The sequence below is a fragment of the Prinia subflava genome, chromosome 26 (assembly GCF_021018805.1).
Source record: "Prinia subflava isolate CZ2003 ecotype Zambia chromosome 26, Cam_Psub_1.2, whole genome shotgun sequence".
NCBI classification, from domain to species: domain Eukaryota; kingdom Metazoa; phylum Chordata; class Aves; order Passeriformes; family Cisticolidae; genus Prinia; species Prinia subflava.
In genome coordinates this window covers 470,407-528,997 of record NC_086272.1, presented here as the reverse complement: position 1 = coordinate 528,997, position 58,591 = coordinate 470,407, and the positions used below count along the sequence as shown (strand labels likewise).

At 52.0% G+C, this 58,591-nt stretch overlaps 3 protein-coding genes across 3 annotated transcripts; 2 read left to right on the top strand and 1 right to left on the bottom strand.

Annotated features, from left to right (window-relative positions):
* Positions 1 to 8,611: 8,611 nt before the first annotated feature.
* On the bottom strand, positions 8,612 to 40,257 carry LOC134562162 (zinc finger protein 239-like). The gene is made up of 2 exons (XM_063419587.1): positions 39,445 to 40,257; positions 8,612 to 9,006 (listed from the first exon to the last, which is right to left on the bottom strand). The coding sequence occupies exons 1-2, from the start codon at positions 40,142 to 40,144 to the stop codon at positions 8,612 to 8,614; spliced, it is 1,095 nt and encodes a 364-aa protein (XP_063275657.1). The 5' UTR covers positions 40,145 to 40,257.
* Positions 14,783 to 17,912, top strand: LOC134562237 (serine/threonine-protein kinase pim-1-like). Its single transcript, XM_063419654.1, has 6 exons — positions 14,783 to 14,812; positions 15,346 to 15,993; positions 16,123 to 16,173; positions 16,378 to 16,744; positions 17,390 to 17,569; positions 17,806 to 17,912. The coding sequence occupies exons 1-6, from the start codon at positions 14,783 to 14,785 to the stop codon at positions 17,910 to 17,912; spliced, it is 1,383 nt and encodes a 460-aa protein (XP_063275724.1).
* A 1,728-nt stretch (positions 40,258 to 41,985) lies between the features above and the next one.
* Positions 41,986 to 44,222, top strand: LOC134562095 (zinc finger protein 397-like). Its single transcript, XM_063419553.1, has 3 exons — positions 41,986 to 42,084; positions 42,678 to 42,759; positions 42,945 to 44,222. The coding sequence occupies exons 2-3, from the start codon at positions 42,705 to 42,707 to the stop codon at positions 43,613 to 43,615; spliced, it is 726 nt and encodes a 241-aa protein (XP_063275623.1). The 5' UTR covers positions 41,986 to 42,084; positions 42,678 to 42,704; the 3' UTR covers positions 43,616 to 44,222.
* The last annotated feature ends 14,369 nt before the right edge of the window (positions 44,223 to 58,591 follow it).

Genomic DNA, 58,591 nt, shown 5'->3' with positions numbered 1-58,591 from the left:
GGAATCTTCGTCAAGGACGGATGGAAAAAGGCTTTTCCCTAGGGTTTTCCATGCGGTCATTGAAAGTGCTTTTCAGCACTATAAAAAATTCCACATGTCTTGCCCCAAGTGTACAGTTCTCTTACGTGTCCATTGGGTAGCTCGGCTTCACAGGACACCAAAAATGATCAGAGAAGTTCTATTAGGAGTTGATCTTCCGAGAACATCGTGAGTTTCTAATTGCAGCCATGGAAGACGGGGTTTTTTCTTCTTTTTTCTTTTTTCTCGTCTCACAGCTTGCAAGTTGACCACGTGGACACCAGATGTCGCTGTGAGCCTCACCTGAAAAGACACATGGAGCCACGAATTTGGGGAGATCAGAGCAGCAGGGAGAATCTCCTGCTTTGTTTGTTACTTCCTATTATATACTTCTAGCAAGGTGACCATGGATTGGAGAGTGGCATTCCCACCTCTCACCACATTGGTCAAAGGGACAGTCACACAGTCTTGTCTGTTCCAGCAAGGAATGTGAAAACAGTGGCAATGTTTATAGAATACAACTGGTGTTTACATGAAAGGAGCATGAAGGTGCAAACCTTCTACTTTAATATGAACGCTCAGCAAACTAGGAAAATCTCATGGCAACAGAGGTGGAGAGAAAAAAAATGAGAAGTGGCAGAAACAATGACTTTAATTTCTGGATAAGATTTAAAAAGTAAAACAAATAAAAAGAACCTCAAAAATGAAACCAAGAAGTACTATAAAATATCAATTCTATTACAAGTGGTTTGCAAGAAATTGGCCAGCAGTTAAGTGTTTCTGAAATCGTCTAGTCATCAGTCTCCACACTGCAGCCTGAAGCTCCTGGTTCCTCAGGCTGTAGATGAGGGGATTCAGGGCCAGAGGCACCACCAAGTACAGACCTGATACGGCCAGATCCAGGGATGGGGAGGAGATGGAGGGGGGCTTCAGGTAGGCAAAAAATGAGGTGCTGACAAACAGGGAGCCCATGGCCAGGTGACGAGGCAGGTGGAAAAGGCTTTGTGCTATCCCTGCTTAGAGGGGATCCGCAGCATGGCCCTGAAGATCTGCACATAGGAGAAAACAATGAACACTAAACAACCAAAATATAGGAAAGCACTTGGCACAGTGAGCCCAAGTTCCCTGAGGTTGGAGTGTGAGCAGGAGACCTTGAGGATCTGTGGGATTTCACAGAAGAACTGCCCCAGGGCATTGCTCTGGCACAGGGGCAGGGAAAATGTATTGGCCGTGTGCAGAAGAGACGTGAGAAAGGCACTGGCCCAGGCAGCTGCTGCCATGTGGGCACAAGCTCTGCTGCCCAGGAGGGTCCCGTAGTGCAGGGGTTTGCAGATGGACACGCAGCAGTCGTAGCACATGATGGTGAGAAGGGAGTATTCTGCTGACATGAAAAATACAAACAGAAATAGCTGTGCAGCACATCCTGAGTAGGAGATGTTCCTGGTGTCCCAGAGGGAATTGTGCATGGCTTTGGGGACAGTGGTGCAGATGGAGCCCAGGTCGCTGAGGGCCAGGTTGAGCAGGAAGAAGAACATGGGGCTGTGCAGGAGGTGGCCGCAGGCTACGGCGCTGATGATGAGGCCGTTGGCCAGGAGGGCAGCCAGGGAGATGGCCAGGAAGAGGCAGAAGTGCAGGAGCTGCAGCTGCCGCGTGTCTGCCAATGGCAGCAGGAGGAAGTGGCTGATGGAGCTGCTGTTGGACATTTCTTCACTCTGGGCACTGTGGACTGTTGAAAGAAGACACTGAGAAAGTGGTATCATATTCCTTCTGTCAGTCCTATATATTGTATTTGTAATCCCCTCAAAATTACTTATCGCAAGGGAATTTTTCTAAACTTTTTTGAGTTTGGGTTTGTGCTGCTGAGTTCCTGCCTCATCTTCAGCACCACTTTCAGCCTGAATACCTTTGAACGCAGAGGGAAAACAGGGCTCCCTGTGCCTCAGTGCAGTCAGAACTGCTGGCCCCACACAGGTGTCCTTTGTTGATTACACCTGCTTCTAGTTCAGGGTGATACCACTTAAAACAAGCCTGAAAAAAGAGTAGAATTTCTGAAAGCTCAAAATGAAAAAAAAAAATATCCCTAAACCCATCTCTCCTTTTTTTTTTTTTTGTGTTGCTGAACAGGGAAGGATATTTAGGATTGGTCTGGCTCTCTGCTGCCTGTAGTTGTGCCTCCTGGGAGCTGTGTCTCTCTATCCAAACCTTCTCCCTGCCAGTGCTCCCAGAGCCCAGCCCTGCCCTGGGGGCTCAGCTCTGCCCTGCACACCCCTCCCAGCACAGGGCACTGCCCAGGGGCATCTCCCTGGCACCAGGGCCTTAAGGGCCGCTCAGACAAACAGAGATGCTCAAGCCAAGGTGCTGCTGCTACTGTCTGTAGCTAGAGCAAGGTGAGGAGGCACTTTCTGAGGGAAATCTGAGGCAGATCTGCTGATCCCCAGGGTGACAGTGCAGGAGTGTAAGTGGCACAGACAACCCTGACAGCCCCTTTCCCTTTCCTTCATGAGAAAGCTGAGAGCAGCCCTGGCCATGCAGCACCATCTCCACAGCAGCAGGAATCTGCCCTGATGGGGGTGGCTCCTTCCACCTCCAACTTCTCCCCACAGTCCATGGGGAGCTCCCAGGCAGGCTGAGAGCTGCCCCTGGCAGGTGGCAGATCCCCTGGCCTGGCCAAGAGCCCTCAGGGCTGCAGCACCTGCTCTGCACCACAGCCCTGGGCAGCCCTGGCTGCAGCCCCAGCTCCTGCCCTGTCCCTCTGACGGTGCCCAGGGCAGCCCCGCTCTGGAGCACATCCTCCCCCAAGGCAGCAAGGGCAGCAGAGCCATCCTTACAGTCACCTCAGTGCTGTCCTGGCTCAGCTTGAGGAAATCCCTGCAGCCAGAGACTCACTGTGTCAGAAGTGGTGGAGATTTATCCATGAATGGCCTCAGAATTGTCCTTCCAGCTGCTTTAAGCCTCTGTCTGCTTCACTGCTCTGAAGTGCCTGCAGACAGCACCCTCAGCCCTGCTGGGCTGGGAGAGGAGCTGCTCCTCAGGAGAAATGGCTTTTGGAAGGTCTTCTTGATTGCCAGGAGCTGCCTCTGTGCCAGGAGCCCAGCCCAGCTCAGCACCACAGACACAGCTTAAGGACTTCAATTAGTCTCTTGAGGTTTGGTGTTGTTTACATGAGACTCAGTCCCTGAGAGAGTGTTCAAGAAACTTCTCAAGAATTCAAAATTATATTGAAAAACTGAAGTTTCTTTAAGTTTTAGTGGGTCCCACTAAGAGACACGACTGAGAAAGTGTCCCCAGGTTCCAGTCAGAGCAGAACACTGCAGGCAGTGATGACAGGTGGGGACAAACAAGGCAAAGGTGTCTCTGATGCTGAGCAAACCTGGATGTGTTTCAGGAAGGCCAAGAGCCAAGGCCTGAGCCCCAGCCCCTGCCAAGGCAGATCCTGTCCCTCCCTCACAGCTCAGGGCTCTTCCCGGGCCACTGGGATGTGGGGATGTGCAATGCCAAGGGCAGCACCATGGGGCGGCCCCTGCCAGGCTGCTGAGCAGGGACAAGGAGGCAATGAGGCCCCAGGCCTGCAAGGGTCACTTGTCTCCTCTGATGCCTCAGGCCCAGGGCCAGCAGCCATGGCCCAAGTGCTGCAGGAGTTGGCTGTGTCAGGGCCTTTCAGCTGCTGCCCATGCCTGTGCCCTGTGCAGCCCAGGCTGTCCTACGGTGTCCATGCCCTGCGCCTCTGTCCCTGCAGGCTGTCCTCATCCCCCAGCTGCCCCACCTGGCTGGTCCCTTCCTCTGCTGACAGCTCTGCATCCTGCCTGCCTCTGCCTGGGCACACAGAGCCTTGGGCTGCTCCAGACTCCTTCTGCGGGATGTGTTGCACCACAGCCCTGCTCTGGCAGGGAAATTCCTTTCTCCTCATGTCTACTCTGTGCCTCCCCAGCTGCCCTTTGCAGTAATAATTTCTTTCTCTGGCTGTTTTCTACTAGGTTAATAGGATACATCAGCTCTGAATCCAGCCTTCAGTCCCTTCCAGGGCTCTCATCCCCTGTCCTCATTCTCCACTCCACTGAGCACAGAGCTCCTTTGTCCCTATACAGTGGTCAAGAGGTTGAGGCCAAGAGCCTGGACAAGAAGGACAGTTCTGTTCCATAGGAAGGAAAGCACAGAGCCCCAGTGCTCCAGGGGCAGAGGAGAAGCAGCTCTCACCATTCCAAGGTCAGCCGGACCCCTCAGGCAGCCCCAGGAGCCCAAGCCAGCCAGAACTGTTCCCTGTTCCCTTGGTTCCATGGGGCCCTGCAGTGTCACAAAGCCCCGTGGCCCCAGTGCCACAGTGGCCCCTTGGCTCCATGGAACACCCCAGGATCACTGTGGTCCCTTGGTTCCATGGAACATCAGAGGATCACTGTGGCCCCCTTGGTTCCATGGAACACCACAGGATCACTGTGGCCCCCTTGGTTCCATGGAACACCACAGGATCACTGTAGCCACCTTGGTCCCATGGAACACCACAGGATCACTGTGACCCCCTTGGTTCCATGGAACACCACAGGATCACTGTGGCCCCCTTGGTTCCATGGAACACCACAGGATCACTGTGGCCCCCTTGGATCCATGGAATACCCCAGGATCACTGTGACCCCCTTGGTTCCATGGAACACCACAGGATCACTGTGGCCCCTTGGTCACACAAGCTCTGCAATGTCCCCATGGCCCTGGGTTCCACCAGCCCACGCAGGGTCACAGTGGTCTCCAGAGGAAGGAAAGCACCGAGTCCCAGTGTTTCAGAGACAGATGAGACACAGCCACCAGAGGCCAAGGCCAGCCACATCCATCTGTCCAGGCAGGTTTGTCTGGGAACAGCCCTTGGATATTGGGGATTTGGAATGTGGAATCCCACTTTCAGCCATTTGTGTCTGGACGAGCTGGATGAGTCTTTTCCATGAAAAGGAAAGCATGGAGCTCCAGTGTTTGGAAGGCAGGTGAGAGCTGGCCCTCAGGAGGCCAGACCAGCCAGACCTGACAGTACTGGTGGCTTTTGTCTGAGAGCAATCCCTGGAACGATGGAATTTGGGAGGTGGAATCCCAGTTTTGGCCATGGGTGCCCTGTCAAGAAGGATGGGTTTTTTCCATATGAAAGAAAAGCACAAAGTCCAAGAGGTTTGGAAGATGAGAGGTGGCCACGGTAAGTGAGGGCAGCCACACCTGTCTGTCATGGCAACTTCTGTCTTGGAACAATCCTTGGATATATGGAATTTGGGAGATGGATTCTCAGTATTGGCCATGGGAACTTGGACATGGAAGATGTTTAATTCCATAGGAGGAAAAGCACAAAGCCCCAGTGTTTTGAAGGCAGATGAGAGGCGGCCCCTGGGAGGCCAAGCCAGGCAGATCTGTCTTTTCCAGAAGGTTTGATCTGATAACAATCCTTGGATATACTGAAATTTGGAAGTGGAATCTTCTGGATTTTGATCATGGACACCTGGAATGACGGTTTTTTTCCATGGCAAGGAAAGGGTGGAGCCCAAATGTTTTGAAGGCAGATCAGAGGTGGCTCCAAGGAGGCCAAGGCCAGCAAGACTTGTCTGTCCTTGCAGCTCTTCCCTGGGAGCAATCCTTGGATAGAATTTGGGGGCTAAAATCCTGATTTTGACCATGGGCTCATGGACAAGAACGACAGTCCTTTTCCATAGGAAGAAAAGCACAGAGCCCCAGTGGTTTGGTGGTAGATCACCAGAGGAGATCTGGTGGCCAGACATGGCCCCCAGGAGGCCAAGCCAGACAGACTTTTCCCTCCTGGAAGCTTTTGGCTGGAAGAATTCTTTGGATAAACAGAATTTTCGAGGCCAAATCCCATTTTTGGCCATGGGTCCCTGGAAGAGAAGGACAGTTCTTTTTCACAGGAAGGAAGTCATGGATCCCCAGAGGTCCAGGGGCAGATGAGAAGCGACCCTCGACATTCCATGGTCAGCTGGAGCTGTCAGGCAGTCCGCCCGCTAAGAACGAATGATCCTGGGAGACTCCATCCCTGATCCACCCCCAGGACAGGTTTGAGGATAAAGCCTTGCGGGAGCTCACCAGGTGCAGAGAATTTTTCCTCTCCCAAGCAGCAGAGGAGCAGAGAAGCAAGCTGGCAAGCCCCAGTAACAGTGTTGAAGGAGAAAAAAAACAAGAGGAAAAAAGCAAAAGACCAAAACCACAGGGCAACAAGACCTCAAATCAGATGTGCTGTGCCACGTGGCCACTGAGTCAATGGCCCCAACCAGAAGGAAGAGCAGCCCCCGTCCCCCAACCCCTGCAGGACCCCGGGCTGCCCCTCCACCCATTGCAGCACTCCCAGAGGCAGGGAGGGGAGGCAGTGACCATTCCTGGTACAAAACAAAAAACAACCCAAAATGGTGATGGGTTATGAACCATCCCCAGGACAGTTCCATGAGGCTGCCCTGTGTCACAAGGGGCACTGGGTTATACAAGAGCTGGCAGTGCCCCAGTGGCACCTGTGTCCCAGGAGACCCCACTCTGCCCAAGTAGAGCCTTGCATCCCTGAGATTCCACGTTGTCACAGTGGTCTGCTAAGCTCATGGGGCTGTGCTGTGTCACAACGGGCACTGAGTTCCACGTGCCCTGGCACTCTCCAAGTGGCGCCTGGCTTCCATCAGGCCCCGCTGTGTTTGCAGCTGGCACTTGGCTCCCCAAGATGTCATTGTGTCACTGTGGTCTCCTGGGTGCCCTGAGACCCCGCTGTGTTGATGCCTTACAGAACCTAGAAATAAAGTAACACCCTTTGGAGATAATATTATAGAGGAGGTAACAGAAAGGCTGATCTTTATTGGAGGCCTCCAAGGGGCAGATACAGATAATGTCCACAAAATGCCCAACCCCTCCATGAAGTCAATACAGTTTTATAAGTTTAGCAGTTTAGCATATTTGACAGAAGTCACCAATTAGGAGCACAGGTGGTGAGGCATGACCAAGTTCCTTGGCAAGAGTCACTCTACCCCTGACTGGACACTTTAGGCACAGCAAGGAAGGAAAGCATCAACACAACCAAACCAAATCCAGCAATCAAACCACAAACAAACCGAGAACTGTCCCTCTGTGTGTGTGTGACAAGAGGACAGTGAGGGCAAGGATAAAAGGAACATGGCCTTTAGCTGAACAGAGCTCAAACTAACAGGACTTAGCTTCTACCTTAACCTTAACTTACACCTTACACAATTTAACAAAAGAACAGCACTGAACAGTATTTTTCCTAAGTTATAACCTATGATGTAAACATTTACACAGAAATAGTACCCAGCTTATAAATTATATTAAACCTGGAATATGGTAAGGCACTTTACAAAGCACTGACTCAGGAAACGCTAAACCCTACAACTTCAAGTTATCCATATTTTGAGAAGAGGAAGTCAGGAGAAGAGAGAGAGAGACATCCACAGCCAAGACCTTGGATCCAGCCCATCTCAGCTGCTGTGAGCTCTGGGGCTGTGGGACATGTCAGTGTCACAGCCGTGTCACAGCCTCACCTGCTCTGGTCCCTCTCACAGGTGGGGTTTTGGGGGTGCCAGGGGCTTGGCAGCCACTTTGGGGTTGGCCCAGAGGCTGCAGTGGCTGGGGCTGGGGCAGTGACTGTCCCACCTATGCAGAACTTGTCCTGGGCCCCCAAACACACCCTGGAGATGTCGGGGGCCTTTCATCATTTCTCTGCTCTCCAGCACCGAGGCAATGGACTCTGGCTGCAGCTCTGAGCTCGTGCCCAAAGCAACCACTCCTGGCAATGGGGCTCCATGGAGCTGCTCTCAGGAATCCCCTGCCAAGAATTGGGGAGTGCCCCCAAACCGCCTCAGAAACCTGGGATGCACCAAAATGCCTTTAGGAATGTGGAATACCCAAAAACTCCCTCAGGAATGGGTTCCCTCTCCCTTCACTATTCCCAGCCTTCGGCTTTCTCATTCCAGATTTCACCACACCCTCCCAATCCCCACCCAAAGCCATCCCACCTCTCCTGGACATCAGGACCCCCTTCCCAAGACATATTTCCCCCATCCCACCCCTCCCAAACCCCATCCCACCCACCCCCCTCACCCAATGCCCATCTCACCCCTCCTGATTTGCAGCACACTTCACCAAAGTCCTTCCAACCCCGTTCCACCCTGAGGGGCTGTTGAAATCAAGTAATTTTGGGGTGGGATTGAATAGGTTTCAGTGGCATTGAGTGGTTTTGAGGTAACAGATCAAACCTTCTCATCTCTTTGAGTGCCAAGAAATGGAGAAAATGACACCAAATACCCACAAATCCCTAAATCCTACCAAGTATCCCCCTGAATCCCAGATCCCCTCGAAAAACTAGCAAAAAGTGAGGCTTTAGATGCCTTTGATGAATTTGTTCATTTTTATCCCAATTTTGTCTGTTTTAAAGGGATGAAGAGGAATCAAAAGAATATTAGGGACCACCAAACAAAAGGACCACCAGCCCAGTGTCTCCCCAGTGCAGATCACAGGGAATGTGGGTCATCAGGGCTCTGCCCAACGTGATCCCCTGATGCAGGATAGAGTTGGAGCAGCACACAAAGCTCTCCCCACAGTTGGTTCACTCACAGGGCTTCCCTTACCAGTGCCTCTGTCGGTGCCTGGTCAAGGGAGAGCTGTGGGTGAAGCTCTTCCTGCACTGGGGACACTCACAGGGCCTCTCTCCGGTGTGGATGCGCTGGTGGGTGACGAGGTGGGAGTTGTTCTTGAAGCCCTTCCTGCAGACAGGACAGCAGAAGTGCTTCTCCTCTGTGTGAATCCACTGGTTCTTGAGGAGGTGTGAGCTGGTCTGAAACTTCTTCCCACACTCAGGACACTCATAGGGGCTCTCCCTGGTGTGGATCATCTGGTACTGGATCAGGGTGTTGCTCCAGCTGAAGCTCTTCCCACACTCCAAGCACTTGTGGGGCTTCATCCCATCATGAAGCTGCTCATGCACCACCAGCTCAGAGCCCTGGCTGAAGCTCTGTCCACCTTCCTGGCACTGGGTGGGTTTTTCCTCCTCTGAGTACTCTGAGATGGGTTTGGAGCCCCTTCTCCTGCGGGATCTCTGTGACTTTTCTTCCCCATTGCATTCCTGCACCATGGAGGCGCTCAAAACAGCCTCTTCCATGAGGTTCTGCCGTGGGGATTTGTCCTCCCTGGTCTCTGTCCTCAGCTCTTTGTCCAGGGGAGGAAGCACAAGGAGTGGATGGGATTTGCCTCCGTGCCAGAGGGAAGGGCAAGGAGATCCCCCCAGTGCATCCCCGGCAGGACGGCGTCGGCAGCGGGGTTGTCCTGCAGCCGGGGCCAGGCTGGGCTGGGAGATGGAGCAGGAGAGAGGGGCAAAGGGGCACTGACTTCCTCCTCACCTGCCTGGCTGTCCCTGGCCATCTTCCTCTTCCTTGCAGCTGCCTTCTCCATCTGGTCAAGGTCTGGGAGTGGGAAATTCTGCTTTGGGGAAAAATACAGTATATGAGCACATTGGGTTGGGGGATTCCTCCTGCCCAAGTCCATCTCTAGAAGTCACTGGGCTTCTGGTGCCCATATAAAGCTCCAAAACACAAAGATTCATTTCTCCAAAATAACCAAGTGACCAAGGTTCAGCAAAAACACCCAACCATGAGTTTCTTCTTTCTCATCTCTCCACTTTGGGGTCCTGGAGATCCCCCTGTCAGTGTTGCCCCGGGTCAAGTTTTTATTGGTGTTGGCCCTCTCTGGGCTGCTGTGGCTCCTGAGAATCCACGAGGTTCCCCTTCTCCGGGCTCACCACTTGGGGATCACAGGTGTCCCTGGGCTCAGCACTATCCAGGGTCCCTCTTTCAGAGTCCTGGGGTATCCATGGGTCCCCCTTGTCCTTGCTCCCAACCTGTCCAGGCTTCTGGAACACCCCCAGCTCTCACACTGCCCGTTTCTGCTCCCCCCCTTCCCGGGTTTCCCTCCCAGCGCTGCTGGTACCGGGCGATCCCCACGTGTCTCTGGGCTGACAATGCAGCCCCTGAGCCGGGCAGAGCAAGCCCCACCACGGGGGGACCCTGCATGCCCCGCTCCCTGGGCAGCCGCGCCCAGCCCCGGGCACAGAGCTCTGCCCGGGGGGCTCCCGGCCCAAGGCGGCGGCTCCGGGCCCGGGCGGCCGCTCCCGGCTCCCACAGCCCGCCCGGGGCCGCCCCGCCCGTGCCGGGGCTGCGCCAGCGCTCCCCGCACCCAAGGGGGTTCAAACTGCCGGGGGCATCTCACAAAAAAACATTGCCCGTATCCCCTCCCAAAACAATAAAATCCCAACCAGCCATCAACCCCCACAAAAAATAATCCGAAAACAAACCCATAAACTAACCCCTTCCACCCTGCCCTCCTGCGCCTTCGCAGGGACCCCGACCCCGCGGGAATGCCCCCGGATCGGGACAAAAAGCTGCTCCCCTGGAGGCGCTTTGAACACCCACCCGCGGCCCGGCCCTGGCACACGGCTCCCGGCAGCTGCCCCGCTGTCCCAGCCGGGCCTTTGCAGCAGGGAGGCTCTGCGGGACCCCCGGGCTGTGCCCCCTCCCAGTCCTGCCCGCCCCGGGGCTGACCTTCAGCCCGGGCTCTCTCGCTGTCCCGGCTCCTGCCGAGTCCCCGCTCGCAGCTCCTTGGGCCCCTGGGCTCTCCTCTGGGGGTTGGGGAACAGCCGGCAATGGACCCTTGCCCTGAAAAGGAATCATTTTGGTGCTCTCTAGAAAGGCCAAAACTGAAACTTTGTTCCTTTTGCCTGGGTGCAGAGACCATCAGGGCATTTTCTGCACAGAGTTCCAGCCCCCAGCTTTAGTTGAAGGAGCTGCCTACCAATGTGACGCTGCCAGGAGCCTGTCCTTGCTGTCACCTGCTGTGGCTGGGCATGAACAGAGCTCCTGCACTTGCATTTGCAGCTGCTGTGCAACCAAAGCGGAGGGATCTGGAGCTGCCTGAATGCAAAAACTGCAATATGAGCCACTCTCAAGGGGGAAATCTCCCCCTGCTGTGCCAGCCCATGGCAATGCTGCCATTCTCTGCTGTTGCTGGGGCACTCTTGGGTCTGGCTGAGCAGGAAAGGTGACCCTGAGCCAGGAGATTTCTTTGGCTGCAGCAAAGCCTTGGAATGCAAAGACCTTCCTGATGCTGTGCCCTGGGCCAGGATGGAATGAGCCACCAGAACTGAGCCTAAATTTCTTACAGAATTCACAGAATGACTGGGTAGGAAGAGACCTTCAAGAGCATCAAATCCAACCCATGCTCCAACACCTCAACTAAACCATGGCTCTGAGTGCCTCATCCAATCTTTTTTTAAACACATCCAGGGAAGGTGACTTCACCACTTCTCCAGGCAGACCATTCCAGTACTTTATCACTCTCTCTGTGAAAAACTTCTTCCTAATATCCATCCTGTATTTCCCTTGGGGCAGCTGAAGACTATGTCCTTTTGTTGTGTCAGCTGCTGTCTGGAGAAAGAGACTACAGCTGACTACACCTGACTACAGCTACCCTTCAGGGAATTGTAGAGAGCGATTAGGTCACCTCTGAGTCTCCTTTTCTCCAGGCGAAACAACCACAGCTCCCTCAGCCGTTCTTAACAGGGGTTTTTGTTCCAAGCCCCTCACCAGCCTTGTTGCCCTCTCCTGGACGTGCTCAAGCGTCTCAATGGCCTTCCTAAATTGGGGGCCCAGAACTGGGCACGGCACTCGAGGTGCGGCCTCACCAGTGCCGAGTACAGGAGAAGAAACACTGCCCTGCTCCTGCTGGCCACACCATTCCTGATCCAGGCCAGGAGCCATTGGCCTTCTTGCCCACCTGCCCACACTGCTGCCTCATGTCCAGCCTGCTGTCCAGCAGTGCCCCAGGTCCCCTTCCCTGGCTGCTGTCCAGCCACTCTGTCCCCAGCCTGGAGTGCTGCAGGAAGTTTTGTGGCCAAAATGCAGGACTCAGCACTTGCACTTATTAAACTTCATCCTATTGGACTCTGCCCATCCATCCAGTCATTCCAGGTCTCTCTGCAGAGCCCTCCTACCCTCCAATAGATGGACACACAGTCCAAGCTTAGTGTCAGCTGCAAATTTACTAATGAAAGACTCAATCCCCTCATCCATGTCGTCAATAAAAATATTGAACAGAACTGGCCCCTGCACAGACCCTGGAGGAACACCACTGGTGCCAGCAGCTGGATGCAGAAACTTCACCAGCACTCTCTGGGCCCAGCCATGCAGGCAGTTCTTAACCCAGCACAGAGTGCTCCTGTCCAAGCTGTGGGCTGCCAGCTTTTCCAGGAGGGTGCTGTGGGAGACAGTGTCCAAGGCCTTGCTGAAATCCAGGTACACAACATCCACTGCCTTTCCCGCACCCACCTGGCGGGTCACCTGGCCATAAACGGAGACCAAGTTGGTCAAACACGACCTTCTGTTCTTAAACCCGTGCTGGCCGGGTCTGATAGCCTGGCCATCCTGTAGGTGCTGTGTGATGACACTCAGTATAAGCTGCTGCAGTACCCTACTGGGTACTGAGTTCAGGCTGACTTGAGTTGTGGGATAAGGATTTAACAATTCAAACTGTAAAGCAGGTATGTTTTATTTCCATCTGGGACACAAGGGGGATTTTCCACCATACCTGCGTACCTGGTTGAGACAGGTTTAAGGTTTAAATACACTCAGATCCCACAAAACAACCCCTCCCTCCCCGCCCATTCTCTGCCCACTCTCCGCCTCCTTGCACTTCCTATTATAATTAGCCTTCTCTGGTGCCACATCTCCTGGTGGTTGCAGGCTGGGGTCTTCTGATGAAGTAAGAGGTCTTCCTCAGTTGTTCACTGTTTGACCTCTTCCTCTGGGCAGGTGCAGTGAAGGTTTGGCTAACTCCCAGGTCACTTTGTCCTGGCCAAAACCACGAGCCTGGTTCTTTCTGATTTCTTAAGCCACAGGTTCTGCTTTATGGGGTTTTCACTATACCTAAGTCTTGCTTTACTGAGTTTTCACAATATACACAATATACATCTTATCTCTGTGGCCTTTACCTAGCAACTAAATCCTCATGTGTTCTGCTACAAGTTGTTTTTCTGCTTTTACAGGATTGCTAAATAAGCTGTATATTTCTGCTTCCCCTCCATCTGCTTAAGCACATTAAATGCTTCTAAAATTCTGAATTTTAGATATGTTTCCCATATCAAACTGGCCTATAATTACCAGGATCCTCCTTTCTACCCTTCTGGTGTAGGGGTGACACAACACATTGGCCAACCTCCAGTCCTCTGGAACCTCACCAGTGAGCCAGGACTGTTGGGAAATGATGGAGAGTGGCTTCACAAGCTCATCTGCCAGCTCCCTCAACACCCTGGGCTGGATCCCATCTGGGCCCATGGATTTTGAACATCCAAGTGGCTCAGCAGTTCCCTGACTGCCTCCTCCTGGATAACAGGGGCACCATTCTGCTCCCTGACACCATCTACCAGCCCAGGAGGGCAGCTGTCCTGAGGACAAGCCGTCTTCCCACTAAAGGCTGAGCCAAAGAAGGCTCAGTTAAGCACTTTTGTCTTCTCCTCATCTGCAGTTCCTAAGTTCCCTCCCACATCCAGTAGAGAACAAAGGTTGGTCCTACCCTTCCTTTTGCCATTAATATATTTGTAAAAACATATTTTATTATCCTTTACAATAGGTGCCAAAACGACTTCAAACTGAGCTTTGGCCTCCCTAATATTTTTTTTTCCTACATGTTCCCTTAAATACTTCCTGAGAGACCTGACCCTCCTTCCAAAAATGATACATCCTCTTTTTGTTCCTAAGTTCCTCTGAAATCTCCTTGCCCATCCAGGCTTGACGTTTGCCTTGTCAGCTCATCTTTCAGCACACAGGGACAGTCTGTTCCTGTGCCCTCAAGATCTCTGCATTGAAGCACACCCACCTTTCCTGGACTCCTCTGTTTTTAAGGGCTCCTTCCCAAGGAACTCTCGGAATAAGTCTCCTAAAACGGCCAAAGTCTGCCCTCCAGAAGTCCAATGCAAAAATCTTTTTGATGTCCCTCCTGAATTCACCACATATTGAGAACTCTGTAATTTCATGATCCCTGTGCCCCAAGCAGCCTCCAAGCACCACATCTCCCACCAGCCTTTCTCTATTTGCAAACAAAAGGTCGAACATAGTCCCTCCCCTGCTGGCCTCACTCACCCGCTGTCACAAAAAGTTCTCCTCCATCCACTCCAAAACCTTCCTGCACTGCCTCTTTGCCGCTGTACTGAGTTCCCAGCAGATGTCTGGTAGGTTAAAGTCACCTACGAGAACAAGGGCTGGTGATCCTGAAACATTCTCCAGCTTCTTAGAGAAGAAGTTGTCCACCTCTTCTTCCTGCTTGGGTGGACGATAACAGACTCCCAGTAGGTACCCCTGGGAGCCCGTCCTGTTTGCTTCGGGTAGAACAGGAACAATGAAAACCTTCCCAATGGCACAACTCCCCAGCCCACATGGGGAAAGGAAAGAAAAAGTTGTCAAGTTCTCAAAACCTTTCTCCTGCTTTGCTGCAAGACTCCTGCTTCACACATGTTGTGGAAAGTCAAGAGAAGCTACATGGGTGGGCTATCTTGTGACAGATGGTGCAACTTGTTCTCCAGGAAAGGTTCTTGGAAAGAGCAGACAGGACTGTGGAGAAGATTCTGGGAAAGCTGAAACAGCTTTTCGGAAATGAAATGAAAGTGGAAAGAAACAACCCAAGATATTTTCCTCTGTTTATTTCTCTGTCCCACTTTCCATCTTAAACTACTTCTTCATCTCATTAATTCTAAATGGGTCTCACCTCTGACATCCAAGACTTGGCAAGATTTAGACACTGTAAAATACCATGAGCTACATCCAGTTTGCCTTCCCGTTTTTCTTGGAAAGCAATGCCGGAGACACAAGTGCAGTGCTTGGGTCAGGTACAAATTCTGCATTCAGGGAATGTGCTGTGACAGTGTCTGACCCTCAGCAGGGACAATGCACAGCAACAGCCAAGGGGATTCCTCTGTCACTGTGCAGGAGTCAAAACTGGGCCCTGACTGAAAACGGCGAAGTTCCCGTGTTTGGACAGGCTCAGGGGCTGCCCCGGGGAGTGCAGGGCTCGGTGCGAGGCAGAGGGGGCAACGGAAAAAACTGACAAGGGGACAAACGGCCCTGGAGCTTCAGTTGCAGCAGCAGCGGCAGCAGCGGCAGCAGCGGCAGCAGCGGCAGCAGCGGCAGCGGCAGCAGCGGCAGCAGCGGCAGCAGTAGAGAAGAAAAAAGCGGCTTTGTTGACCAACCCGTGCTTCCCCTCTCCCTCTCCCACAGTCCCGCAGCCTCTCCCTTTCCCAGTGTCCCCCTCCCACCCCAGTCTCCCTCTCCCCTGCTGGGCCGGGCCATGCCTCGGGCCCACCCCCGGCCCCGGGCGGGGCTGCCCCGTCCCTGCCCCCGGGCGTCCCGCCGCGGTCTCGCCTTCGCCCGGCTCTGGCAGTGCTGGCGATGGCGCTGCTGGGCGGGCATCAGTGCCTGGGGCTGGGGCAGCATTGCTGGCCTTTGGCTGCGCCTGTGCCGAGCACAGCCCAGGTCCCGACCCCAGCCCCGGCACCGGCCCCGGCCCCAGTCCCGGCCCCGGCCCCGGCCCCGGCCCCGGCCCCGGCCCCAGCCCCGGCCCCGGCCCCAGCTCGTCCCTGGGCCCGCAGAGGACACAGGCGGTGCGGCTGCTCCCGCCGCCTCCACTGCGGCTTCCCCGGCCCAAGCTCCTCCGCTTGGCAGCGCGGCCGCTGGCCCTGAGCCGCTGCTGTCCCGTTGCCAGGAGCAAATGCCTGGGGATGCCCAGCCCGGGCCGCTCGAGGGGCGCTCGGGGGCCGTTCCTGGCCCCGGGCCGAGCGCTGACAGCCGCGTCTCGCCGGCAGGGAAGGCGCAGCAGGCCCTCCAGGAGCAGTACCGCCTGGGTTCGCTGCTGGGCCACGGCGGCTTCGGCAGCGTCTGGGCGGCCACACGGCTCTCAGACCGTGCCCCGGTGAGCGGCAGGGCCGGTGATGGGTGCACAAGGAAGGGGCGCAGGAGGAGGAGGAGGGCGAAGGAGAAGGAGGCTGGGGCTGGGCAGGGCAGGCAGTGAGCTCAGCCTGCTGCTCCCCTTGGCTTGCAGGTGGCCATCAAAAGGGTGCCACGGAACCGTGTCCGGCATTGGGGTGAGCTGGTGAGTGAGCGGGGCCAGCAGGAGAAGCTGGGCCATGCCGGGCAGGGATGAGCTGAGGCCTGGCAGGGTGGAAGCCGCCAGGACGCCTGGAGGGAGAGCGGGCGTGGGGCCAGCAAAGGGCGCAGAGCATCCCGGGCTGGCTGAGGGGTCCCTGACCCCTGGCACGGCCTCAGCCCCACTGACAACACTGTGCTCCTCCCACAGCCCAACGGCACCAGCGCACCACTGGAGATCGTGCTGCTGCACAAGGTCTCCACTGGCTTCCCTGGTGTCGTCCAGCTGCTGGAGTGGCTGGAGCTCCCCAAAGACATCATTATCATCATGGAGCGCCCGGAGCGTTCTCAGGACCTCCAGCATTTCATTCGGGCACGGCGGTTCCTGTGCGAGGAGGTGGCGCGGGAGCTGTTCCGCCAGGTGCTGGAGGCCGTGCGGCACTGCACCAGCTGCGGGGTCCTGCACCGCGACCTCAAGCCAGAGAACATCCTGCTTGACCTGGCCACCGGGCAGGCCAAATTGATCGATTTTGGCTGTGGCACCTACCTACAAGACACAGCCTATACTCACTTTGCAGGTGAGCCATCGCAGGGGTGTGCTCCCCATTCCAGACATCTCCTGGCCCAACATCTCACAGCCCAGCCTGGGTGTGGCTCTGGGGATTCTCCCTTTCCCTGCCACTCATGGCACTGAGTCTTCAGCCCAGCTGCTTTTGAACACAAGTGGGTGGGGGGACCAGCTTCCAGCCCTGCTGGCAGCCTTTGCCAGCCACTCTGCCTGGGACTGGGGCTGGGGCTGGGGCAGCCAGCCCAACAGAAGCACCCGTGGGTGGGGGTGGCTGAGAGGGGAGCCAGAACATGTGCACCAGCCAGTTTGGTGTGCAGGTGAGAAAGGGCTTGGACTGCTGTGATTGCCTGGTTTGCTTTGGGTTCATAATGGTTTTTGGGGCAATGCAGGCAGGGACGAGTAAGGCATGGTTTTTCCCCAGCACTGAGTGGGTTTTGCTTGTCATGGTTGGGCCTTGCCAGGGCTTCCACTGCCACCTTCCAACACCAGTGGCTTCTTTTCCAACCCTAAGTTCGTACAAAAGTCCCAGGTGCTGGCCAGAGGGCAGCAGGTCACACCACGTGCCACTGGGGCAGCCCCTGCATGCCCAGGGATGCTGGGGCCAGGCTCTGGGAGCAGCAGCATCCCCCTGATGAACTCCATCTGTATTCCATAGGAACACCGTCATACAGCCCCCCGGAATGGAACCAGTTTGGCTGGTACTATGGACAGCCAGCTACCGTCTGGTCCCTGGGCATCCTGCTGCACCAGATGGTGTGTGGGGAGCACCCTTTCAGGAGGGGCCACAAGATCAGCTGGGACCATCAGCTCTCGCTGCCACCACGGCTCTCTCAAGGTGAATCCTCATCTCTGGGCACGGGGGAAATGCCAGTGCTGGGAGAGAGCAGTGGGCTCTGGCAGCTGCTGAGGAGGTGGCACGTGTCCTGCTGTCCTGCTTTCCTCCAAAACAGGGAATTCCTGGGAAAGTTTAGGCCCAGCTCTGAGCAAATGCAGCATGGCCTGAGAATGGGAACGGTGGGACAGACAGGAGCCTTCTCCAACTGACCGGCGGTTTCTGGTTTCTCTCGCCAGAGTGCCAAGATGTCATCCGGCGGTGTTTATCCATGCTGGATGTGGACCGGCCTTCAGTAGAAGACCTGTTGTGTCATCCCTGGATGCAGGATAGTCATCTGCCATAGAAGAAGGGAGAGAGCCACAGAAACAGCGATGCAGGGCCCTGGTAAGTTCCAGCTCCACACATGCCTTGGCAATCCGAAGCAAAGAACCCAGACTTTTTTGTCCTGCCAGTGTCACTGCACAGGGGTCATCAGATGGGAAGACACAGCCCCTGTGCTGGAGCTGAGCTGCTCTGCCCAGCACTGCTGGCTGCCATCCCAGCTGCTTTGGCTTGTCCTGGTTCACTGCCAGCTGGGGCCCTGGGCAGAACACTGACAGCCTGGTCTCACCCCCAGGGAAAGAGAAGCAGCCCCTGGAGAAGCTGTGCCAGGTGGGGCTGCTGCTGCAGGGGACAGCCAGGACAACATCAAGGATGAAAACCTCTTCCTCGACCAGGCCACCACAAAGCTGAAGATGATGGACTTTGATTCTGGCACCTTCTTCAAAGCCAGGCTCCACAGTGAATTTGCAGATGAGTGCACACACAGGGGGATGCTCCCAGATTTGGGCATTGCACAGGCTGGCCGGGAAACAAAGGTTCCCCCTTTTGCTGGGGTGGAAGCAACTGATTTTTCAGTGGGCTGCCAAACTGCATTTTGGCAGGGCTGGGGGGCATGGGCTGGGGTGGGTGTGAAATGGGTGTGGGGTCCTGGCCCTGCCAACAGCCCCCAGTATCCACTGTGCCATTTCCCTCATTTTCCCTTTTTGTCTGTAGTCTATTTTCGTTAATTTGCTGTTTGTTTCTCTAAAGGAAGCGTTCTAGGTGGTGTCCAGTCTGGACGGGGAAGTGCTTGGGACCAGCCGTGCCGTGGATGGGCCGTGCCCTTGGAGAAGGCTGAGGACATCGTCTAGGAGCAGCTTTTCTTCCAGCGGCAGATGGCGTCAGGTGGGTCCCGTCTTCTTGTCCTGGGTGGGATCAGAGCTTTTGGGAGATGGCAGCCAGCACAGGAGCATCCTGCTGTGGGCAGCTGCTGAGGAGGTGGGTGTGCCACGGCTGGCTGCAGGCTGGGCACATGTCCTGCCCTCCTGCTCTGCTGCCAAGGGCAGCAATGATGGGCAGCTCTGGGCACCGCTCTGGGCATGGCCAGCATGGCCAGGGCACGGCGGGCACTGGGACAAGGGGGACAGGAACCTTCAGCTGACGGGCGGGTTCTGGTTTCTCTCCTTGCAGCCGGGCTCTGCGGATGCTAAGGCTGCTCTGGGCTCTGCCAGGGCTCTGCTGGAGCTCAGCCCCAGGCCAGAATCAGCCAAAGAAGAAATGGTGTGACCTGCAGCAGAGACTTGCTTGAGTACTTGGGCAATGCAGCTCAAGTTTGCAGAGTGTACATCTCCAAGGGAAAACATCACACCCTCCAAAATTAAACTTGATCAAGAACTTCTGAAATGCAATCAATCTGGGATGACCCCAAATGACATTTATCAACTTGCCCAAGGTGTAGCTCAGCCCTTCCCTGCAGATTTCTCTCCTCCACCTACTTTTAAATTTCACAACTGCTCCCTCCTTTCCCCCAGTGAGTTCCCAGCCCATCACAGTCTCTGTCACACTGTTGCCTTCCTTGATGGCCTTCACCACAAGGAAGACCATACCCCAGGTTTAGGGCCTCATCCTGTCACTGGCTGAAGAGCAGCAATATCTCCGAGGTCCTGTGGCATTTTAGTGTCAGTGAGAGCTGCTGTCCAGCCCTCATCTCTCCTCAGTGCTGAGTTCCCACTCCCTTTTCCTTGTCCTTCCAGCAGGATGAGCTCTGTGAATCCCCTTGAGCCTCCCCACTCTCCCAGCCCACCCACCCACCTCACTAAGGTTAAGCTGAAGCTTCTTTGTCTCCTCTGGCACACCAGTGCAAGTCCCCTCTGCAGGGAGCCCCAGCCCCAGGGCACAGCACACAGCAGTGCAGTGCGGGCTGGAGCAGCTGCCCTGCACCCCTGGCTTGGCTGTTTGTGGCAAGGAAATGCTCCCTGTTTGCAGCTGTCCCTGCAGGATGGCCCCAGGGCAGAGCCCAGCCGGGCTCCCACTGCATCCCCTGAAGCCTGGGGCAGGCAGTGGTGCCAGGGCTGAGGTTCATGGGCTGTCACTGGGAGCCTTGCCCTAAAAGACACACAGAGCCACGAATCTGGGGAGATCAGAGCAGCAGGGAGAATCTCCTGCTTTGTTTATTATTTCCTATTATATACTTTTAGGAAGGTGCCCATGGATTGGAGAGTGGCATTCCCACCTCTCAACGGCATTGGTCAGAAGGACTGTCATTCAACCTCCCCTTCTCTTGGAGAAGGAATTCAAAATAATAGCAATATTTACAAAACACAATCTCCTTGTTTACATGAACGAGCGTGAGAAGGTGCACACTTCTACTTTAGTATGAACGCTCAGAATACTGGGAGAATCTCATGGTGACAATGGGGAGCACCCAGAGCTGTGGCTTGCAGTCAGTGTTTGCCAGTGTTGTGTTCTCATCTCCTGCAGCCTGTGGGGAAAACAAGCTGTGCTGCCAGGCCAGCAGTGCTCCTGTGGGCAGGGACAAGGCTGAAGGGCTTTCCCATTGCAGAGGAGCTGGCACTGAGCCTTGTCAGGGCCTGGCAGGGCTGGAGCCGGGTCTGGCCTGCTGTGCGGGACTCGCTGCCACCAACCGGCCCCACCCGCTGTGCTGCGTCCTCCAGGGACAGAGGGGTCTGTGTGTGCCAGGGGCTCTGGGATGTCTCTGCCTGCATGGACAGAAGGGTCTGTGTGTGCCAGGGGCTCTGGGATGTCTCTGTACCCATGGACAGAAGGGACTTTGTGTGCCAGGGGCTCTGGAGTGTCTCTGTCTGCAGGGACAGAAGGGTCTGTGTGTGCCAGGGGCTCTGGGATGTCTCTGTGTGCATGGACAGAAGGGTCTGTGTGTGCCAGGGGCTCTGGGATGTCTCTGTCTGCAGGGACAGAAGGGTCTGTGTGTGCCAGGGGCTCTGGGGTGTCTCTGTACCCATGGACAGAAGGGTCTGTGTGTGCCAGGGGCTCTGGGATGTGTCTGTACCCATGGACAGAAGGGTCTGTGTGTGCCAGGGGCTCTGGGATGTCTCTGTCTGCAGGGACAGAAGGGTCTGTGTGTGCCAGGGGCTCTGGGATGTCTCTGTGTGCATGGACAGAAGGGTCTGTGTGTGCCAGGGGCTCTGGGATGTCTCTGTGTGCAGGGACAGAAGGGTCTGTGTGTGCCAGGGGCTCTGGGATGTGTCTGTACCCATGGACAGAAGGGTCTGTGTGTGCCAGGGGCTCTGGGATGTCTCTGTCTGCAGGGACAGAAGGGTCTGTGTGTGCCAGTGTTTCCATAATGTCTTTGTATCCATGGGTATGGAATGAACACAGAGTGAAAGTGTCAGTCACGTTGCTTGCACACTCCTTCCTCTTTGCACAAGACACATCCATGCACACCCCCATGTATGGATATACTAAAAGGATAGGGATAGATAGAGATTTCCCACAGAGTTCTAAGTTTGGAATAACTCACTTGTAAGCCAGTGGCCAGGGCAATTTTTCCCAGCTCAGTGTGAGTAGGTGTCCAAGAGCTGAAGGGAGCATCATTCAGAAGCAGTTTCAGGATTTCTAGGCAGGAAGTTACACCATCCGTGTAACTCACTGTATTTATCGGGATGGACTCTGCTGGTTCTTTAGGAATATGGAGCAATTGAGACACGAGACTTGGGAAAATCCCAGCCCTGTGGATTTGTGTCAAGGGGGGAGCAGCAGAAACTTTGTGTCTGCTTTGGGGGATACAGGGTCCAAGGAGCTGGGGTGGCAGAACGTGACCTGGCATGTTGGCAGGTGAAGTCCTGTTTCATGACATCCCAGAGTGGAACAGGACAAAGCTCCAAGCACCCCCAAGCCCACTGATGAAGTCTTTGTGATGCTGCACATCCTCGAGGAAAGGCTGCTGCCACACAATCCACTGGGATTTACAACTTTCAGTTGCAACTCTAGGTCGAAGTGTCAAACTGTAATATTTTTTACCCTCAAGATACAGTCATGCACAATCCATCTGTCAGTTTCTAAATGCTTCAACAACAATTTCAAATAACTTAATATTGGAAAGAAAACCCATATACTTTTAAAAAAGGATACTGAGGTCAGTGAGATGGATCCATGCCATCAAAACATTCACAAATTAAGTAATTTAGTTGTCTTTTTAAGAAGATCAGCTACCTCTTAATCTAAAGTTACAGAAGATTTTTCACTGCATGTTTGTTTTTTGTTCTCCCTTTCTTTTTTCCCTGTTTTTTCCTTTTTTCTTTTCCTTGTTAAGCAGATAACACATCCTAAAAGAGGAATGTACAGCAAAATGAGAGACATTTTGGATAAACAATGAAAATGTAGGCTCCTCCTCTGTTTGCTTTTGTCTGGATACCATGAAGAAAAAGATCTAGCAGGGACCAGTAGAGGTGTAAAGTGGTTGCTTTGGGCTAAACTGGAGTTCAGCACTGGTGACATCCTGATCCAGTCAAGAGTTGCAGAATTCCTTTGCACATCTCGAGCCATGTGTTTGCAGGCACAGCACCTGCAGTGCTGACGCACCAATGCACGTGAATAACTCTTTTATTCCCTCCCAGAATTTGGGCTGTGCCCAAGAACGAGGTGCTCCAGTGCTTTGCTGCTGGTTCCCGTGTGGAGCAGCTCCCTTCCCGCTGGCTGAGCTGCTCAGGCACAGCCCGGCAGCTCCTGGCCCTGCAGGGCTGAGGCTTTTCCCCATTGCTGGGCACAGACTGATGGAGCAGCACTGCTGAACACGGGCACACACAGAGGGAGCAGAAGCAGCTGCCTTTGTGCACTTGCAGCTCCAAGGCCCAAACTCTGAGCAGACAGGGCTGCAGGAGTCTGGCAGGCTCCCTGTTTGCTGTGCTGCCCCACTTGTGCCCAGCCCAGCTCTGCAGGGCAGAGGGAGAACAAGGGGCAGCTCCCTGCCAGCCCCAGCCCAGGGACCCCTGCGGCCCCGGGGCTTGGGGCACTGTCAGCACCCGCTGCTGCAGCTACCGCCTCTGCTGGCACTGCCAGCAACAACCAACCTGGGGCTGAGCCCAGGGAGCAGCAGCAGGGCCTGGAGCTGATCCCTCCCTCTGGGCAGGGCTGCACAAATGACCCCCACAGCAGCAGCAGCAGCACATGGAGCTGACTTTGAGCACAGCCCTGCCACTCTTCCCTCCCGTGTGCAGGGGTGTCACAGCAGCCTGAGGCACCTGGGAGCCCTCAGGGCCAGCAGGGCCTTGAGATGGCAGCCCTGGGCTCCTGGGGGCTGTGCAAGGAACAGAGGTGGGGACTCCCTCTCCATGTGCAGCTTCCAGATGGAAAAGGCTGCTGTGCCCAGGCAGCAGAAAGGGTAGAGAAATGAGAAGCTCGACCACTGGATCTGTGCCAGTCCCACAGTCCTGGGCAGCAGCCACCGAGCACAGGGGAACAGAGGGCACAGCAAGAGGGACAAAAGCAGGCAAGGTCAGAGCCTGGGAAGAGCCAGAGCTGGGAGCAGGAACAGCTGCTCCATTGCACTCTTGGAGAAAGCTCTGGGCTGGTTCAAAGCCCTGAAAGGTGTGAAGGGCAGAGGGGAGGCCACACCAAACAATGCTCCTGTTTCCACACCCTCCCCTCTCAGTGTCCATGAAGGAATTGCATGAACTCTGTGTTCTTCTCTCCGAGTCATCTCGTTCAGCATGAGCAGCTTAGCACCAGGAGCTGAAGGAGCTGAAGCCTTAGGCCACAAGAGCTGAGCAAGAGGAAACTTTTTGACCAAAGTCATGCTGCTAACATGGTCTTGGATGAATCCAGCAGATGGAATCCTGGATTTATGGAATCCTTCATGTTGGGAAAGACCTCTGAGCACATCCAGTCCAGCCGTTCACCAGCACTATCAAGCCCAGCACTAAACCATGTCCCTGAAGTGCCAAGGCCTGGACAACAGGCCCTGAGTGAGGCCTGAACAACAGGCCCTGAGCCAAAGGTGACCTCTGGATGAACCTTCCAACCAAAGGTTATCTTTGTATCTGCTCCATAATGAAATATGCATGGTCATTAGTGCTGTGATAAATTGATCACTCATCACTTAAACATGGATTGACCTTTCTGTAGTTAGAAACCGGACAAGGCCATGAAATCCGACATCTGGCCTTGTTTGGAGCTGTATGGTCAGAGTCAGCTCCCTTGGTTCCTCCTTGAGCCCCGGCCAGGCTTTGGGAGGAACCCAAGAGGAGAATGAAACCAGATGTTCCTGCACTAGAAGTGCTGTCAGTTTGTTTATTCAGCACTGTCAGAGCTGGGCCCTCTCCCAGCCAGGTTGGAGCCTCACCTGTGTCTGGAGGCCCCTGCAGGAATTCCCAGTGTCCGGGAGTGGCTCTGCAGTCCTTGGCTGTGACAGCTCCCACAGCTGATGTGTGGGTCTGGGTGATGGCAAAGTCTGAGGGTGACTGCTGCTGTCTCTTTCTTAATCACTGCAGGCAATCCTTGGTAGTGATGATTGGGTGCATTGCTGAGCTTCTCCTTTTGTGATTCTTTGCAGTTTTGCATTAGAATAAATCACACCATTGCTGAACTTTGTGTCTGTGTCTTTGGTGCTGACCCTGCTCAGGGGCAGAACAGACACTGCAGGCCCAGAGAACCAAAGGTGCCTTGTGACACTGCGGGGCCTGGTGTGAGCAAGGGGACCAGAGTGACACTGTGAGGCCACATGGAACCAAGGGGATCAGAGTGACACTGTGGGGCCACATGGAACCAAGGGGACCAGAGTGACACTGTGGGGACACATGGAACCAAGGGGACCAGAGTGACACTGTGGGGCCACATGGAACCAAGGGGACCAGAGTGACACTGTGGGGCCACATGGAACCAAGGGGACCAGAGTGACACTGTGGGGCCACATGGAACCAAGGGGACCAGAGTGACACTGTGGGGCCACATGGAACCAAGGGGACCAGAGTGACACTGTGGGGCCACATGGAACCAAGGGGACCAGAGTGATACTTTTACAAACGAGGCCAGGACTCAGATGGAAAAATAAAAAAAATATTCCTCGTTTATTCTATAAACTACCAAAGACGGGAGCCCAGGATAAGCCCACGCTCCTCACCACAATCCAGAGAACACATCCAAAACAACAGTGTAACAATTCAGTACACCAGATGCTCTTTGGCATACGTTGTGTCCGCCAGAGAACGCTGGCAGAGCTCCAACACTCCCTTTTATCCGCTCCTGTCCTCCTCTGATTGGGGCGCTCAGGATCCTCTCTCTGACTGGCCAGTTTTGTAGGGTTTGATTGGTTTATAATGAGAGTCATCCTGGACCAATCATTCTGCCAGGGCGTCGAGTGATTGGTCCGTTGCCCCTACCAATCCAGGCTCGTGGTTTTGATGCTGCCTGCATGATGGCATCTGTGGAGCTGTTCTTGTTGTCACAGTTCCAGCGTTTGCAGAGACACTACTAACATGTACCCCAAACATGCAAACCTATGAACTGTTACTTATAACACCCCAGAAACATTTATCACAAACTTATAACAATTTCCCCAAACATACAAACTTAAGAGCTGTTACTTATAACACCCCAGAAACATTTATCAAAAAATTATAACAATTTCCCCAAACATACAGACTTAAGAGCTGTTACTTATAACACCCCAGAAACATTTATCACAAACTTATAACACTACTTTATTTCTAAGTTTCATTAATAGCAGAAATAAGAGAAACTATATTAATGCAGTGTTGCCTTCGATATGAGGCAATGGCGACCTGGTTTCAAAGAGTCAGCACGGCAACTCGACTCCTCGAGTCACTCGGTCCATCAACACGCTTACACCAATTTGGTGGACGGCAAATGGCGGTTTATTGTATTACACATGGGGTTAAATAGTCTAAAGGGTCTTCTACTATGTCAGTGGGAGGGCAAAGGATCTAAAGGTCAGTGGTTGGTGGGAAGCTAATGGGGCTAGGAGGGGCCACCACCGAAGGGACGGGGGGAGGGTCCTTATCTTCCCGTGACATCACGTGATCTTCCGAGCGCCTGTCCCTAGCTATCACCCACACATCTCCCCCCCCCCTTTTCACAAAAAAAATGAGGTAGTTAGAGGCATTGGAGAAAAGGGGTACAAGGTAGTAACTTGATAAAAAAAAGAAGGGGTTTGGAAAACTTGAGTAAATTCTGCGAAGCTGACTAGGCAGAACTTTGCAACTGGCAGTGTTCACAGTTTGGTTTACAACAATTGTTGCTGTCCTACAAATAGAATGTTGGCCCGTTCTAGGCGTGTTTGAATAAATGTGACCAGCTTGTTTAACAGGCATGGTCCAATGGCGAGAGCTAAGAGTAACATTGCCAGTGGACCTATCAATGTGGAAATTAGGGTGGTGAGCCATGGCGATTGATTGAACCAGGACTCGAACCAGCCCTGTTGGGCTTCCCTGTCTTTCTTTCTCTGAGCCAGTCTATCTCGGAGTTCTGCCATGGAGTCTCTAACGACTCCTGTATGATCAGCATAAAAGCAGCATTCTTCTTTCATGGCGGCACACAGGCCTCCTTGTTGCATGAACAGGAGGTCTAATTCCCGCCTGTTCTGCAGGACGACTTCTGAAAGTGAGGAAACCGATTTCTCCAGGAAGGAGATGGATTTCTCGATCCTCTGCAAGTCCTCGTCGATAGTCATTTGTAATTGAGAAAGTCCTTGGTGTTGGGTCACGAGGGCTGAGACACCTGTGGCTGTACCGGCTGCTCCCAGGCCGAGCAGCATCGCGATGGTTACCCCTGTTATTATCTCTCGCTTGTGGAGCCAGCCCGGTTCCTCGGAAAGTTGACACACCTCCTTGTCTGAGCGGTACAAGACCCTAGGAACAATCAGAACTTGGATACAAAAATCATCAGAGTCATTGAATTTGGCCAGGGACACACAAGGACTCACCCCAGACCGTTGACAAACCCACATTCTGGATGCAGCTGGGATCACCCACTTATTGATCTTCTTGTCAGGTTTGACAACTTCGGTGCAAACATTTCCCTTCTGCTTGGCTAAAGTTGCACTGCCAAAGCATTTTCCCTGACCCGTGACTTGACTCAGGGTGATTCCTCTGCGGGGAGTGTCCCACCTGCACTGGTGGGGGACATCAGCTGTGGAATAACTGAATGGGATGTTTAGAGCAACTCCTTCATAGAAAGGAGGTTTAACATCGTAACAGAGCCAGCATGGATTGGTTAGGTTTGGGTTGGATTCATTCAGAGATGAAAAGGTAGCTTCTAGCATGTGGAAAATGGGATTCGGGTCAGACACGGCTAAGCGGTCTATCTGAAAGGCATCTGCATAGCTGGTCGGGGTATTGGTGACCTTTGTGGGCGAAGATTTGGGGTGGATTGTGCTTTTCCCTTTTTGTGAGTCTCTAATAATTTCTTTGGGTCCGACCGCTCGGGGCACTGGCGGCTGGAGCCTGATAATTTGTACATTCACCCATTCTTTTGGTGACTGGAGGACTACTGTCCACGTCCTGCCTGTGGCCCAGCTAGGGTGATCTGGTTGTAAAACAGTCATATTATAATCAGTGCATGTCCGGCGTGTAGGGTCCTGATAATAGTTTCGATAGAACCCTGACCTGAAGAAGGGTTTGTTACAGCCGGTGGGTGCCCAGGAGAACTGTAAGAATTTATCGGGTTCCTGTGGGTCCCACCCATATCCTGATGGTCTGGCATCTGTAACAATGGTTTCACATCCCCAGTAGCCACAGTGGCCCCACCCCGGGTAGTTGCAGTACCTTTTCCCTGGGTTGGAGGCTGGGCACCAGTAGGCCATGTACATGTGCATGAGGTGTGGGGCGTGGCAGTCTATTTTTGGTTGCTCTGGGAACAGATCAGTGATGTGGAACACAAAGGATGGGGTGCCCGGGGTGGTGATTTCTTTGAGCACCTTGTCACTTGAAAGGTGTTGCATGACCCACCTGAATGGTTGGTGGGGGTAATAGTCTGGGCTGGCTTGCATTCTGGCAACCAGCCCTAATAGCAAAATCATACAAAAGCATCGTTGTTGCCTGGGTCTCACCGGCGTGGGACACTTGGGTGCTCTCGGTTCGTTCCTTTTCTCTGGAGCTGGAATGCACACTTTACGGGGGTGCCTTGCAAGCATGTCCTGTAAACAGAAACTCACAGTTTTCATTAGTCTCATCCTGAAGATCAGGCTTGATTGACTTAAGTGGACACCACCTGATTCTTCCCTCTCTTTTGACAGCCGCGTACCCTCTCCCCGTGAGTACCAACTTCCAGCCCCGTTCCCATTCACCTAGCTCATTTCTGATCACAACCTGCGGGCCCTCCTCTAATGCTTGGGTGGCCCAGTGTTTTTGAGCAGGACTGTTTGCTTCATCTCCCCTGGGGAACTGATTCAGCGCTAGCAGGGCAGTTGCTAGCAGCTGTGCCTGGTCCCCTGGGGGAATGGCATTGGTGAAACCCTCTGACTTCGCCAGCACCTCTATTCTGGTTTTGAGGGTTTGGTTTGCTCGCTCCACTATGGCCTGACCTGTAGAATTGTATGGGATGCCCTGCACTAGAGTGATGCCCCACTTTGAGGCGAATTCTTGCGCAGGTTTGGAGGTAAAATTTGAACCATTGTCGGTTTTAATTTGCTTGGGGATACCAAGCCATGCCATGGCGGTCAGCCAGTGCTGAATTGTGGCCTTAGAGTTCGTTTTGGGGTGTTGTGTGGCTACAATCATTCCGCTGTAAGTGTCCACTGTCACTGCCAGCCATGCTCGAGGCTTCAGCAGTTGACATAAAGTGAAGTCTGACTGCCAAATTTCAGAGGCCTTGAGACCTCTTGGGTTGACCCCACTGGTCCACAGGGGTGACTTCTGACAATGAGGGCAGGTGGCCACTACATGTTTTGCGTCCGCTGTCGAGATCCTGCATCTCTTTGCCAACGCTTTGGCTCCGATGTGGAGTGACTCATGCAGATGACGAGCTTCCTGCAGTGTCCACACTCCCTTTGCTGCGGCGTCTGCTTTGTCGTTGCCGGTCTGGAAGAGGCCCTTGACTGGGTTGTGGCTGTTGACATGAATGACAGACACGGTGCCCTGTCGCGAAGAGAGTGCTTCTTCAAGCATTGAGGCTGCTGCAGAAGTTGACACACCTGGTCCTGACATGGCCAGGCAGAGCCTCGCCACAAATATAGAGTCTGTCACGATGTTAAGGTGTTCGTCTTGGAAGAGTCCGCACGCCAAGACCACAGCTGCTGCTTCCAGTTGTTGCACTGACAGTGTGGGGTCGCATGCTTTGACACAATGCCACTGTTCTCCTGTCTGCCACACTGCCGCTGCCGTGGAAGTCGTGGAGGAGGCATCTGTGAAGACCGTCGGTCCTGGCAGTGGTCGGTCCATGACCTTTGGTGGCATGTCGATGTCAACAATGGTCAATAGTTGAGTCCAAGGTGGTCTGGAGGCGTAGCAGATTTCTCCTCCGAAGCCAGTGAGGGCAAGGGCCAGGTGCTCCGACGTGGTGGTTGATTCTGTGGTCAGTTGCTTGCGGAAGGGAAGGTGGATTTTTGTCGGTTCGGTTCCCAGGTGCTTCAGGGCGAGTTTCCTGCCTTTCATGATGATGTTGGCAACACATTCGACTCCCGGGGAAAATGCGCGAGCTGGTCTTCCGAGGACCACCCACTGGATCGGCTGGGCCTTCTCAGAGGGTCCTTGGGCCAGTGCTCCCACTCCTCCCTTCTGTGTAAAGTGGACGTATAGATCAAGGGGCGCGCCTGGGTTCCACCTGGCCAGTGTGCCAGTAGACATCTGATGTTCGATGAAGTCGAGGGAGCTCGCTGCTTGTGGCGTCAGCTCCTTTGGTTCCCAGGGGTGCTTTCCTTTCAGGAGGTCATACAGGGGGTCCATGACCTCGGGAGGGATTAGGATGATGTTGCGAAGCCACTGAAGAGATCCTACGAGTCGCTGCATGTCATGGAGCGTCTTGATGTCTCGGCAGACCTTTACCTTGGGAGGGGTCACATAGGAGTTTGTAATCCCCACTCCCAGGAAGGTCACGCAGGGTCCTCTCTTGATCTTTGCGCTCGCAATCTCAAAGCCGTTTGCCTGGAGAGTCTCTGTGATTGTGGACACTAACTGATCCACCTGGCTGGCTGATGGTGCGGCGATGAGGACATCGTCCATGTACTGAATGATGGTTGCAGCAGGGTGAGAATGTCGGACTGGCATTAGTGCTCTGTCCACGGTGATTTGGCATACCGTAGGGCTGTCCACAAAACCCTGTGGTAGCATGCGCCATTGGAAACGGAGGCTGGGTCGCTCGCCGTTTGGGAACACAACAGAAAAGGCAAACCGTTCCTTGTCCTCAGGGTGCAGAGGTATTGAAAAGAAACAGTCCTTGATGTCCAGCACTGCACATGGCTGCCCTTGAGGGATGGCTGAGTTCATGGGCAGCAGTGTCTGAACAGGACCCATAGGTTTTGTTGTCTTGTTTATTTCCCTAAGGTCGTGGACGAGGCGATAGCCTTCTCCAGACCTTTTGGGGATTACGAACACGGGGGTATTCCATGGACTGGTCGAGGGTTCTATGTGACCCTTTTGCAGCTCACGGTCAACCAGTTCCAGCAAGGCTGCCATTCGAGGCTTTGACAAGGGCCACTGCTCAATCCATACAGGTTCTGACGATTTCCAGGTCAGTTTGATTGGCAGCGGTGGGTGCACGGCAGTGGCCCTTAGGATAAATTTGTGATCCTGACTCCTAGCATAGAGAGGATGTCCCTTCCTATCAAGGGTGGTGAATTTTGCAGGATGTAGGGGTAGATTGCCACTGTCTGTTCTGGTCCTTGTTCCGTGTGGAGTGTTATAGCCACCAACTGAGTGCTTCTCCATGCCCAGGTCTGCCCTCCCACTCCGTTCACGGGGGGTACTTCTTTAAATTGCCAATGCCGCGGCCAGTGTGCTTTCGGGATTATTGAACAGTCAGACCCCGTGTCCCCCCAAAACGGAAGCCCTATGATGTGGGGATCCCGACTGCCATAAAGGCGGCATGTTCCCCAAATCATCAGGGGCTCCTTCCCTATTTTCATGGCCAAGGCCACCCAGGGCCCCCGCTCTGGGGTGACCCCTGCTGGCCCTGTGCCACAGGCGCGGCTTGCGGCGGTGGTGGACACGAGGGCACCGCTGGCGATGTTGTGAAACTTTGCCATTGTGTCGCTGTGGGGGGTGCAAAACCGGCTGTCCCCTGTGCGGGCAGGGGGTATGAGGGTTCCCTGCCCCACTGGGGGTTGGCATAGATGGGCCGCCTTGCATTCACAGTTGGAGGAGGCTGGGTGCGGCCTGCACGCCCCCTCCCTTTCCCGTTTCCCTGAGGCTGGGACCTGCAGTCTTTGACGAGGTGCCCCTTCTTCCCACAGCTCCAGCAGGGCCCTCTCGCACGTGCTTGGAGCGGGGGCACCGCGGGGGATGGCTGTGCTGGCTGGGGACAGCTCACTGTGATGTGGCCTGCCTAGCCACATTTGAAACATGCCATGGCACTGGTTAGGGTGGGAACAGCTGCTTGGATAGGTGTCAGGTGCTCCTCTTTTACTACATGTTTGATCATGTCAGCCAGGCTGGCTCCTGCCGGCAAGGAATGTAAAATGTCCTTGGTAACAGAATTGCACTGCTGCCGCAGGCAATCAGCTACTACAGGGCCCCTTGCCTCTGCAGGCAGGGTAGACTAATCCACTGCTGCCTGCAGGCGATCCACGAACTGCATGAAGCTTTCACTCTCTGCCTGCTTTATGGTGGACCATGGAGAGGGCCTGGCCACCACACGAGACGCAGCTCGAATGGCCTCCTGGGCAGCCTGGGTGGTGGCTCTGACCTCCTCAGTCCGCATGTTCGCAGCTTGTTGCTGTGGGGTAATCATGTCATCATGTTTTCCCATCAACCTGGATAAGCTGGAGCCGTGCAGGGGCTGCCCTGCTCCAGAAGCCTGGGCTAGTAAGTTTGTGCAATTATCCTTCCATTCTTGTTTGAAAACAATCATTCCCGCTCCATCAAATATCATGCGACCTATTTGTTTAATATCAAAAGGGAGTAGATCATAGTTGCCAAAGAGGCCATCCACGAGAGTGGAAACCATGGCTGAATTCATGCCTTTCTCTGAGATCGCTTTTACAATTGTCTGTACATCTTTGGGGTTTACCGGCGTATATGTTCTTTGCTGGTTACCCTCCAGTCCGGTAACCCATACGGGGAAGGCTTTCACTGCAGCCGCCGGTGCCCATTTGGCGCAAGCTATTTTTATCTTTCCCCAGTCAGTGAACTGGGCCGGCTCGCATTGTAAACCCCTTTCGGAGTGGCTTAGGGTTTTATTAGGTTTCTCTCTAAACCGTGTTAGCTCCGCTCTTTCTGTTTCTGAGTCCCAATCAGTGTCCGACAGCTCTCCCGAACTGCTGCCGCTGGTGGTGTCCGACTGAGAGTCAGAAGCTGAATGCCAGCGCAATTCCGGGCTCCCGTGCCGTTTTGTGCAGCTCCGGCCCCGCCCCTCCCTTCGGGAGTGGCGTCGCTCCCGCCCCCTGGGCTCGTCCTGCCTCCCGTGGGGGGAGGTCTCTCCCTTAAATGGAAGCAGCACAGAGCGCGGCTCCCGATTGGGCATGCGTTCTCTGCCGCTCTCCTGTGCATACGCGTTAGCGAAAGCCCGCCGCTCCGGGCTGGGCCCGCGCTGTCTGCCGCTCTCCCGTGCATACGCGCCCGTGGAGAGCCGCGGCGCCGCTTTGAGCATGCACTCTCTCCCTTCCAGCCACGCGTACGCGTCAGCAGGAGTCCGCGGTTCCTGTCTGAGTGTGCGCTCTTCTCCCTCTTCCCCGTCTTTTTCCCGCACATGCGCATCAGCAAACACCCGCCCCTCCGGGCTCTCCCCGCCAAGGGTATCCAGGCCCTGCCCCTCCCTTCGGCCAGCGCCATTTTCAAACGCGTATGGCGGGGGTGCTACCCGCGTCTCCTCCTGCACCACGTTTTGGTGTCTCTGGCTTCACCCCTCAGTTCCTCCCAAAAAACCCGCGCACGCTGCCGCGCCTCGGGCACCGAAACGCTGGCTGGCGGTGAAGAGACGGATGGGGAACCTCTGGATTTTCAGGAAGGTTCCGCGGACGAGGGCGGACCCGACGAGTTTGGCGGAGGGGTCCGGGGGTTTTCTGACGGCACCGGGGGGTTTGAGCTCGGGCTCAGGGAGCGGGGAAACGCGTCTGGCTCCTGTGGATCCCCACCCTCGGACAAATCGCGTTCAGACGCTGTTTGCATTGTGGCTCCTATCCCCAGGTTGGGGGTAGCTAGCAAACACACGTGTGCGGCGCTCCAGAACTCCTGTTCCTCAAGTGCCTTGCATAGGGTTTGCTCGACCTTTCCCCACGCCTTGAGGCTTTTGCCGCTGCCCGAGGATTTCGTATCCTCGGCTAGCGTGACCGTGCATCTCCCCCCCACCTCTGAATGTAATATTTCTACTGGGCGTTCAATCACCCCAATCTCTAATAATCTTGCAATAGCAAGGTGAAAATCCCTGAGCTTGCACTTAATTCCCCACTGTTTATGAATCAAACTTACGACCTTCGCCATGGCGTCCATTGGCTGGTCCGACGGCGTCCCATCTGCTAGGGTCAGGTTCTCTTTCCCGCCTTAGCCACTGCTTCTGTCCAGGCGAAAACCCCGATTCCCGAGGGTTTTTTCTTCCTGGGTTTCGGCACGAAGGAGGAGAGCTGTTCTCAAAACAAACTTGGCGCTGCTTCTTTCCCTGCTTTGCTCTCAGAGCCAGCGTTAAAAGCACAGAACTCAATATACAGCACAAACAGAACAGACGGTTGGGGATACCAGCATCATAAAGTCACCCTAGGACAGCACTTGGAGTGTATTTTCTTAAAATTAAAGCTTAAACCTCTACTTTATGTATACGTGGCTTAATATATTGTAATTTCTCTAAAGGCTTGAATTCAACCCCTGTACTTTTCTCTCTCTGTGGAGAATCCATGGAAACATGGGCTCCAACATTTGTCTACACTACTGTGGAGTTAGTAGGCAACTGTACAAGACTGATTTTTGGAAAGATTTTGAGAATTCTTCATAACTTTATTTCTCACATTTGTTTTTTGGATGATAAAGGTTTCTTTGATGGTTTTGTTTATTATCTGTTGTACACCCTGAAGTATATCAGGTACTACTACTAATACTACTATTAAAATAACTAATATATATGTAAACTTATTTTACAGCATTCTTTTAATTAAGGTCTAAAGTTCTATCTTTCAAACAAATTGTCTAACTCTGACTCATTGTCTTCTTTGATTTGAGTTGTTAAATCTTTTAGCTTTTGTATGTTTTTGTGAGTGGATTTGGAAGAGTTAGATAGGTTTATATAGCATAATTCTTTAAATTCTTTACAAGTATGTTTAGGTGCTAGTAAAACAAAATTAATTGCTGCTTTATTTTGTAGGTTGGTATGTGTAATACTGCTGACATTTGTCAGCATATTACTGATTGTAATGGATGTGGCATTAGTTGGTAATTGTTGTGGATATTGGTCAGCTCTGGAAAGATTACTCCAACAGTGAATAATTATAATAAAAACTTGAGGTTTTTTATGCAAAGTAATGGGGAATATATTGAGGAACTGCTTTCTTGCTAATTACTAGCTGAAAACGTAAGGCAGAAATCTATTGTTAGAGAACTAAGAATTTCAAATTCTTGGGGTTTGGATATTGTTTTGGGAAGTTATTTGGTTTAAATGTCTTAGTTACTCATGGGATTGTTCTCATTAGTAACTTTGGTTTATTATTAAGCTGCTTTTTGGTTAAAGGGTCAGAATGTATAGGTATTGGTCAATCTTTTACTGGCATACCCCTTTTTTTAAGTGTAAATAGGTAATTGTAAAATCCTGACTTGCTAAGGGAAATAATCTTTTGGCTCTGATTATAAATTGTGATTGCAATAAACTGTTTATAATAACTACAACTTATAATAAATAACTATATGATATATATTATAATATATTAACTCTGAATATAATAAATTTCTTTTTCATATTTGTAAAAGTTGTTTTGGGGACCTATAAGAAAGCATCATTGTTAAACTTTTCTATTATCTTGCTTAACATATTTTTCTACTTGCTAAGGCCTTATTCTACTCAGCACAAAAAGGACAGTCTTATTGTTCTGTGTCCTCATTCTTGTATCTTTTTTAATTTATGCCTACATCTGCACTGCTATGAAGACTTTCTGCTTTTTCTGTTTCCCACACCAAGGAAGCATTAGGTGGAACACGACTTATTATTCACAGATGTGGGGAGTTCATACCACACTGATCTCTGGCATTTGTACTGAGCCCTGTAGCTACAAAACCACCAGGGCCCCTCACTCACCCATCTGCAGGGGCTGCACCTTGGGGGGTTTATTTCTTCTGTATTCTGCAGAAGAAATAAAAGGGCTGGAAGTGGAGAAGGGGGAAATGGGAATCTTTGGGGAAAAACCTCAGCACCAGGGGGATGCTGAGGAAGCAGGGAAGGTCTCAAGCTTTTGAGCAGAGACTCCTCACCAGCTCTGTGTTCCTGTCCTGTCCTGCTGGACACTGAGCACAGGGGCTGCAGTGGGGTGTCACAAAGGGCTCCTCTGTGACACAGCCCCTGTCCCCACTGTGACACAGCCCCTGTCCCCACTGTGACACAGCCCCTGTCCCCAGCACAGCTCCCAGCGATTGTTTACATGGAACCTGCCCCAGTGACCCGGGCAGGGAGGCTCTGGGTGTCCCTGAGGGGCATGGGGACAGCTCACTGCTGGGCACACGGGTGCTCCCGAAGGACCTCCAGGCCCCCTTTGCCCTCCTGTCCCCTTGGGATGTCCCTGGTGCCCTCCAGCACGCCCCAGAGCCCTGTGCTCACACACCCCCGTGTGCCCCAGGATGTCCCTGTCAGTGCCCCGCAGAGCCCCGACAACACGACACGGGTGAGATTTGCTCAAGCCTAACAGAAATCCCCGGGGTTGGCACCTCAGCTCTTCTCTGGCTCACACCATCAGAAGAGCTGGTGCAGAAAAGAGGACAAAGGAAATGGAACTTCTTCCACTGAGTTTGCCCTTTCTGGATCTGGTATCTCCCAGCAAGGGAGATTCCCCTCTCGCTGGTTTTCACTCATTTCTGCTCTGGGACCATGATGGTGAACAGCCTCTTACAACCACAGCCCCTTGTCCACTCTGAATGCTCCACTGCTTCCAGCACTGCTCCACTGGGGACCCTTCCTGAGGCCTTCAGGGCACCCCAAGTCCCTCTGCACAAGCACCCCTGGACTGGGGGTTCCTCCTGGGCTCTGCAGTTCCAGTGGTGCTGGTCCCAGTAGCCCGAGGAGCTCTGCCTTGTGCTCTGATAGTGCTGAACAGAAAGTCTGTGCTGAACCTGGAAAACCTCGTCAAGTTTGGTGTCATTTTAAAGTGTGCTAACCATGGAGTTTCTTCGTGTTTCCTGGATTTCTGGGTAGACCTTGTCAGGAAAATCCACAAATGCCAGAGGTTTGTGTTCAAAAAGGAGACAGAGGAGTCCTTCAACTTTATTCGAATAAAGGAGAGAGAGCCCACCAGGGCACAAGCCCGTGGGGTTTTTCATTCTCCAGCTGTCAGAGGGTGCAGCCTCCTTTTATCCTAAACTGCCAGCAGCACGTTGCCCTCTTCCTTTTCCCATTGTCTGAAGGAAGGTACAGCCTTCCTGAGCCACCGACCACAAATTCCCCCTTGAACCTGTCCTTTTACCCCAAAGTTCAGCAGTCCAGGCTGGTGCAGACCCTTGTCTGCTTCTGTCTGGGTCTTCAACTGAACCTGCTGCCCGAAGTCAGTGGAGACATTAAGGTTCCAAAGACCTTAACACCCATAACCTTCAACTGTCAAATTATTTTGTAAAGACATTGATGTAAAGACATTAGCACACATCTTTCCTCTCATTCCTGTGTGGCTGCTGGGGAGCTCCTGGGGCAGTTCCTGGGAAAATCTGCAGGTGGGTTCCCAGATGGGTCCCAGGCAGCTCCCGGGTGGGTTCCTGGTGCCGGAGGGGCAGCAGAGACAAAAAAAGCTGGTTCCAAAGGAGCTTCACTGCTCCTTGTGAAAAACAAAGCTCACTCTTTAGAATTTTTAAAAAGTTTAATAATAGGGTAAAAGAGGGGCAGTATTTCCAGCTCTGGGGGGCATTTGACAAATGGCACTAAAAAAACCTTAAAATCATGTTCTCCATATACTGTTATATTGCTGGGGTTACATCCATATCCATTAGCTTATACACTATTTAAACATTCCCCAGAGCCTTGGATGTTGCAGGGGCTCTTCGTGTTCAGGTTTCCCATCCTGACTCACCTGTGTGACATCCTGAGATCAAGTGAATCAATTTGATTCCTTCCCGTGATTTCATCCTTGGTGTTTCACACTTTTCTGATCACAGGAGTTAACGAGCTCTCCCCCAGTCTCCTCCGGTGCTCTGTCTTGTGTCACTGTTGTCCCTTGGGCAGGGCAGGCAGTGCATGGCCTCACACTCTTCTTCCTACTCACACAAAAGCCTTTGCACAGCTTCTGTTTTGCTAAGGTCTAGAGTACAATCTGCTCATCACACCGTTATTTCTATAAGCAATACACAGACATTATATTTATTACACTACTATTTCTATGAGCAATACAGTTCCTACTAAAACTGATAGATTATATTATATTAACAATCAGTTCAAAAGAGTTACAATTTGTACCATATTTAAATACTTATGATCAATAATAACATGCAAAAGCTAATACATAAATGCAGAACCCAATGTTATTTTTATAAAATAATGTCATTTTTAAAAGGTGGAAGTGGGGAGTGCTGGGCTCTGCGGGTCTGCCCAGCAGCTGTGCAGTCGCAGCCAGAGGAATTTCTATTTCTTTTCCTCTCTGACACCTCCTTCCTATTTCTCTACGTCACATTTCTTGTTCAGTGTGACAAATGAAGCACACTCCTCTGAAAAATTCTAAGCATTTTAATAAAGCATAATGAGAGATAAAACAGAAAGCAAAAGACACAGGTGCCCGCAAAGCCAGTACACACCCACTGCTTCAGTGTGCAGTCTTTTATACCATTGCAGATGTATTATTTCCTCAAGTGACTGAGCAGATTTAGTTTGAGCTGGTTGACCACAATCTTAATTCAGATTTTCTGCAACCTTGCACACTTCAAGAGTTGAACACGTTGGAGGTCTAGGGTGGTCTTCAGATGCCACTTTAAGGGGTTTTGCAATTTCTCCTTTTATGCTCTTTTGCATTCCATTTATACTATTTGGACATATATACTGCAATAATAATTATATCTTAAAATACATCCTTTGCAAGCGCACTTACATCTTGTGAAAGCCTTGCTTCCCCTTTAAAACAGCTCACAAGAATTTACAAATATTATCCTACTTCAAAGCAGTGTGGAATTTACCATATTTATTCACAGGAAAATACTAATTTATAATTAAAGGAAATAAATTACAGTGAAATCCAGCTACTACATGACTGTTTATAACATTCAATTAAACACATCTTCAATAAAATCCAGAGGGTCTGGTGCTGTGGTCTCATTTGCACCCCACTGGGGTAGAGGCGTCTCTCCCTCCTGCCACTGCAGCCCACGGCCAGGGGCCCTTCCCACTGCAATGGTTCTGGGATTCTGTCAGGGACTCACTTTCCTTTTCTTCTTCCCTCTGCTTGGAGCTGGCAATGGGCTGGAAAATGTCCAGCAAACCAACCTTTGCTGTCTGCTTTGTCAGCCTACACAGCTTCAGGACCTTGTCACCTGCCCCTTGGGCACAGCTGCCCTGGGCAGCAGGGCAGAACCGGCACCCTGGGAGCCTTGGGAATTCCCCTCTGGGATCCACGGCACACGCTGGGACGATCTGGAATTTCAGTTTCATGACACAGCACCCCACGTCCCTCCCAAGAGCCCTGAGTTCACTCAAACCCACCGTGCCCCACATTCCCTGGAAGTTCAGCCCATGTCCCCACCCATGTCCATGTGCCCTGATGTCCCCACCCATGCCCGTATCCCCACCATGCCCCCATTCTTGGCCCTCCATGTCCCCACCCGTGTCCATGTCACCCTCATGTCTCCATCCATGTCCATGTCACCATCCATGGCCACGTCCCCTTGAGCTCCTTTTGCATCCAGGTGCCCACAGGGGGCCAGGAAGATGTGGAGACCACCAGCCAGCTGTCTTCCCACCATGGATCACCAGGACCGTGGATCCCCAAGGCTCTGCCCAATGGGGCTCACTGGGAATCATCCAATGGGCTCCTCCAACGGGGGATGGAGTTGAAGCAGTGCACAAAGCTCTTCCCACACTCAGGACACTGTTAGGACCTCTCTCCAGTGTGCATCTGCCGGTGGACAAGCAGCTTGGAGTGCTGGATGAAGCTCTTCCCACATTCTGAGCACGTGTAGGGGCATTCCCCAGTGTGCACTGTCTGCTGCATGATCAGGCCAGAGCTGTCACAGAAGCTGTTCCTGCTCTCCCCACACACACAGGGTGTCATATCCCAGTGCACAAAATCTGGTGGCGTTTGAGGTGGGAGCTCTTTCTGAAGTCTTTCCCACATTCTCCACATTTATAGGGCCGTTCTCCAGTGTGGATCCTTTGGTGGACGATCAGGCTGTAGCTCTGAGTGAAGCTCTTCCCACATTCCCCACACTCATAGGGCCGTTCCCCAGTGTGGATCCTCTGGTGGACAATCAATTTGCAGCTCCTAGTGAAGCTCTTCCCACATTCCCCACACTCATAGGGCCGTTCCCCAGTGTGGATCCTCTGGTGGACAATCAATTTGCAGCTCGTAGTGAAGCCCTTCCCACACTCCCCACACTCATAGGGCCGTTCCCCAGTGTGGATCCTCTTGTGGATGATCAGTCTGGAGCATTGAGTGAAGCTCTTCCCACACTCCCCACACTCATAGGGCCGTTCCCCAGTGTGGACTCTCAGGTGGATCATCAGGCGAGAGGTGTCTCTGAAGCGCTTCCCACATTTCCCACACTCGTAGCGCCGTTCCCCAGTGTGGATCTTCTGGTGCCGGACCAGGCTGGACTTTGCACAGAAACTCTTCCCACATTCCGAGCACTGGTGCAGCTTCTTGCCATTGTGAAGCTGTTCATGCACCACCAGCTCAGAGCTCTGGCCACATCTCTGGCTGCCTTCCTGGCACAGGGTGGGTCCTTCCTCCTCGGAGCACCCTGGCATGGGTTTGGAGCCCCTCCTCGGGCAGGATCTCCGCGGCTTTTCCTCCCCGTTGCATTCCTGTGCCATGGAGCCGCTCAAAACAGCCTCTTCCACGAGGTTCTGCTGAGGAGATTTGTCCTCCCTGGGCTCCTTGTCTGGGGGAGGAAGGACAAGGACAGGATGGGATTTGCCTCCGTGCCAGAGGCAAGGGCAAGGAGATCCCCCCAGTGCATCCCCGGCAGGACGGCGTCGGCAGCGGGGTTGTCCTGCAGCCGGGGCCAAGCTGGGCTGGGAGATGGAGCAGGAGAGAGGGGCAAAGGGGCACTGACTTCCTCCTCACCTGCCTGGGGATCCGCAGGAATCCTCCTCTTCCTCACAGCCTTCTCCTCCTCTACCCAGCCAAAGTCTGGCACTGGGAATTCCTGGTGTGGGAAAGACATTCTGTGAGTGCATTGGCTTTGAAGGTCCTGCTGTCCATCTCCAGAAGTTACCGTCTGTCTGGTGTCCATAAAATCCTCCAAATCAAGAAGGACTCCAAAAACACTGTCCCAGGGCTTCCCTGTTCCCAGTGTCCTTACTCTGGGGTTATGGGGGTCCCTCTTCTCAGAGCTGCTGGGGGCCCGTGGGTCCTGGGGATCCCCCCTCTCCCGGACCCTGCTTTGGCTCACTCAGGGGGTTTTGGGGCTGCCAGGGCTCATCCTGCCCTGATTCTGACTCGGCTCCCAGCTGTCCCAGGGTCCCCTTCCTCAGCATTCCCCCACTCCAGCCACTCAGCGCTTCTTCCCCCACTCCCCGACAACACTTTCACGCTCGGGGGGCCCGGACCTCCCTCATCTCCAGCCTCCACCACCCCTCCAGGCTGCCGGAGGTGCCCCAGCTCTGCCATCGCCCCGCTCCCCCCTCCGGGCCTCCCGCCCTTCATCCCCGCCTCTCCCGGGATCCCCAAAACCAACGTCCCGCCCCGCCGGCACCGCGCGATCGCTGCGTGGGACCCCAAAATCTACCCAGGGGCAGCTACGGCTCAGCTTTGCACTCCTGCAAGATCTGAAAATATCCCCATCTCCTCCCCCAAACCTCCCAGGAACATGCAAAGATATTTGCGGCGCGATTCTGGAATCTCTTAGCTCCCAACGCCATTCCAAAAACCCACCCCCCCAAAAAAAAAAAACAAAACCAAACCCCAAACCTCTCGGGGACCCCCGGACAGATTTGGGGTGAGCTCCCTCTCCCTGGTCACCGGCAATGCTGCGGGGGCCGGAGGTGCGGTGGGCTCTGCGCGCCCCTGGTCGAACTCCGTCGCTCTTTTCCTGTTCCGGCTCCTCCTCCTCCTTTCTCCCTCCTCTTCCTCCTCCTCCTCCTCCACCACCAGCACGACCCCCCTTCCCCCCATTTCCCCGAACCGCGGCCGCTGCAGCACCGGCGTTTGGGTGGGGAGACCCCGCCAGGGATGGGTAGGGGGCTTGGGGACAGTGTGCACCCTTATTATCATTTATTAAAACGCTTAACTGTTTAAGAGGAGTGGGCTTCGTTTCTCTCATTGAACAAGAAGTGTGTGGTAGAGAAATAGGAAAGCGGTGTCAGAGAGAAAAAGCAATGGGAAACACCTCTGGCTTGCAGCTGCCCCCGCAGCGCCCAGCGCTCCCCACTCCCACCCCCCTGTGCCACCCCTGGCAGCCAGGCACCCCCGGGAGCGGAGTTTGGGCTCGGGGGGCAGGGGGACGGCACGGCCGGGTCTGCCCTGGGGGGAGCCCCGAGCCCCCCGCCCATCCCCGGGGGCTCCCGGGGGCTCCCCCCTACCCAACAGCGGCGCTGCGGCGGCCGCGGGGCAGAGCGGGCGGGAAAGGGGGGCCCGGGCTGGGGGCGGAGGAGGGGCGGGAGGAAGAGGAGGGAGAGACGAAGGGGAGGAGCAGCAACACGACGAGCACCGAGAGGAGGGGCAGCGGGAGAGGGTCGGTGTTCCACGGCGAGCCCGCTGAGGCCGCAGCTCCGCTGGGCGCGACCGCATCGCATTGCCCGGCAGCCCGCAGGTGACGGGGAGGGGAAGCTCGCCCCAAATCTATCCCGGGATCCCCGGTACTGTTGGGGGGTTTTGGCTTTTTATTTTTGGGGGGGTGTGGGGTGTGGGAGGGGAAGGAATGTGGGGTTTGGAACTCGCAGATTGCAGCGTGGAGTGTTTGTGGAGGGGTGGTGGAGGCTGGAGATGAGGGGGGTCCGGGCCCCCCGAGCGTGAAAGTGTTGTCGGGGAGTGGGGGAAGAAGCGCTGAGTGGCTGGAGTGGGGGAATGCTGAGGAAGGGGACCCTGGGACAGCTGGGAGCCGAGTCAGAATCAGGGCAGGATGAGCCCCGGCAGCCCCAAAACCCCCTGAGCGAGCCGAAGCAGGGTCCGGGAGAGGGGGGATGCCCAGGACCCACGGGCCCCCCAGCAGCTCTGAGAAGAGGGACCCCCATAACCCCAGAGTAAGGACACTGGAAACAGGGAAGCCCGGGGACAGTGTTTTTGGACTCCTTGATTTTTTGGAGGATTTTATGGACACCAGACATGCGGTGACTTCTGGAGATGATTTGGACAGCAGGACCTTCAAAGCCAATGCATTCACAGAATGTCTTTCCCACAAACCAGGAATTCCCAGTGCCAGACTTTGGCTGGATGGAGGAAGAGAAGGCTGTGAGGAGGAGGAAGTTGTCCCGGGAACCCCAGGCAGGTGAGGAGGAAGTCAGTGCCCCTTTGCCCCTCTCTCCTGCTCCATCTCCCAGCCCAGCCTGGCCCCGGCTGCAGGACAACCCCGCTGCCGACGCCGTCCTGCCGGGGATGCACTGGGGGGATCTCCTTGCCCTTGCCTCTGGCACGGAGGCAAATCCCATCCTGTCCTTGTCCTTCCTCCCCCAGACAAGGAGCCCAGGGAGGACAAATCCCCTCAGCAGAACCTCGTGGAAGAGGCTGTTTTGAGCGGCCCCATGGCACAGGAATGCAACGGGGAGGAAAAGCCGTGGAGATCCCGCCCGAGGAGGGGCTCCAAACCCATGCCAGGGTGCTCCGAGGAGGAAGGACCCACCCTGTGCCAGGAAGGCAGCCAGAGATGTGGCCAGAGCTCTGAGCTGGTGGTGCATGAACAGCTTCACAATGGCAAGAAGCTGCACCAGTGCTCGGAATGTGGGAAGAGTTTCTGTGCAAAGTCCAGCCTGGTCCGGCACCAGAAGATCCACACTGGGGAACGGCGCTGTGAGTGTGGGAAATGTGGGAAGCGCTTCAGAGACACCTCTCGCCTGATGATCCACCTGAGAGTCCACACTGGGGAACGACGCTGTGAGTGTGGGGAATGTGGGAAGAGCTTCACTAGGAGCTGCAAATTGATTGTCCACCAGAGGATCCACACTGGGGAACGGCCCTATGAGTGTGGGGAGTGTGGCAAGAGCTTCACTACGAGCTCCAGCGTGATCGTCCACCAGAGGATCCACACCGGGGAACGGCCCTATGAGTGTGGGGAATGTGGGAAGAGCTTCACTGACAACTCCACTTTATCCAAGCACAGGAGGATCCACACTGTTGAACGGCACTAGAAATGTGGAGAATGTGGGAAAGGCTTCATGAAGAGCTCCCACCTCAAAGGCCACCAGAAGCTGTGCAGTGGGATATGACCCTGTGTGTGTGGGCAGTGCAGGAAGAGCTTCTGTGACAGCTCTGGCCTGATCATGCAGCAGACAGTGCACACTGGGGAATGCCCCTACACGTGCTCAGAATGTGGGAAGAGCTTCATCCAGCACTCCAAGCTGCTTGTCCACCGGCAGATGCACAGCGGAGAGAGGCCCTAACAGTGTCCTGAGTGTGGGAAGAGCTTGTCCCAGAGCTGTGCCGTGACCCATGAGCAGTGGAGGCAGCAGGAAGGGAAGCCCTACAAGTGCCCCGCATGCGGGAAGAGCTTTGTGCACTGCTCCAACTCCATCCCCCGTTGGAGGAGCCCATTGGATGATCCCCAGTGAGCCCCATTGGGCAGAGCCTTGGAGATCCATGGTCCTGGTGATCCATGGTGGGAAGACAGCTGGCTGGTGGTCTCCACATCTTCCTGGGCCCCTGGGGGCACCTGGATACAAAAAGAGCTCAAGGAGACGTGGCCATGGATGGTGACATGGACATGGATGGAGACATGGGGGTGACATGGACACGGTTGGGGACATGGAGGGCCAAGACTGGGGGCATGGTGGGGATACGGGCATGGGTGGGGACATCAGGGCACACGGACATGGGTGGGGACATGGGCTGAACTTCCAGGGAATGTGGGGGATGATGGGTTTGAGTGAACTCAGGGCTCTTGGGAGGGCCGTGGGGTGCTGTGTCATGGACACTGAAATTCCAGATCATCCCAGCGTGTGCCGTGGATCCCAGAGGGGAATTCCCAAGGCTCCCAGGGTGCTGGTTCTGCCCTGCTGCCCAGGGGAGCTGTGCCCAAGGGGCAGGTGACAAGGTCCTGAAGCTGTGTAGGCTGACAAAGCAGACAGCAAAGGTTGGTTTGCTGGACATTTTCCAGCCCATTGCCAGCTCCAAGCAGAGGGAAGAAGAAAAGGAAAGTGAGTCCCTGACAGAATCCCAGAACCATTGCAGTGGGAAGGGCCCCTGGCCGTGGGCTGCAGTGGCAGGAGGGAGAGACGCCTCTACCCCAGTGAGGTGCAAATGAGACCACAGCAGCACAGCCTATGGATTTTATTGCAGATTTATTTTATTGAATAATTGAATAAACAATCTTGTAGTAGTTGGATTTCACTATAATTTATTTGCTTTAATTGCAGAATTGTAATTGCTTGTAAATAAATATGATGCCTTCTAAAGTGCTTTGAAGTAGGAGAAATTTGTAAATTCTTGTGATCAATGTAAAAGGGGAAGAGAGGCTTTCACAAGATGTAAGTGGGCTTGCAAAGGATGTATTTTAAGATACAATTATTATTGCAATATATATGTCCAAGATAGCATAAACGGAGAGCAGAAGAGCATAAAAGGAGAAATAGCAAAACCCCTTAGAGTGGCATCAGGAGACCACCCTGGAGCTCCAAAGTGTTCAACTGCTGAAGTGTGCGAAGTTGCAGAAAATCTGAATTAAGACTGGGGTCAACCAGCTCAAACTAAATTTGCTAAATCACTTGAGGAAATAATACATCTGCAACGGTATAAAAGACTGCAGACTGAAGCAGTGGGTGTGTACTGTCTTTGCCAGGCCCCTGCGTCTTTTGCTTTCTGTTTTATCCCTTATTATCCTTTATTAAAATGCTTAAAAATGCTTCATTTTTAACCCTGAACAAGAAATGTGAGGTAGAGAAATAGAAAAGAGGTGTCAAAGAGGAAAAGAAATAGAAATTCCTCTGGCTGGGACTGCGCAGCTGCCGGGCAGAGCTGCAGCACCCAGTGCTCCCCACTTCCACCTGTTACAAATGACATTATTTTATAAATATAACATTGGCATCTGCATTTATGTATTAGCTTTTGCATGTTGTTATTGATCATAAGTATTTAGAAATGGTACAAATTGTACGTCTTTTTATCTCCTTGATAATACAATGTAATATATCACTTTAAGTAGGAACTGTATTGCTCACAGAAATAGTAGTGTAATAAATATAATGTCTATGTATTGCTTACACAAATAATGCTGTGATGAACGGATTGTACTCTAGACCTTAGCAAAACAGAAGCTGTGCAAAGGCTTTTGTGTGAGTAGATGTAGAGTGTGAGGCCATGCACTGCCTGCCCTGCCCAAGGGATAACAGTGACACAAGACAGAGCACCGGAGGAGACTGGGGGAGAGCTCGTTAACTCCTGTGATCAGAAAAGTGTGAAACACCAAGGATGAAATCACGGGAAGGAATCAAATTAATTCACTTGATCTCAGGATGTCACACCGGTGAGTCAGCATGGGAAACCTGAACATGAAGAGCCTCTGCAACATCCAAGGCTCTGGGGAATGTTTAAACAGTGTATAAGCTAATGGATATAGATGTAACCCCAGCAATATAACAGTATATGGAGAACATGATTTTAAGGGGTTTTTTGTTGCTCTTTGGCCGTTCGTCAAAAGCCCCCAGAGCTGGAAATACTGCCCTTCTTTTACCCTGTTATTAAACTTTTAAAAAATTCTAGAGTGAGCTTTGTTTTTCACAAGGAGCAGTGAAGCCCCTTTGGAACAAGGTTTTTTTGTCTCTGCTGCCCCTTCGGCACCAGGAACCCACCCGGGAGCTGCCTGGGACCCATCTGGGAACCCACCTGCAGATTTTCCCAGGAACTGCCCCAGGAACTCCTCCAGCAGCCACACAGGAATGAGAGGAAAGATGTGTGCTAATGTCTTTACATCAATGTCTTTACAAAATAATTTGACGGGTGAAGGTTATGGGTGTTAAGGTCTTTGGAACCTTAATGTCTCCACTGACTTCGGGCAGCAGGTTCAGTCGAAGAGCCCAGACAGAAGCAGACAAGGGTCTGCACCAGCCTGGACTGCTGAACTTTGGGGTAAAAGGACAGGTTCAAGGAGGAATTTGTGGTGGGTGGCTCAGGAAGGCTGTACCTTCCTTCAGACAATGGGAAAAGGAAGAGGGCAACGTGCTGCTGGCAGTTTAGGATAAAAGGAGGCTGCGTCCTCTGACAGCTGGAGAATGAAAAACCCCACAGGCTTGTGACCTGGTGGACTCTCTCTCCTTTATTCAAATAAAGTTGAAGGACTCCTCTGTGTCCTTTTTGAACACAAACCTCTGGCGTTTGTGGATTTTTCTGACAAGGTCTACCCAGAAATCCAGGAAACACGAAGAAACTCCATGGTTAGCACACTTTAAAATGACACCAAACTTGACGAGGTTTTCCAGGTTCAGCACAGACTTTCTGTTCAGCACCATCAGAGCACAAGTCAGAGCTCCTCGGGCTACTGGGACCAGCACCACTAGAACTGCAGCCCAGGGGGAACCCCCTGTCCAGGGCTGCTTCTGCAGAGGGACTTGGGGTGCCCTGAAGGCCTCAGGAAGGGTCCCCAGTGGAGCAGTGCTGGAAGCAGTGGAGCATTCAGAGTGGAGAAGGGGCTGTGGTTGTAAGAGGCTGTTCACCATCATGGTCCCAGAGCAGAAATGAGTGAAAACCAGCGAGAGGGGAATCTCCCTTGCTGGGAGCTGCCAGATCCAGAAAGGGCAAACTCAGTGGAAGAAGTTCCATTTCCTTTGTCCTCTTTTCTGCACCAGCTCTTCTGACGGTGCGAGGCAGAGAAGAGCTGAGGTGCCAACCCTGGGGATTTCTGTTAAGCTTGAGCAAATCTCACCCGGGTCGTGTTGTCGGGGCTCTGCGGGGCACTGACAGGGACATCCTGGGGCACACGGGGGTGTGTGAGCACAGGGCTCTGGGGCGTGCTGGAGGGCACCAGGGACATCCCAAGGGGACAGGAGGGCAAAGGGGGCCTGGAGGTCCTTCGGGAGCACCCGTGTGCCCAGCAGTGAGCTGTCCCCATGCCCCTCAGGGACACCCAGAGCCTCTGTGCCCAGGCAGTGGTCACTGGGGAGGTTCCACGTAAACAATCACTGGGAGCTGTTGCTGGGGACAGGGGCTGTGTCACAGTGGGGACAGGGGCTGTGTCACAGAGGAGCCCTTTGTGACACCCCACTGCAGCCCCTGTGCTCAGTGTCCAGCAGGACAGGACAGGAAGACAGAGCTGGTGAGGAGTCTCTGCTCAAAAGCTTGAGACCTTCCCTGCTTTCTCAGCATGCCCCTGGTGCTGAAGTTTTTCCCCAAAGATTCCAATTTCCCCCTTCTCCACTTCCAGCCCTTTTGTTTCTTCTGCAGGATACAGAAGAAATAAACCCCCCAAGGTGCAGCCCCTGCAGATGGGTGAGTGAGGGGCCCTGGTGGTTTTGTAGCTACAGGGCTCAGTACAAATGCCAGAGATCAGTGTGGTGTGAACTCCCCACATCTGTGAATAATAAGTCGTGTTCCACCTAATGCTTCCTTGGTGTGGGAAACAGAAAAAGCAGAAAGCTTTCATAGCAGTGCAGATGTAGGCATAAATTTAAAAAGATACAGGAATGAGGACATAGAACAATAAAACTGTCCTTTTTGTGCTGAGTAGAGCAAGGCCTTAGCAAGTAGAAAAATATGTTAAGCAAGATAATAGAAAAGTTTAACAATGACGCTTTCTTATAGGTCCCCAAAACAACTTTTACAAATATGAAAAAGAAATTTATTATATTCAGAGTTAATATAAGTATTATAATATATATCATATAGTTATTGACTATAAGTTATAGTTATTATAAACAGTTTATTGCAATCACAATTTATAATCAGAGCCAAAAGAAGATTATTACCCTTAGCAAGTCAGGATTTTACAATTACCTATTTACACTTAAAAAAAGGGGTAAGCCAGTAAAAGATTGACCAATACCTATACATTCTGACCCTTTAACCAAAAAGCAGCTTAATAATAAACCAAAGTTACTAATGAGAACAATCCCATGAGTAACTAAGACATTTAAACCAAATAACTTCCCAAAACAATATCCAAACCCCAAGAATTTGAAATTCTCAGTTCTCTAACAATAGATTTCTGCCTCACGTTTTCAGCTAGTAATTAGCAAGAAAGCAGTTCCTCAATATACTCCCCATTACTTTGCATATAGAAACTCAAGTTTTTATTATAATTATTCACTGTTGGAGTAATCTTTCCAGAGCTGACCAATATCCACAACAATTACCAACTAATGCCACATCCATTACAATCAGTAATATGCTGACAAATGTCAGCAGTATTAAACATACCACCCTACAAAACAAAGCAGCGATTAATTTTGTTTTACTAACACCTAAACGTGCTTGTAAAGAATTTAAAGAATTATGCTATATAAACCTATCTAACCATTCCAAATCCATCCACAAAAACATACAAAAGCTACTCTCATACAAAACATACAAAACATACAAAACATAGAAAAACAACTCTAATCAAAGAAGACAATGAGTCATAGTTAGACAATTTGTTTGAAAGATAGAACTTTAGACCTTAATCAAAAGAATGTTGTAAAATAAGTTTACATATATATTAGTTATTTAAATAGTAGTATTAGTAGTAGTACCTTATATACTTCGGGGTGTACAACAGATAATAAATAAAACCATCAAAGAAACCTTTATCATCTAAAAAACAAATGTGAGAAATAAAGTTATGAAGAATTCTCAAAATCTTTCCAAAAATCAGTCTTGTACAGTTGCCTACTAACTCCACAGTAGTGTAGACAAATGTTGGAGCCCATGTTTCCATGGATTCTCCACAGAGAGAGAAAAGTACAGGGGTTGAATTAAAGCCTTTAGAGAAATTAGAATATATTAAGCCACGTGTACATAAAGTAGAGGTTTTAGCTTTAATTTTAAGAAAATACACTCCAAGTGCTGTCCTAGGGTGACTTTATGATGCTGGTATCCCCGCTCGTCTTTTCTGTTTGTGCTGTATATTGAGTTCTGTGCCTTTAACGCTGGCTGTGAGAGCAAAGCAGGGAAAGAAGAAGCGCCAAGTTTGTTTTGAGAACAGCTCTCCTCCTGCACATTCCTCTCTCCGGACTGTGTTCATCCGAAGCACAGACCAGTGCCTGTGACAGAGATCCTTTTTCTGCTTTTTAGTTAGTTTTAGCTAGCTAGGGCAGAGAAGTTCCCTGGACTGTTTTTTCTTTTTTTTTTCCTTTTTCTTGGGACTCTTTCAATCTGCTCCTGAATGAAAACCCCAGAGGAGCACCAAGGGCTGCTACCTGCGGCCCAGCGGGCCTGGACCTCCAGAGGGACTGGGACTGATAAAAACTGAGTGAGCTGAGCCACCCACAGCAAGGATTTTCTCAGGTTTACCATCTCTGTTCAGAGGAGTGAGAGGTTTTATTGTTTCATATTATTCATTCTTTATGCTCGTGGGCATTTTATTATAAAATAAATAGGTTTTTTCCACTTTTCTCCAATGAAATTCTTTTCCTGGACCAGCTGGGGCAAGGGGCCTTTTGGGTTTGCTTTCCAGAGGGACCCTATTCAGAGGTTGCCTCCCAAATTTGCCCTAAACCAGGACAATACATTATGTTATTGGTGCCCCGCGTGGGGCTGGAGAGAGTGGAAAAAACTTGTATTGATTATGGATTGCATTTCGATTGTAGTTTGTGTGGGGATAAAACTGTCAGTAGCCATGTTGCTGCTTGAATTCATAATGTCTCTAGGAATGGAGTCCTTCCTGTCTTTCTGTTCCCTAGGCTTTTTTGAGGTTTTAATGCCTCTCTGGTCCCTAGGTTTGTTTTCTCATCTGGAAATAGCTCCAGCGTTGTCTCTAACCCATGGCTTTTACACTAGAGGTGCACAAATTAATATTGCTATTTTGTTAGGCTCCGCAATCATGATTTATAGGAAGTCTATAAAGGTACTGGAGTTTGTGCCAGCTATTTTTGGTTTGTTGTTCCTTTGTCCTACCCTGTGTCCTAGTTCCAGCACCATGTTTTGGGGATTTATTAGTAATTGTACCCAGTTTGTTAGAGAAGGAGTAGGGGCTGAACCTTTGCAGCCTTTCGTTTCCCTCTTCTCTTTTGAATCTGTTACATCACTTCTTGAGAATGTTCAGCGTCACCTGAATGTTAAAGATACCACCTTCCTGGTATTTCATCTGGTGAGCTTCCTCTATATGGTTTGTAGCTTCTCTAGGGTGAGGTCTGAGATTTCCAGAGTGGCTGATGAGACCCCTGACCCAGAAATAGACCCAGAAGTAGACCCAGGCGTGGAAAATCCTGAGTGGTGTGCAGAAAGGGACAGAATGGGCCAAACCTTGAAGGAATTTTCTGATCCCCCAGCCTGGGAATTTTCAAGTGAACAAATTCAGAACCCAGATGAGGTGGGGAAATATCTGGAGGAGTACTGCCATGATGACTCTAAGGAGAAAAAACTCATTGCAATAAGCTGGGCCCTGGCATATGCTTGTGGCACACTGCTAGATACTGTAGGGCAGCAAATAGAGGCGGGGGGCAGGGATACAAATCAACGCCTACCGCAGCCAAAACCCCAGTTATGAAGCCAGCAGCTAAACCAGAACTTGAGCCTGAGTTGGCAGCTAAACCAGACAGTAAGCCTAAGCCCGTGGTAATTGCTCCAGCAAAGAAGCACACACACAAAACCCATCGGCCAGCGGACAACGGCGATCCAGGAGAAGGACCTTCACCAAAATCAGAAGCCAAACAACTGGCACAGGATCAGAAGCCAATATTGATTCCTTCTCCCTGAAGGACCTTCGGGGCCTAAGAAAGGATTACAGGCGACAACCTGAGGAATCTAGAATCAGTTGGTTAGTCCGTCTTTGGGATGCTGCAGGCGAGGCTACAATTCTGGATGGCACTGAAATGAGACATTTGGGATCCCTGTCACTTGATCCAGTTATCAACCAGGGAATGATGAGGGGGCTCATCCTCACAGTCTCTGGGTACTGGTCCTAGGAAGTGGGGCATAAAGATATCTGTGTGCAGATGATCTCTAGATGCAGCAAACCCAGTGGAAGACCATAGAACAAGGGATTCAACTCTTGAGGGAAATGGCAGTGGCAGAGATTGTCTTCTCAGATGACATCAACACTAGAACCCATGTACATGGTGCCATGTGATGTGGAGAAAACTTGTACGACTTGGGCCATGAGAATCCACTTCTGCTTTAGCAGTAATGAAGCAGGATGACACTGAGGAGACCGTGCAGAATATGGTGAAGGAGCTCTGAGCATATGCAGATGTCATGCATGGCCCAACACATGGCAGAATCACAGCTGTGGAAACGCGTCTACAGAAACCAGGAGATAAGATGGAGGAGAACCACAAGAAACTCAGGGAGGAGATTAAAGAGGACCTTCTCCAAATCTCAGCAGTACAGATCAGAAGTTTTTAGAGTCAACTCTGTTTCCATGCAAAAATTTATGGCTTGCAAGGTGAACCAGTGAATATGTACAATAAACACTGCACTGTCTAACGGCAAGCGTGGTTCCCCTCCTACCAGAGCCACCGCTGCCGCTGGCTGATGACAACACAAGAAACTGAGCACCCAACTTGCCACCAGCTACCGGGGACGGTCACCCAGGAGCGCGATCGAGAAGGCCTTTGCTAGCACCCATGCCGCCATCACGCAACCACGCAGATTCTACCACTGGTGGAAAAGAACCTGTGCAGGGGAATGACGCCATGCCTGCACCAAATCACACCGTCCTGCCCTCAGCACCTGCGCCGCTGCCTGCTCGCTCACAGCATTTTGTGGACTGCTTCATCATGCTCTCTGCGCGTGCTTCAAACCCCCGAGCCTACACAGGACTTGGACAATACCAACACTTCAACAAGAGGGCGGAACAGGGCGGGCACACACCAAAAAGAAGCAACTACACAGGACATTAATGAGAGACACCACAGGATTGTAATGCACCAAAGCAGAGACATAAATGATATTGCTTCACAGAACAAATCGGATTCATCAACTGTAATAAATATTGTATATTAATGCGTGTTTTTTGGTGTCTATAAAATGTGAATATATTTTGTGAAACAAAATACACAAGGTGATCAGGCACGAAACCGACTAGTTTCAGGATGGGCAACAGCCAGAGGCTGCCATTCTGGGAAAGACAATACCCTGCTGGGAATCGGGAAGCCCACCATTGACACCAGAATAAAGAATAAATCAAGCCTGGAATCAGTCCTCTGGGGGCGCTGGAACTGTGAAGTACCTGGCCATTGCAGGAGATATGATTAGGAGAACACCTCTCATTCAGAACTTCACCTCCCATTCATACACCGGAGGAACGAACTTAACATTCATCTTTCCGCGGGAAAACCCATTCAGCACACCGGACGGCAGAGATGAATACGAAGAAACCAACCCAAAGACAAAAGAACTGTGGGGAAATCCTCTGCTGCCGGCCAAATAAACTGTATAAAACAGGGACCCCAAAAAGGGCCAATTCGTGAATGAGGGGAATTACGGTGCGATAGAGGCCGTAACTGAGGTTCACCCAGTGTCGATCCCAGGCATCAGCACTGTGCTTCCGATTGCTGGTTTGCCCGAATTTTTGTCCTGTAATTCTTTAATTAATAAAATTTTATTTTATTAATTGGAATTGGCTTGGTATTTATAACATCAACTTCAGACCCACCAGACTTAAATCAGCAAAGAGACTTATCTTCCTCAGATTCGGAACACCCCTCACCTCTGCCTGAATCAAGGCATCCTTCAAGAAGAATTCAGCGTGAGTCGCTGACAGATTGGGCTGTGCTCAGACGTCAAGCACTTAGGGAAGGAGATCTTAAGATGGCTGAGAAACCACTTTTTGTTATGCCAGTTGAGGAGTCAATCCAAGGTGGGAACCAGTGAGCCATGATGATATTAAAGATTTGAGGAAAGCTATTAAAGACAGTGGACTGGGTTTGCCTTATTTCAAGCAATTATTAAAAGGAGTATTTCGAAATGTGGACTAAACACCACATGACTGTCGTTCCATTGCCAATTTAATACTGACCGAGTCATAATACATGTTATGGGAATCAAAATGGAGAAGATTTTTGATTCAGCTACATGAGAGTTATGCGGGTGGTCCTCACACTGCAGTAATGTTGGCAGATATGGCCAGAGATCACCACATGACAGGCCAGAGGATCAACTAGATCTAGACAGAGCTGTGTTAAGGGACATTAAAAATGCTGCTCGCAAAGCTTTGCTACTCACCCAACCAGTTGGGATCCCTGAGGGAACTTATACAGGAGTAAAGCAAGGAGCAGCTGAACCCTATGCAGCATTTATTGTTTGCTTGATGCAAGCTTTGGAGAGACAATGTGAGGACAATGTGGCCCATCCAATCCTCCTTCGTAACCTTGCTTATGCAAATGCGAATGGGGAATGCAAAAAGGTCATCCAAAATCAAGCTGAACCTACTGTGCCTCAAATATTAGAGGCTTGTACAAAATTGAAACCCCCGAACATATAGCTACGATCCAGGCAGAAGCTCTGGGAGAAAAACTTGAAAAAGCTCTCACATTTCAAGCACAAACAAGGGAGGATAAACTTGCTAAAGCCCTTGAAGGCCTCAGCTCAGCACTCCAGCAAAACAAAACATCACAGGACAACAAGAATGACAAGAGACTGTGCTTTTGATGCTGGAAACCTGGACATATATCAAAATACTGTCCCGAGGTTTTCACCGAAAACCACCTTATGGTTGCCCAAGATGGGCAAAGGGAGGCACACCCCATGAGCTGAGCTGTGGTTCTTCCTGCGTGATTGTGGAGAAAACATGAGGAGATGGGACAGAAAATCTACTGCTGCTCTGACACAATGGGTGCATGAACTGAAGGGAGGCAAGACTCAGAGAGGAAGTTCCACCAAAAGGGAAGCAGCTCTAGTTGCCTGTAGCCGAACTGCCAGGTATGATGATGATGACTTATATTAAAGCATTACAGGCTGGGGACACTGTGGCTGGACAGTGTTCAGGCGGAAAGGGACCTGGGGGTGCTGGTCAACAGCCGGTTGGATATGAGCCAGCAATGTGCTTTGGTGGACAAGGCCAATGACATCCTGGCCTGCATTAGGAATTGTGTGACCAGCAGGAGCAGGGAGGTCATTCTTTTCCTGTACTCGGTGCTGGTGAGACCACATCTTGAGTACTGTGTCCAGTTCTGGGCCCCTCAGTTTAGGAAGGGTATTGAGATGCTTGAGCGTGTCCAGAGGAGAGCAACAAGGCTGGTGAGGGGCTTGGAACACAAGCCCTATGAGGAACGCTTGAAGGAGCTGGGGTTGTTTAGCCTGGAGAAGAGGAGGCTTAGAGGTGATCTTATCGCTCTCTACAACTTCCTGAAGGGAGATTGTAGACAGGTGGGGGTCGGTCTCTTCCGCCGGGCAGCAACTGACAGAACAAGGGGACACAGTCTCAAGCTACGTCAGGGAAGGTACAGGTTAGATATTAGGAAAAAATTTTTCACTGAAAGAGTAATAAAGCACTGGAATTGTCTTCCCAGGGAGGTGGTGGAATCACCATCTCTGGATGTGTTTAAAAAAAGACTGGACATGGCACTTAGTGCTATAGTCTAGTTGAGGTGTTAAGGCATAGGTTGGACTTGATGATCTTAGAGGTCTCTTCCAACCTCATTATTCTGTGATTCTGTGACTTGTCTGATCCCCTTGAAGCAACTTCCAAGACATATGCCCAAGGAAAGAAGGATAACCAGGCTTAGAGGGGCCCTGCCTCTAGCCAGGTTAGAGGCTAGGGAAAACCGTGTTTTTTGGACTATGTGGATTCGTTGGCCTGGCACATCTGAACCACAAGAATATGAGGCCTTGGTTGACACTAGTGCAGAGTGCACATTAATCCCATCAAGACATGGTGGGGCAGAATCTGTCTCTATTGCTGTCACAACAGAGGGATCACAGGATTTTACTTTGGTGGAAGCTGATGTGAGCCTGACTGGAAATGAGTGAAAGAAACACCCTATTGTGACTGGCCCAGGGGTCCCATGCATTTTTGTTGGAGTCCAGGGCATCCCTCTGGTCGCCCTGGAGGGTCAAGGACCCGGTCAAAGGGGTCTGCGACCTGGGCAGGGGGCTTTGGAACGTGTACAGGGAGGTCTGGGATCTGTACAGGGGGGTTGTAAGCCTTGGCACAGAGCCCAGGGAGATGCAGGCTTTGACTTCAGTCCATGGGAGAAACTACCTACCCTGCAGGAGGAGTTACAAGTCACCAAAGTGTGAAATAGATAGTAACCAGTTTATCACTGGGGGTGCATGTGTTTTGGGTGTGTGGACTCAAGACGTCAAGATGGAGGAATCAGGGTGTGGTCCTGTCCTCCTTCTTCTTCTTCTGGTCCGACATTTCTGCTGTGAAGGTGGCACGTTTGGATAGGGTCAAAGTAGATATGACCTGTCTAACATAGGTGTTGGGTATTGGTGATTAATTGTAAATAATAGAAACATAATATGTAGTATAAGAGGCCAAGACCCTCCCGGAGGAGGGGAGAGGCTCGTTGCCCCTGCTGCTGCACGGAGCTCCACAGGGGATGAGAAGAGCTTGTGAGATAAGAAATAATAAACAGAGAACGAGACCTCGAACACAAGAAACCTGAAGACTCCGTGTGTTTCTTTGCACCCAGCTCGCGACTCATCAAAGGGCAGAGACGATTTATCACCCTAATCTTGTGGGGTTAAACCCGAGAGTTTGTTTACCTTTGTTCTGGCTTGCTAAGGTTTTTTTTCTATCATGTAATCATCAAGAGTTTGTATCATCATCTTTATATGGCAATCCCCATACCCCCTCCCTGATCCCTTCTCCATCACTTGATGCACTCTTCCCTTCTTCTAGAAGGCTCTAAGAAGGGTGCTGAGTGATAGGCTGGAAAGCAAGAGTCCCTTCCCTAATCTACCCTCAGTGGTTATCCTCATCATCTGTTATGTACCCTGTTCCCTCCCCAGCCTTCCCCCATTGGCTGAGTGGTTTTCCCCCTTGTACCCTCCTCCCTGTAAAAGGGGCTGTTGGCTCCAAGCCTGGAGTCAGACCCTCTCTGCACAGCCTTTGCATAGTCTGTACCCTCTGTGTCTAGGGGCTCTCTGGAGTCACCAATAAAGACCTGGATTGATACCAGTGTGCAGAGTCCTCTTTCAGCCTTTGCTTTTTCCTGACCACAGCCCTCCCATGCACAGGGTAACGCCCGTAGCCGCCCCTCGGCACCCCAGGGCACTGAGGAGTGTCCCCAACTGACTGCTGTGCCTGCTAGCCGGGCTCCCCAATCAGGGTGATCAGAAAGCACAGTCTCAGTCAAACCGGCAACCTTGACATCCACTGTCCTAGAAGACGAGGAGATTCCCAGGCAGGCCACACTCCAAAATCGTGCAGCCATAGACTTCCTCCTGCTGCTGCATGGACATGAGTGCCAGGAATTTGAAGGACCCCATTGCCTGAATTTAACATCGAAAGCATCAAACGTCCACACTGTCCTCAAAGAACTAAAAGGCTTAGTTGGACGAGTAAAGCAAGAATCTGAAGACTGGTTAAGCAGAATGTTCAAAGGCTGGGGACTCTCGGGGTAGTGGACTTCAATAGCTAAAACAATTCTGGTGGGTTTTTTTTGTTTCACTCTTAGTTGTGTTAGTGTTGGGAGTTCTACATTGCCTTATTTTAAAAATCCTCAACAGTTTAATCCCTACTACCTCAGAAGTCAATCATGCAGAGTTTGCAGACCAAGAGCAGCCTGACTTGCCCGCAGATCACAAGTGGTGGAGAGATTCATATTCTGCATCAAAATAGGCCCAACACTTTTCTTTTAGGTTTGTTTTAACAAAAAAGGGTGAGGCGTTGAAGTGCACTAAATAGTTAGGGGTTTTTTTGTTATTATATTGCACTGGGTGGTTTGTCATATTTGCACACAAAAATAGTTTCATTATATTTTGCACATGGTATATTCTGTACTCCCTCTGGGTTTTGGTATCCCCTATTTGATTCCTCCTTATGCCCCCTCTCCCTCCCTGCGTAGTTTCCCATTGGTTGTGGTTCCTCTCCCTCTCCCTACCCTTTTTCCTCGGGCTTAAACCCCCCGCCATGTGGATTTCTGTCTCTTTTCCTTTCTCTTGGAGTTTGGGTTCTACAATAAAGCTGTGGGACCATGGTCCTGAGGAAGAAAAAGAGCGCCTCTGTCTTTTACCTTCGGTCCATTCTCGGGTGTTGGAGTCCAGGATATCCCTCTGGCCGCCCTGGAGAATTTGGAAACTGGACAGGGGGGTCTGGGATCTGTACAAGGGGGTCAGCCAGAGTCACACACAGCCCAGGAGGACACTGCCTCTGATTCCTGTCCGTGGGAGTGAACACTCACATGCAGGAAGAATCACAAACCCTAAGAATTTAAAATAAGCAGTAGCTAGTTTATTATAGAATGTAAATATAGAAGCTAGGATTTTTAGTATATGGGGCTGAGGAGACAAGATGGAGGAATTGGGGAGTGGCCCCCGTGCTCCTTGTTCTTGCTCTCGTCCCCCATCTTCTGCTGAGTTGGATTTTAGAGATTGGTTTAGAGTAGAAATGACATGTTAGCATAGGTAGTAGGCATTGGTACAATTCTGTAAATAAAAAGTACGTTTTGGACGGTGGTTGGGTCAAGGGTACTGCACATAAGGTGCGGGGCTCTCTGATCCGCCCCAGTCCTGCCGCGTGTCCTGCTTTGCCAGGGACTCCTTGCAAAGCTGGGAAAGAACTGATAGATAATTAAGAATAAACAACCTTGATAACACGGACTGGTGGACTCAGCTTGTGAAGAGAAGACAGAAAACCTTACTACCTCGGGGAACAGCAACCCTGAGGAGAATCTCAGGGAACAGCAACCCTGAGAGAGTGGCGCCCAAAAACATCTCAGCAGCCACGGACCCTCAGAACAAGACAAAACTTCATCACTAGAAGATAAGAACAGACTCAGCAGGTTGCTGACCTTGGAACTTCAGCCAGACTGACGTGAACCCAGGGGCCCCGGGCTGCGTCATCCCACAGCTGCGGGACAGCAAGGGAC

Coding starts and splice junctions, on each gene's coding strand:
- LOC134562162 (XM_063419587.1), bottom strand. CDS start 40,144: ATGGCACAGGAATGCAACGGGGAGGAAAAGCCGCGGAGATCCTGCCCG. Junction 9,007..39,444: donor GCCCTATAAATGTGGAGAAT/GTGGGAAAGACT, acceptor AGTGCCAGGAAG/GTGGACAGAGCTTCAGCCAG.
- LOC134562237 (XM_063419654.1), top strand. CDS start 14,783: ATGGGTCTCACCTCTGACATCCAAGACTTG. Junction 16,174..16,377: donor TCCGGCATTGGGGTGAGCTG/GTGAGTGAGCGG, acceptor CTCCTCCCACAG/CCCAACGGCACCAGCGCACC. Junction 16,745..17,389: donor AGCCTATACTCACTTTGCAG/GTGAGCCATCGC, acceptor TGTATTCCATAG/GAACACCGTCATACAGCCCC.
- LOC134562095 (XM_063419553.1), top strand. CDS start 42,705: ATGGAGGAAGAGAAGGCTGTGAGGAGGAGGAAGTTGTCCCGGGAACCC. Junction 42,760..42,944: donor GTCCCGGGAACCCCAGGCAG/GTGAGGAGGAAG, acceptor TTCCTCCCCCAG/ACAAGGAGCCCAGGGAGGAC.